Source organism: Coregonus clupeaformis, chromosome 35, assembly GCF_020615455.1.
Source record: "Coregonus clupeaformis isolate EN_2021a chromosome 35, ASM2061545v1, whole genome shotgun sequence".
NCBI classification, from domain to species: domain Eukaryota; kingdom Metazoa; phylum Chordata; class Actinopteri; order Salmoniformes; family Salmonidae; genus Coregonus; species Coregonus clupeaformis.
In genome coordinates, this window is record NC_059226.1 from 9,421,175 (window position 1) to 9,493,263 (window position 72,089).

A 72,089-nucleotide genomic window follows, 5' to 3' on the forward strand; every position below is an offset into this window, starting at 1 on the left:
TAATTAATTCTAAAAGAAGCTTGACATGAACTGAAATTCAATAACAGGTCTTATTTGTTACAATTGAAAGGCAATACATTGATGTATGATAATATTATCTGGCCGGTAATCTTCCTGACAGAGAGAGGATGTACACACCCCAGATACCTTCCCTTACTCCTGAGTGGCGCAGTGGTCTAAGGCACTGCATCGCAGTGCTAACTGTGCCACTAGAGATCCTGGTTTGAATCCAGGCTCTGTCGCAGCCGGCCGCGACCGGGAGACTCATGGGCGGCGCACAATTGGCCCAGCGTCGTCCAGGGTAGGGGAGGGAATGGCCGGCAGGGATGTAGCTCAGTTGATAGAGCATGGCGTTTGCAACGCCAGGGTTGTGGGTTCGTTTCCCACGGGGGGCCAGTATAAATAATAATATGTATTCACTAACTGTAAGTCGCTCTGGATAAGAGCGTCTGCTAAATGACAAAAATGTAAATGCAATGTAAAATGAGTGTGGAGCAGACAGACGCTGGAATCACATCCACCTGTTGTGTTTAATCAGGTCCTCATTTTATCAGTGTCCCCATATGGCTGGCCCTCCATTGCTTTCTGCTGGTTGCTATCGCCATTCACCACACATTTGGCCTATGGAAAGTGCTATCTCCTGGGTAAGCTCACAGCTATAATACGGACATACATACTCACATTCATTTCAGAAACATTTATAGGAGGCATTCTCCTGAACAGGCTTTTTTGTACATTCATTGGCCTAAACCATTCACCTGTCATCACCACGTTTTAACATACAGGAATCACATCGGTAATTAATCAATATGCATTCCCATGTGACTCAGTCTATAGTTGTGTATTTACAAATCTTTGCATTGGTTCCACAAACAAGATTAGCGAGATTTTAAGTTGCCAATGCAAAAACAGTTGTCCCTGTTTGAGTACATCTTTAGGCTTACGTTCCTTGAGGATTGTAGGCAGCAGAAAGTGTGGGAGCTCAGATAGGATGATAGATGTCAGTCAGGGATGCCAATTACAGGAGAGTGGATGCTTAGCATATGTGCTAAATGGAGCAGAACGTTCATCCCCTGATTGCATCACGGCAGGGCCAATGAGCCATGTGGAGGCCAGGGAGAGAGTGGCCACTTGGGACCCATCCAAAGACCCACCCATCCCACAGCTCATCTCTGTCTCTCAGTGTCTCTTAGTGTCTCTCTCAGTGTCACTCTCAGTGTCTCTCTGTGTCTCTCTCAGTGTCACTCTCAGTGTCTCTCTGTGTCTCTCTCAGTGTCACTCTCAGTGTCTCTCTGTGTCTCTCTCAGTGTCACTCTCCCCTCAATTGTATATATTTTTACATATGTATAAGTATGTAGGCCTACCATACCAATCTCTGAGGGACACGGATACGCAATGGGTTTAGGGTGTGAAACTCATTGTGAGGTTCCAACACTACTGCATCAGCCAAACACTGGCATCACTGAACAACTTGTATCCCATGTTAAACTAAGATATGTGGACGTATTCATCTTAAATCACTCCATAATATGTCTGTGCCAGATAAGGTCAGTAATGCAATAAATAGTTTAATAGTAAAACATTCTATAAAAAGAAACCAGCAGAGAAACCCAGACTCCTCCAGCAGAGAAACCCAGACTCCTCCAGCAGAGAAACCCAGACTCCTCCAGCAGAGAAACCCAGACTCCTCCACTAGAGAAACCCAGACTCATCCACTAGAGAAACCCAGACTCATCCAACAGAGAAACCCAGACTCCTCCAGCAGAGAAACCCAGACTCCTCCAGCAGAGAAACCCAGACTCCTCCAGCAGAGAAACCCAGACTCCTCCAGCAGAGAAACCCAGACTCTTCCAGCAGAGAAACCCAGACTACTCCACTGGAGAAACCCAGACTCCTCCACTAGAGAAACCCAGACTCCTCTCAATCCTTTGTCTCATTTACATTTTAGTCTCACTAGAGCTCTATCAATTCCACCTCTTCATGTGACACAGGGATAATGGGTATCTGGTGCAGGCTGTGGCCAGGTACCCCTCTATAACTACCCAGGCAGAGAGATAGGAGCTAGGGATGCTATCTGTGGACCACATATAAAAGAAAAGAGTGTTGTAAAGATGCCCAGTGGGAAGTGACATGAACTTGACATGAAGTGGTCTCATCTGATGCAGCCCACAATCTCCTGTAGATTCTCAAGACAGGCCTGTGAGACAGTGAAAAATGTTCATCGCTACTCTCCAGCCTAGAGCGATATCAGCCCAGATGCACTCGTTTTTTTGGCTCCCCTGATTTGGATCGTTCATCAATCAAATGCCAAGCAGAAAAATCATCCAGAGACAGTACACTTGAGAAATATGGCGCTTAGCAACATACAGGACTTGACTGCACATACCATCATATTTGTGATTTATTCAAAAATGCATTAATGATGCCTCATCTGAATATACCATTCTGTCAGCGATATTATTTATCATACACAGCGGGGGCATGGTCATTTACTAAAGTATGACAGAATTAGGTTATTGTGCTGATTTAATTTCCAGAGGGAACCACCCCAATGGAGAAAAAAAAACATGATTTGCCAATTAACAAGAATCTCTCCTGGCATTTTCGGGGAAATGACAATAACTACAATTACTTTTTAAAGCTAGAGGTTTAAATGAAGCCACAGAGCATGTCCATAATCATGAGTGAACTCTGTGGAAATGACAGAAAGTTAGTTTCTCCAGTGTTGCGTTTATGTATAGCTGATGTCTATTTGATAATGAGCACACTAGGTTAGCCTGTACATACAGTACATTAGTGTAAATCACACTAATATGATCAGTTCATAATTGCAATGAAACTAGGATATTTCAATAATCAAAATAAGCACTATTTGCTTTGAAATCAACCGAATATAAGGGGAATGATGATGATGAATTATTGAACTATCAAGTGTATAAATGTCTGTAGATATGCAGAACAGGATGGTCAACAAATTGCATTATTTCCGGGCTGTCAGCGGCTCTAATGAAATGCCGTTCAAACCCCAGCAACACAGTGAGGATGCTCTGACAAGTGGAAAATCAGAAAGATGACAAATACTCTATAAAAATGCTGAATGGAGAGCTAATGTATTTTGCTGACACATCTGCCTGGCTCCATCGCAGAGCTTATGGTCTGCAGGTCCCAGCTGTATGCCAGGACAGAGTTCACGCTTTAGTGTGTTACGGTGAAATTTGAGTGTGTGTGTGTGTGTGTGTGTGAGTGTGTGTGTGTGTGTGTGTGTGTGTGTGTGTGTGTGTGTGTGTGTGTGTGTGTGTGTGTGTGTGTGCGCGCGTGCGTGCGTGCGTGCGTGCATGCGTGCGTGCTCGCGTATGTAAATGTGTGTGTATGTGTTTCTTTAAGATAGAGTAAAACCAAATTGTGTATGTTTTAGTCCAACTGTGATGTTGAACATGGTTGGGATGTGGGAAATGTGAGGAGGACTTGAGCAAAACATGCTTTCATAGCTGCTGCCTTGTCTTGTACATATCTGTTTTTCCATTGCCTTCTGTTGCTGTAGCAGAGCCCAGAGGGCAGGAAGGTGGATTTGACCTAATCAGTGTGCTGAAGAACAACATACATGGTACATCAAAAAACTGAGCTATAATGTTAAAAGCTGTATAGCTGAATTTCCCATTCACTTGAAGGGAAAGATTAGTAATGCATCCATACATGATGTACCCATACATGTGTTATTCATATAGTGAGCTTCATTTTCTCTCAGTTAGTTGAAAATGCTGTGCTAATTATTTAATGGTATTCCTCAAGAACATATGACTACTGCATAGACTACTGATCAAATAGCCAAGGACATTTTGGTTACTTGTACAGCATGTTAGGCTACAGCAAAGGACAGTACAGATTGAAATGCTTTTGTGAAAGTTAATTGAGGAGCCTTGACCAGTGAAATAGCTCTTTCTCGTTATTTTTCTGCAACAGTAATTTGAAATGTCTGAGCCTCACTTTTTTCTGTAACTGGACAGAAAGTGCTCATTTCAGGCAGAAAGCACAATTATGTTCTTCGTATTCAACATCCTGATACGGTCTCCTATTGTCAGTGATGGCTTTATCCCGTTCCCCGAAAAATGACATGACCAAATGTCTATGTTCAATGGAAGATAGAGGCATTCTATTTGCATAGTCTACCTTACCGGCATCATTGCTATTTTCCAATCCTTTAACTGAGAAAATAAATGTTTGATCTTGAATTATGTCATTTGACCATGTTTTATGTTAGTAAAACCTGTGACTTTCCTAAATAATGTTTCAGCACTAGTTTGCAACGCCAGGGTTGTGGGTTCGATTCCCACGGGGGGCCAGTATGAAAAATAAAATAAAATAAAGATAATGTAAGTCGCTCTGGATAAGAGCGTCTGCTAAATGACAAAAAAAATAAAAAATGTAAATGTTATATGTCTTTGGTATAGTGGAATATATATATTACATCTGACAAATGAGATGTTGTAATGACCAGCCCTTGTCAATACTGTTTACATGTCTGGACATGCATTCTTCTAATAAAACTCAACATATTCTCAATTTTATTTTATTTTCTGAAGTTGTATTGTGCTGTCTATTGTTCCACGACTATATGACCATGGAAAGAATCTCTGTGGTGACTATCCTTACATTCACCTTCAGTTGATTCAGTAAAGACAAGGGCTTCTTGTTGTACTATTCCTGATGTGCAGTTTAGGTCCCTTTCACTGACCTGCTGTCCCATGTCTGAGAGGACTGGTGAAATGCTGAGTGGTCTGGTTGAAGGTCCAGACAGACCCCTCGCCCCAGATGGTATGAGCTGGCCTGTAAAGAATGGGGTGTGGGGATAAAGGTTACTGCCTCCTCTGGGGGGGTCAATTAATAATAAATACTTTGATAGAATATTCTGACCCCCAGCCCTGCCACCTCTTAACATTTATTCACATGTTGTCACCCCATTAGGTAGCAATCATTTTGGATTTGGAGAACCCCCACCCCCATGTTTGTGCTTGCATTGGTACATAACAACCCACACTCCTGTCTTTTTTCTAATTTGACTGTATTATGCTGTCTTTTAGTGAGCAAAGACAAAGTAAATATATATATATATATATATATATTGTGAGTCATCATCAGCCATACAACATCAGCATGTTTATTGACAGAGGTGTGAAATAATGGACAACCAAACCATTACAGGGGTAAAACATATGATGGAACAGTCACTTATGGAACATTTGACATTATAGTCATTTAGCAGACACTCTTATCCAGAGCAATTAGGGTTAAGTGTCTTGCTCAAGAGGACATCAACCAATGTTTCACCTAATTGGCTTGGGGATTTAAACCATCAACCTTTTGGTTACTGTCCCAATGCTCTTAACCACTAGGCTGCCTGCCGCACATAACCACCTTAAGCAATTCTACCCATTAAAAGAAAATATGCATAATGACACGTCACAAACGCACAGCTGCACCTGGGCGATACATTGATATTTAAAGGGATTTGGGTCACACAGAGCTTTGTCCTTCCAGGGGTGCCGTACTACTATGGCTGACCCTGTAAAACAACACATTTCACTGCACCTATCAGGTGTATGTGAAAATCAAACATATATTTAAATGTGTTGTATAAAGTGCTGTACATTTGTCAGTCAATAGTAAGTGAAATGTGTTTCTGCATGGCTCGTAGTCAGTGGGCCTAAAAAATGAACAGTGTTCACGCTGATGATAGCGGCATTATGGGAGCTCCTTGGAAAGGGACAGGAGAAACTCAGATCCTCCTTGCTGGCTGCAGCTATCTATTACACTCCGTTTAAATGGCTCTCTGGAGGAAGAGGATTAAAATACAACACATAAGGATTGTGGGTAGACCTAAAAGTTGTTCAGGCAAAGGAACTGGGATGCCTCAATGAGAGCATTAACAGGAGGGTCTCATCTCAAGTCCATTGCAGGAATACCTTATATGACTGTGATCAAATAATGACCCTGGGAATGTCTGTGATGATAATGTCCTATTCAATCATACCTCTCTCTCCACCACCAATCTTTAATGAGAACATGGAGCTTATATTCCCCAAAAGTTCTTCAGTCGATGATTAAACTATTTTTCCTAGTAATTGGGGTGAATCCTGAATCCAGAATGTCCAGTCAACAAGTTTCCAAAATAAATGTGAGCCTAGCAAAACATGGCTAAAGGACTGAGAGCACATTTTTAATTCATTTAACCCAGAAGTAGCAGCTTGTCCTCACACCCTGCCATCTGTGTGCTGGCCACCGGCCCGCTCCTCCAGGCAGACAGCAGGACCAGGTCGACCAGGCAGGACCACAACATTCCACTGTGTTCCTTCTCACAGCAACACTAGCTTTACCTTGATGTGAGAGATGAGCGTCATACTGTTCTCTTGATGTCACTATACAAACAGGCACTCTATGATGGTGGTGAATTCCAAGGGGTCCTTACTGAGGGATGAGGAAACAGTTGGTTCAAGCATTAATTTTATTTTATAAATATATTTTTTTATTGAATATTAAACCATACAGTTTACCTGCAGTGAAGCTGCTCAACATTTCCATTACATTCAGTCATCTAGCATGAAAAAAGTATGAAAATGTATGTAAGTCACTCTGGATAAGGGCATCTGCTAAATGACGTAAATGTAAATCTAGCAGACACTCCCATCCAGAGCTACCCACAGGAGCAACTAGGGTCAAGCGCCCCGCCCAAGGGCACGTCGACAGATCTCCCACCAAGTCAAATCGGGGAACCGAACCAGCGACTTATCGGTCACCGGCCCAAGCTCCCAACCGCCAGGCCACCAACCATCCAAGATCCCCCCACAGTTCCCCGATAGCTGCCCCTCAACCATCCGAGACCCCACCACAACTCATACACTCTGTGCCATGGAATCGGTACATCAAAAATCTCTTCCCAGCTATTTTGCAATCTGTATGGCACAGATGTCAACCTCCTGGTCCTCAAATTAAACTGGTATACTTTCCTATTTATGCTCTTTGTTCCTCCGCCAGTTTTGATCCTTTATATTGGGCAGACAGACCAGTTTCCTACCTCCTGTGACACTCTGGCTCCACGGACCTTGATATTTGAGCCAGGGTTGTTTAGTTTCATTGTTTGGGTGTATTTCTATGTTGGGGATTTCTGGTTGTGCATTTTCTATGTTTGGTTAATTGTTCTTGATTAGTCGTATGACTCCCAATCGGAGGTAACGAGTGTCAGCTGTCGGCTCGTTATCTCTGATTGGGAGCCATATTTATACTGTGTGAGTTCACTTTGTGTTGTGGGTTATTGTTTCTTTGTTGCTGTTAGTAGTATTCAGTATTGAACTTCACGGATCGTCATTTGTTGTTTTCTTCGTGGTTGCTTTAAGTTAATAAAGTCATCATGTTCACTCGCAACGCTGCGCATTGGTCTCCTCCTTCAGACGAGCGTGACAGAATAACCCACCAAAAAAGGACCAAGCAGCGCGTCCAGGAGCAAGGGGTCTGGACACAGGAGTTATGGATGCCTCCTAAGGACTTTTGGACATGGGAGGAGATTCGGGCTGGAAAGGGTCCTTGGGCACAACCGGAGGAACATCATCGCCCTCGTGAAGAGCTGGAGGCAGCTGCAGCCGAGAGGAGGTGGTCTGAGGAGGAATATCACCGCCCTCGTGAAGAGCTGGAGGCAGCTGCAGCCGAGAGGAGGTGGTATGAAGAGGAAGCGCGGAGTCGAGGCTGGAAGCCCGTGGTTACTCCCCAAAAAATTTTTTGGGGGGCACATGGCTTGGGCGCCTGGGCAGCAGGAGGCTGCCACAGGGAGAAAAGGAGAGAAGGCTATCGGATTACGGGAGCCATTGGCGAGTAGAGGGAGGGAAGTTGTTGTGGCACGGCATGAGAGACTGAAGTGTGTTCCCAGTCTGGTCCGGTCCGTTCTTGATCCCCAGTTAAGGCCAGTGGTGGGTGTTCCCGGTACGGTCCGGCCTGTTCCTACTCCACGCACCAGGTCCACGATGTGCGTCGCCAGCCGGCCTGAACTGGCCGCCTGCCCAACGGCGCCTGAACTGCCCGTCTGCCCAACGCCGTCTGAACTGCCCGTCTGCCCAACGCCGTCTGAACTGCCCGTCTGCCCAACGGCGTCTGAACTGCCCGGCTGCCCAACGCCGTCTGAACTGCCCGTCTGCCCAACGCCGTCTGAACTGCCCGTCTGCCCTACGCCGTCTGAACTGTCCGTCTGCCCAACGCCGTCTGAACTGCCCGTCTGTACCGAGCCTGCAAAGCCGCCCGTCTGCCATGAGCCTTCAGAGCCGTCCGCCAGACCGGAGCCGCTAGAGCTCTCCGCCAGACAGGATCAGCCAGAGCCTTCCGCCAGACAGGATCAGCCAGAGCCTTCGCCAGACAGGATCAGCCAGAGCCTTCCGCCAGACAGGAGCAGCCAGAGCCTTCCGCCAGACAGGAGCAGCCAGAGCCTTCCGCCAGACAGGAGCAGCCAGAGCCTTCCGTCAGACCGGATCAGCCAGAGCCTTCCGCCAGCCAGGAGCAGCCAGACCCGTCAGCCAGCCATGAGCAGCCAGATCCGTCAGCCAGCTATGAGCAGCCAGATCCGTCAGCCAGCCATGAGCAGCCAGATCCGTCAGCCAGCCATGAGCAGCCAGATCCGTCAGCCAGCCACGAGCAGCTAGATCCGTCAGCCAGCCATGAGCAACCAGATCCGTCAGCCAGCCATGAGCAGCCAGACCCGGCCAGCCAGCCATGAGCAGCCAGATCCGTCAGCCAGCCATGAGCAGCCAGATCCGTCAGCCAGCCACGAGCAGCCAGATCCGTCAGCCCGCCAGGATCCGCCAGATCCGTCAGCCAGCCAGGATCCGCCAGAGCCGCCCTGCCAGGATCCGCCAGAGCCGTCCAGCCAGGATCCGCCAGAGCTGTCCAGCCAGGATCCGCCAGACCCGTCTAGCCAGGATCCGCCAGAGCCGCCCAGCCAGGATCCGCCAGAGCCGTCCAGCAAGGATCCGCCAGAGCCGTCCAGCCAGGATCCGCCAGAGCCGTCCAGCCAGGATCCGCCAGAGCCGTCCAGCCAGGATCCGCCAGAGCCGGCCAGCCAGGATCCGCCAGAGCCGTCCAGCCTGGATCCGCCAGAGCCGTCCCGCCAGGATCCGCCAGAGCCGTCCCGCCAGGATCCGCCAGAGCCGTCCCGCCAGGATCCGCCAGAGCCAGCCAGCCAGGATCCGCCATCTAGTCAGGTACTGCCCCTTAGTCCGGTACTGCCCCGTAGTCCGGTGCCGCCCCCTTAATCCAGTGGGGTTTAGTTGGGGGTGGTCATGAGGAAGGGAATACGGAAGCGGATAGTGACTAAGGTGGGGTGGGGACCACGACCTGGGCCAGAGCCGCCACCAGGGACAGACGCCCACCCAGACCCTCCCGAGACTGGATGCTGGTGCGCCGGAGGTCGCACCTTTAGGGGGGTAATGTGACACTCTGGCTCCACGGACCTTGATATTTGAGCCAGGGTTGTTTAGTTTCATTGTTTGGGTGTATTTCTATGTTGGGGATTTCTGGTTGTGCATTTTCTATGTTTGGTTAATTGTTCTTGATTAGTCGTATGACTCCCAATCGGAGGTAACGAGTGTCAGCTGTCGGCTCGTTATCTCTGATTGGGAGCCATATTTATACTGTGTGAGTTCACTTTGTGTTGTGGGTTATTGTTTCTTTGTTGCTGTTAGTAGTATTCAGTATTGAACTTCACGGATCGTCATTTGTTGTTTTCTTCGTGGTTGCTTTAAGTTAATAAAGTCATCATGTTCACTCGCAACGCTGCGCATTGGTCTCCTCCTTCAGACGAGCGTGACACCTCCTCCCGCTGCCATCTGCTTCCTCCATTTTCGGGATAATGTTGTAATCAATTGGTTGTAATCTTGGATTGAGCAGACCTTCCCATACAATTCCGATAGCTCCATGAAGGACATAACTTTACCATTCCAATTTACAATATCATTTAAAAACAAAATATACAAAATACCCTTTTCAAACATATTTTCCATAAATACAGGTATTTTATCAACCAGCACATTTGAGTTCAACCATAATAATTGTTGTAATATATTTTCTGGGGGACGAAATTGAAATTGTAACCAGCTCTGCAATGCTTGTTTGAAAAAGAGAGATACTTTGAACAAGGTTTCATTTTCAATTAATCGAAAATGAGACATGCAATCTGTACAAAGGCCAAAATGCCATTTTTAAACAAGGGATTAACTTTTCTTAGTAATCTACATAAGAACCATTTTGGGTTCAAGTAAAACTTTTGAATAAGTGAAGCTTTTAGAGAGAGGTTTAGTGCTTTGATATTTAATCATCTCAGTCCACCCAGTTCATATTAATTATATAGATAGGCACGCTTTATCTTTTCTGGTTTAGCATCCCAGATAAAGCGAAATATGTTTTGATCATATGATTTGAAAAACAAATCATCAGGAGTAGACAGCGCCATAAGTAAGTGAGTAAACTGAGATATGACTAGGGAGTTAATCAGTGAAACATTTCCATAAATAGACAGGTATTTACCTCTCCATGGTTGCAGGATCTTGTCTATTTTTACTAGTTTTCTATTGGGATTCATTGTGGAGAGCTAAGTTATATATTTTGTGATATGAAAACCAAGTATGTCTACTTCACCATCTGCCCATTCTATAGGTAAACTGCAAGGTAATGTAAAATTTCTGTTTTTTAAAGATATATACGTAATATGGTACACTTATCATATTTAGGTTTTAGTCCAGAGACAAGAAAAGTTATCTAGATCTTCAATGAGACATTGCATGGATCTAGCTTGTGGACTTAATATAAAGCTTGAGTCATCGGCATACATGGACACCTTTGTTTTTAAGCCTTGGATTCCTAATCCTCTAATGCTGTTATTTGATCTGATTTTAATAGCTTGCATTTCGATGGCCATAACGAATAGATATGGTGACAGTGGATACCCCTGTTTAACTCCTCTTGACAGTTAGCTCCTCTTGACAGTTAGCTATTTACTATTTTACACCTGGGGTTGCTATACATTATTTTTACCCATTGAATAAGAGACTCACAGAAATGGATTTATATATAAAATCCATTCTTACTTTATCAACGGCCTTTTCAAAATCCGCTATGAATACCAGGCCTGGCTTCTTAGATGTTTCATGTTGTTCTAATCTGTCTGTTTCCTAGTCGTGTTGTAAAGTTTTGACTAACTTAAGAGCAATCAGATCAGAACCAGAATATCAGTTGGATCCAGTGTATACGGTAACTTTCTGTTACTAACTATAATTTTTGGAACATTCCCAACTAAATGTACAAGAGTATAGTTACTCATCCAATGTGTGGCTGAGAGGGAAAAAGCCTTGTCAATAATGCATGCGTACTGACATTTCATGAAGTTAGGATGATCAAAGAAGACTGGCATCCACCAGGATGTGCGCTTGTTTAACGGAAGGTCAGCAAATCAAAGCCTTGATGATCTTTGGTAGGAAACCGATTCCATTGATCCTGAGGTGCAAACTCCACCCACCCCGGAACTTTGATGAGTGAGCTCAGTCAAGTGCACCTACACATACAATAAGCATTTTGAAGTCACTCAGGTTCAAATTCAAGCACCTGCTGTCAGAGCATCAGCTTGTGAACACATTGTCCAAGTAGTAGATATAGTAGATATAACTACAACCGCTGCCTCATGCTGACAGACAGACGGCTCACACTCCGATGTTCACCAAGTCCAAAGCACCGTGAATCCTCAGTGTACATGATTGGACAGAACTAGCTTGCCAGGGGGATGACGCTCTCGATCTGAAAGCAACTCTAAGATGTCTCCCTGTAACCTGACCTACACTCTCCCTCAGAATACCTGTTTGTTCCTCTAAGATACATTTTCCATTTTACTCCATTAGTCTGGATTTAGCTCTAATTGTGCAACTGCAGAAAATGTTGGTTTAAAAATAGATGGATGAAAAGGTGGTTTTCGGAAGGGAGGAAACTGCCAATTTTAGTCAATTTCAGGAAATCCACTTCCAAGCAGCTTTTTTCTGTAAATCATCCTGATCCACAGATGAAATTGCTTCTCATTTCAGGGATTAGAATGTTCCAATCAAATTAAATCTCCAAAGGCCCTGTGTGTGAGTGAGACAATAGAAATGATATAGTTTCAAAATGGATCCCCAGTAGAGTTCTACCCGGGTCCACCCGAACCCGAATACCCAAGACCCGACCCGGGACCTGGGACCCGTGCGGGTTCGGGTCTGAAACTTTAACTTTTCCCTTGGGTCCGGGTCGGGTCCTGTTTGACTGTCATCGGGACTCGGGTCTATAGTTGACCCAAATGGATCCGACCAAGGCTCTGCATAGCCTATAGCATATTTATTTTACTCTAATAAGTGAATTTATTGATTTATAGAAGGCCTAGCCAACATATAAAGACCTATTCGTTATCCAGAAGAGCTACTTGGCTGCTAGACATTTTTCTTCGGGTTTGGTCTAGGATAAAGGCCGGGTCTAGGGCTGGTTTTCGTTAGGTCCATTCGGGTTCGGGACTGATTCTTCTCGGGTCCGTTCGGGTCCAGGTCCAACTTTTTGGACCCGAGAAGACCCCTACTCCCCAACCACACTGTCACGGTCGTCTATGTCGTCTAAGTATGACCAAGGCGCAGCGTGTCCAAGAAACATGACTTTATTTGAGTAAAGCACGTAATACAAAACAAAAGACGACTCAATGAAGTCCACGGTACACTGACCGAAACGGAACAAAAACCCACAACCCTCATGAGAACACAAACAGTTTAAATATGGCTCCCAATCAGAGATAACGAGCCGACAGCTGACACTCGTTACCTCCGATTGGGAGTCACACGACACTACAAATAACTCACCCAAAACACAACCAAACGAATACACCCTATACAACAAAACCCCACAACAAAACCCAACAAAACAAATACACCCTGGCTCAAATACAAAAGTCCCGGAGCCAGAGTGTCACACACACAGTCCATCCCCAAGGAGGTGTCACACATTAGTCTGCATGTTTACTCTGCTGCTATTCAACAATATCCTATCTCAGTCATCTATATTATAGCACACATCGCAAACAGGGATTTGATTTTGAAGTCTATAACCTTAAAACGACTCATGATGGAGAATGAGTTGCAGTGTAGCATCCACTTGGACTTTCCCTCTGCGGGCTGGCCAAGTTCTCCTGGGAACTATTTGTACTTTTTGCCATAAATGTTGGAAAGTGGAGTACATATATTTTCTTTGACAGCCTACTGGGAGTGCAAAACCTAGACCGTTAGCAGTTATGAATTACATTGGCCTATTTAAATGAACTTTCTGTTGAATCCATCAGCACTTGGGTGCTTTGTTTGAACAGTTCTCTGTCAAAAATAGTGAGTGGCCCACTTCCTCTCACCGGAAGGTTGTCCTTTTATTAGACTGGTCATTCTGATCTGGAATGCTGCTTAGGCCTATATACAGTACATTCAAGCATACACACACACACACACACGTTTGTGCTGGGTCACTATGTGATTTTAAGGCTAGAAGATGAAATACAATGCTCCTTATGGAAAGCCTGGGTGTCAGCATCAGAACAGAAGCGGTACATTCTAATACAGTAACTCCTGCTTCAGTGTGGCCTTAATTACTAGAACATTAACTATAGTAATGAGGCCAAGCCCACAGCAGGTGAGACAGTGGCAGTTGGAAGGTTGTCTGGTGTCGTGTCAGTGTCAATGTCATTAAAAAGGGTAAGTTTAAAAATGATAACAGGCTGTCACACTGTTGATATACAATGTCTTACTGGGTTTCTAGGTAAATACTCAAGTGTCCTGCAAAATGAAACAAAAGTAGCATTGCTTTAGGACAAAAAGATCCTTTATCTATTGAAAACCATATTTGCGGAGAGAGAGACACCCAGTTCCGTTTAATTTGCTTACCTTTTGAGCAAGGTGGTTCTTTGAATGTAGTTTATTGATAAATCAGTTTTACATAATAAGAACCAATGACACAGCCTCAGTATCCTTTATTACCCTTAACACCTCTTAGAGAATTACACTTAGAACCATACAGTGGCATTAGAGTGACGTTTATCAGCTGCAGACATTTGAAATAAAAGGGATGACAAACAAATGTGCCAAACTGTGCATACATGTATGGACATGAGTCATGGATGCCAAAGTAGTTCTGTGAACAGTGAAGTTTCATTGCGACATGATTAATCAGATGAGCAGTCTGGATTAGTCTGCGTCGGGACTCTGTTGGCAGCATCTGTGGTCTTGCTGATACCAGATAATGGTTCTTGAGCAGATGTCCTTGTTTCATAAGCACAGATAGCAAAAAAAGGTAATCCAGATGGTCTCGGAACACAACCACTTATAGCATTAGAATGACTGTGCAACCACTTGCTAGTCTCAGCGAGCCTCTTCCAACATATGGGAGTTAAAGGGATATTTCAGCCAAATTATGAAATTTTATATATTTTTCCTTACTTTGAAAGCAGTCTATGGACAAGGAGGGACTGCAATCAAATCCACGCTATGGGTTCTAATAGTTACTGGGAGTCCTGTCCTACACAATGGCATCCCATTAAAGACATGGAAGGATTTCCTTTGACTAATTATCTCATCATGCCATCCAGGTGCCGAGTACTCAAGTCTGAAGTTCTATTGCACTAGTCAGTCACACTCAGCTCCAGCAATTTAAACAACTACATCGTGACATCCACAGGCTCAATGTCTGCTGGGAGCCACAGCATCGATTCCAGTTCCAGTTGAAGCAGGAGATTAGCTCATACTGACCACTTCACATGAGAGTGACATAAGCACTTCAACAGCTGCCATCTCCATCTGTAATAAAACCGCAGTCAGCACGTCAATGTTGGCTAATCTCCTATACGACTGGTTGGATGGTGGAGAACTTTAGAGGATCCTACAGTTTTAGCCAATGGTAATGACTCAATCAGGGGAGTTAAGGTGGTACAATTGTTTTGGAAATCATCAGGTAAACGTCTCAAAATGTTGCTCACTGTCTTCGAAAATGTTAAAAAGTCTGAACTTTACCCAAAATAACTTAATTGTAAAAAGTCTAATTCAATCTGATTAGCTAGATAAAGTTGGTTAAAATCATTAGAAATAAAACATTCTCTGTATCTAAACTTACCCCACTCAATGGCCAATTTGAAGATTGAAAAGAATGAAGCCAAGTGTCCCAATAGTACCTCTAAAGTACCTATAAAGACCTCCTGTTTGAGCAAACATTTTCTGTGGCCCTGACACCCTAGCCTTGCTGCTGATGGATGGTGTCGAAGGAGAACAATCTCCATAGAAAGGTCAGCAGAGTTCTGTGTTAATAAAACACCCAGGGTCAGATTGGACTTTAATGAGGAGCCATCCCAACATGAAGAGAAAGGCAGGGCTCTTCTCCTGCTGATAGATGAGCTAACAGGGCTGCTAAATGATCACACTAGACAGCCAGGTTAACTCTCATTACAGGGAGCAAGGCGGGGCGTGGGGACGACTGGGGTTTTATTAGCTAAGCTGACTGCACGGGAACACAATCAGTCTACCCTGAATGGCTGCTAGCGGATGCTGTTCAAAGGAATCTCTGCAAGTTTACGATGATCTATGCCACCTACTGCATGTTCACTAGAAACGTTAACTGGATGTGTGACCGATTGGGTTCGAACCTGGGTCTCCTTTGCGCCGCGTGACACAAGGTTAGCCCTCAAAGCTAAAGCCTAATCATAGTAAGATCAAGAGCAATGCAACATTCAAATAATGTAAACCATGGACATACTGTACCTCACCACAAACATCTTGAGAAGAAACAGATTTATTGTAAATATGATTTTAGATGTGAACAATACAATGGAGTTTCCTCTTCTCAACTTGTACACACATATATGACAAGTAATATTTAATTTAGTTAGAATACAAAATCAGTTGTGCTTCACAAATAACATGATCCACTGACAGCATGACGAAAGAGCACCATCGTCTTCCCACTCCTAAAGGTTGGAACCAAGACCACTAGCTGCATTATGAATGAAATTCAGCCTCAGCCAGGAGCACAGTTTAGTTCAATGTCAAGAGAATGTTTTTATTTAGATTGAGAAATGAGCAAGGTTTGGAGATAAATAGTTACATAATTTCAAAGGACATGATTTAGAATCAATGGCCATTGTGTTATTACTTTACAGTATGCCATAGGTAGCATGGTGACCAGTCAACTGGAATGTTAATCTACACATGTAATGTACATGTCTTATGCTATATCAGTGGAAGCTATTTTAGTGAGGGAGTTACACTTCACCACTACACGTTTAAGTGTTAGGTTCACTCCGTGACTAAAATTGTGACAAAATAGCTCATTCAATGCAATCTGGACGCATACAGCACAATAGGTGCACTCTATCTACAATCAATGGAGCTGTTGGCTTTTGCACACATTTTCTGGTGATTATAGTAAAAAAATGAACTCTTGTTGGATATGATATTGTTATTGAGAGGGTCCTTTGAAGTGGAACAGTGATTTCATTTCATGCTATATAGTATAATATTATGCATCAATCTGTTCATAGACCAGTCAGTATTTGGACAATTCAATCAGGTGCACATATCATTTGGACACAAGGCACAGACTTATTCTATGGCCCTACCAAAACATCACCTTAACTATGTACTGTACAGCCATACTAAATATGTCCCTAGATTTTTGACCTAAAGAATCAGCCCTTTTGCAGTCAATGCAAATTTGCAGTACTTTTCCTTACAATTTTCATTGTTGGACGTTGTTTTGTATAGACAAATGTAATACACAAATATACCTTGTATTCCATTTTTTGCATCACATCATTGGTATTCTGAAGTCTTCTGTCTTATTGGTGCAAATGTTGAGCTGATATGCGTTGCATATATGCCAAAAACAGCATACATGACTAGTCTAGAGAATTCTACATACAAGTGGATTGTGTGAAGAAACAATGATACAACGTGTTGCAGTTTGTGAGACTGTGAGTTACATCATGCAATAGCAAAATAAAGATTGTGAGATTGTGCCTTCCTTGTTAGCATAGAGCAATCTACGGTATTGGTGCATTACGTTTCACTGACAACGTGATCACACACTCAAAACATATAGTTGTGTGCCTGACTATACAATACATATCTGGTTAAAATGTGGTTAAAAATACAAGCACTTATTGTATAGTAGGCCTTAGCGAATCGGTACTGATGATTGTTCCCTTAGTCTAATCTGAAAATGTCCACTTGTGGTTTTTCATACTGTACCAAACACAACGAAAACGTTATATTGTTGTAATGCTTTCTAAAGTTCGAAAAGTAGGGAATGTGACTCACGGCTATTCTTACCAGACTTCATGTGGTGAGTGAGAGAATGAACGACAAGCTACAGGCTGTCACTCCTCCAGCCATTAGAACCACTTTGTCACCGGCAGACAGACTAATGGACACCGGAATGCCATGGCAAGTTGAGAGGCATGATTAAGACATGCAGACAAAGTGTGGGCTGCTCTTGAATCGCAACACATTGCAAATCGCATCAGAAGCCCTTTATTTAAAAAGCTTTTTTTGGTAAGTGTGGCATGCTAATGCACTGTGCTGCTCATGTGAGCTCCCAAGAATGGAGTGTTGGGAGAAAAATGTCCTATTTTTCATCTGATTATGCACAACTAGCCCAATGGAAAAGACAGGCACATCTTGGGGGATGTGCAGGGCATTGACCTGTGTGTTTGTACATGGGTACTCTCAGATGTTTTAGTAGGCTACTCCAGCTATTCAAAATGAACACATTTTATTTTTTCTTTGTGTATATCTTATAAAGTTGATGCAACTGTAGAATAAAAAAAATCTTTCAAAAACATAGGAAAATGAAAAATAATGATTTTATCAATAATTAGTACATCATGTATTGCAATTTCTCTTTTACAAATAGTTAAAGTTTGATTTGTGCATGCAATGACATCAACTCATGGTGATTTTAGAGGACCTTCTCTGTCTTAATCCAGGACTTGATCTCATACTAAATTAAATAAATCCACTCTATTTACCAAGGCTTTACCTTTTATGGCTGTTTTCAGGAACATCCACAACCCTTTACCAACTCTCTGAGTAGCCGTAAAGGAGCCCTCAGTAGTTTTCTAGTGCCACAACAGTCTGAGCTGGGGGCCTGGCTGTTGGACATGCTCTAGGCCATGTAAAGATTTGCTAGTATTGATGGAGGTGGGTAAGAACGGGCACCCCTGCACAACATGAATCCCATACTAATCAATTTGGGAATGAGCATAAATATATAGGCAATATATTCACTCATTTATTGGCAGTGACATTACATGTATGGGAAGGATACAATTCCTTCTGTGTTTTCTCTATCATTGTTCTAAGGTACCAAGGTAAACACACACACACACACACACACAATGCATTGTCGAATGGAAACAGAAATAAAGTATGTTAAATGGTAGATGTAACTCACAATTTTCAACTGACAGCTGTGGACATGTTTGCAAGATGAAGACATTTAATTCAATTATAAGACGAGCTCTTTGATTTGAACAGTATCTCATAGTTTTCTCAGAGAAAGCACAGCCCTAACGTCAGTGAGAGCTGAGTAGGGTGTGTATGAGGTTGTGGCTACAGAGCTGGTTTGGTGCAGTCTCATCCACCTCATGCTCTGTGGGCTCTGAATGAGTCTACAGTATACTGTCCATATCTGAAATTGTCACTGTTTCCCTATGGTTCCGAGCATGAGCATTACCAACAAGTTCCCCCACAGTATATACACTACACAACATCTGAGGAAATGTCAATCAATGTTGAGGAGAACAATGTATCCCTTTACTAACGGCTCCTCTGCTCCACTGCGTCTAGATCTAAACCTACTGGCTTATCCGATGTGGATTCAGTGGAAACTACATGAGATGATACACATTTTCAGGCCCTTTGAGATCTCAGTTAATACTAACAATAGGAAAAGTCTATTGCCACTGGGCTTTTGTACAGTTCCAGTCTCTTCCACCACTGCATGGCTCCAGGCTCACCCTGGCTAATCCGTCCATCAGAGGTCCATCATTGCTATGCTCTACTCATTGATGTTATTAGTCTGACTTGCAGTATATGATTAGTTTGTATTAGTTGCAATATAATCATCAATACAGTGATGACCCAAACCTTGGAGGTTTGGAGTATGTTGTTGTGGTCACTCTCCCCCCACTGGCAGGAGTTCCACACATGCCTGTCTCATGCACAGTCAGCCACACGCATTAGTAGACACACAGGACCTCTAGAGAGGGGCACTCAATCCAGGACCACTGTCCTACTTTAGCCTCTCCAGCAACCTTCTGACCATCTCTCTCTCTCTCTCTCTCTCTCTCTCTCTCTCTCTCTCTCTCTCTCTCTCTCTCTCTCTCTCTCTCTCTCTCTCTCTCTCTCTCTCTCTCTCTCTCTCTCTCTCTCTCTCTCTCTCTCTCTCTCTCTCTCTCTCTCTCTCTCTCTCTCTCTCTCTCTCTCTCTCTCTCTCTCTCTCTCTCTCTCTCTCTCTCTCTCTCTCTCTCTCTCTCTCTCTCTCTCTCTCTCAGCTGGGGTTATAGTGGTTATGGTGGTGGGGTGGGCTCTCAGATCAGACAGTCACTTCTGTCTTGCTGTTGCTGACAAAGTAGGCCTGCGGGGGCATGTAGTGCTGGCTGCGTGAGGTGCTGTGCATCTCGTTCACCTGCTCTATGGTGCAGTGTTTCTTAGTGCCGTGGCTCTGCCGGCGGCCCACCGTCTCTGTGCCGTCCCAGTTCATCTGCATCCCTGGGTTGGCGAGGGTGTTGGAGCCATAGGCCAGGGTATGGGAGCTGCTGCTGTGGCTGCTGTGGCCCTTGGTGCTTTTGGACTTGTGTCCGTTCTGCTTTAGGGAAGGCTGTAACGGAGGGCTGTAGGGGTTGCTGGGCTCCTGCTCCATGCGATGCATCGGGTGCATAGGGAGACTGCCCTTGGCTGCCATCTCCACCATGTGCCGCCGGTTGGTGTAGAAGTTGTCATTAACCTTCTCCGCTGGAAACAGACATACACACATACACAAGAGGAAAAAAAACATCTATGAAAAAATATTGGAATGATAGCCATTTTGTTAATGTCATGCACAGGCAATAGCAAATGTTCCGGTCTTTGCCTTGGTGAGATTTATTTAGATTGGTTGAGATGTTGAAGTATTTGAGGATTTTGATCTGTTTACGAATCTATCTTTATGTAAATGAAATATGAATTCCATATTAATCCTAAACTGGGGTAGATTACACATTTTCATGTGGAGTGAGGAACAGTTGAGAAAATGGTTGCTAAAGGTTTTTTTAAGGATACTGAGGTGCAAATAGTTGGTGAATAATTCATTTTGCCTGAGCCGTGTTGAATGTTGTTGATATGTACTGTATATCATCATGCCAGTCGATTATACATTATTTTCCAAACATTTCCATTATCATTTGGAAACATGCAGGCTTTAGCTAATAGTAAACAACCCCAGATTGGTTGGGGAGTTTGCTCTTTTCAAAGCTGGCTGTGTGCACAGTTGTATTGTAAAATGCAAACGATTATGTCCCTGAGCATTCTGGAATGTTTACGTGATTTCTATAGTATATTTCATGCTCTGTGTTTAATAGATCCTTTAAATATCGGACATAATTTGCCCATAACAGCCACTAACATTGTTACATGGTGTCATTTGATATGTCCAATCTGGTGCAGACCTGGTCTGAAAACAATATCCCATCACTAATTGTGGAGCAAGACCATACTCTACAGCGTTAGTAATTTCCCTGTGTGACATTTCAGACTTTCTAATTGAATGTCCTGCAGGTGACCTTTAATCTGTTTTGATACCCCGGCGGGCGGAGGGAGAGGCAGACGGCCTCAGCCTCAATGTTCTGGATCGGACACCTCCACATTAGAGCGAGACTCGTCTCAAACAAGGGAGGAGCAGTGCAGAGCTCCCTCTGAACAATGTGCTTTCAGAGCGTACACATCAAGGGCCCACAGATTAATACACATCAGAGAATCAGAGAGGAGGGAGGGGACCACAGTGGTTTACATAGACTCAACCCAAACAGTTTAGTAAGTTTCCCCACCGGCACTCATTCCTCTTATCTCCCTCCCATCCCCTAGTAACCGGGCAGCTCTCGTTAGATACGTTTCCCCCCAGTCTTTATATCCCCTAATGATCCGTCTGCAGCTTGACGCTTTTTCACTAGATTATCAGCAGTCAGAGAAGTTTCAGCTGATTGTCTATGATGTCACAGAGAAAATCTGGTGAATGTTCCACATGCTAGCCGCCACATCATCCTCTGTGTGATTGTACCTCTGCAACGCTGACAGCTGCCATCTCATCCAGCCCCATTTATGGCCAGGGGCTTTGAAGTTCCTTTAATTGAATCGGGCAGAATCCATAAAAAGAACCCTGTTTAATTTGGGTGATAAATGCTACCAAACATGTCTCCATCAATTATTTTAATTCCCCATCAGAAGCAGAGCTGGTTTCTGATGCCGTCTCTCTGGTTTATTAATCTGAGCGTTTATCAGCTCCGCTAGCTTACTCGCCTGTTTCTCTTATTGGTCTATGGAGAAAACAACTGACTGTTTGAGGGTCAATCAGTGTAAAAAACCCTTAGAGATAAAGTCAACATGCTCAGATGTTGCTTTCCTGTGTGTCTTGGTTCTTGATAAGTCTAATTAATCATTCAATTTGAGAGGCATTAGTTCAGCACCTTGGCATTTTGCTTCAAATGGAGAGGCAAAGATAACAGGGAAAGTCTCTGACATAACTACATGACGAGGAAATCAACAATATCCCCTGGCACGTGACAGCCATACATAAGTTAGAATCCCAATCTAATTCACTGTCTATGGCATACACCCAATACTGAAATTGCAGAGATCTTCATGTAGAGTTGTATCCGAAATTAATGCATCAAAGAGAAGGCTGCTTGCAGAATTGTCATGTTCAACTCAATTATAATTACAGCTTTTTGGGGAATGGCATGAGAAATAATTAGCCTAGTGTTTACAGCCAGAAGAGCGGCAGGCAGATCCAAAATGTCTGCAGACCACTCCCTGATGGGGCTCCCGCTCCTTTATAAGTTAGCCAGTTCAGATTGTGAACGTCTGTGAGAAATCCAATACTGTGACCTTACAAAATCACTGGGGGGACAGCAGGAGAGAATAATTGATTGCTAGATTTTGGTTAATCATTTCCCAAACCTTGGATTTAGCCCTCAGGGAATTTAGAGGTGAGGTATAAGACACATTGAAATAAATAGTGCCTTTCCCTGGTGCAAGGGGTCGGTCAAGCTGTAACGTTGACTTTATTATACCTGCCCTCTCAAACTGTTATAGAATAATCGATTTTCCAATATAATGTTGAATGATAATTGAAGAGATATGGTTTCATGATCCTAATATTGGTTCTGTGGTCAATAAGAGTTGACTCTCAGTGTAGACCTTTACTAGTTGATTTAGGTAACAGTGACTGACCAACATTTCACAAGGTCCTTAATTTATGATTTGCAGCAGCACAACTATAGGTGATATAGAACACCCCTGTCTTTGACGGTTTTCATTGGCGCCTAAGAGCAACAAAGGCAAAACAATGGATAGCCTTGAGACTTGAAAGGTTTTGAAAGACAAATCAATGACAGTAATTTTCCTCCCTTTCTGAAAGGCAAAATTCTACATCTGTTATCCTGTCTAATTTGAAATAAACAATTGACACGGTGCAAACACTTTTGTTGAGAGCCTCTCTTTCTTTGAGCTTTTTCTTTAAACAGAAAGTGTCACATAAACATAGTGTCTCTCAGTAAGCAACCATACAGCATGCTAGAATGGAGACAGAGACCAGGCTAATTGATAATTACAGCAGGCAGCAGAACATATCTACACTAGCTGCTTGGTGTTTTTGCTCATCATTCGAAATCTCCATTGTGTTAATTAGCCCACATTTAATCGTGTCATTTGAGTGTGATTACATGGAAGTTCAACACTTCAGAGGCATATGCTCATTTGCAATCTCGGCTGATATTCCTATCCTCACGTCCTCTTTTATGAGAACAGATGCCTTCAATTTAACAGATGGCCAAATAAATAACATTCCCATTCATTTCAGTGGAATGGTTTCCCTTTCTCACATGCTATAGGTATGAATGACTGACATTGATATTGCATGGCATGTATACTGTACTGTGAAATATATGCATTTCGTTAGATTTGAAATGATGATTAAATTATATATTACCCCTTTTGATTAGCTGATGAAATCTGATTAGCTATTTTCATTATGAAGTTAATCAGAGAAGTAGCCCAGCGCATATTCCCATATTCCCATATCCGCAGATCTTAGAATGAGCAATAAGTGTGTCTCTTACCCACAGCCTTGAGGGAGGTGTACTTATTGAGCTCTTTCCCAGGTTGCTGTTGCTCATAGGGGCTAGTGATCTGTCCAAGGGAAGGGTAGGGGTGGGGAGGAGACCCTAAGCCTGGCATTAGTGATGATCCTGGACCCACACTGTTCATCTGGTTAGCCTCTGTAGGGAGGGAGAGGGAGAGAGAGAGAGAGAGAGAGAGAGAGAGAGAGAGAGAGAGAGAGAGAGAGAGAGAGAGAGAGAGAGAGAGAGAGAGAGAGAGAGAGAGAGAGAGAGAGAGAGAGAGAGAGAGAGAGAGAGAGAGAGAGAGAGAGAGAGAGAGAGAGAGAGAGAGAGAGCGAGAGAGAGAGCGAGAGCGAGAGAGAGAGAGAGAGAGAGAGAGAGAGAGAGAGAGAGAGAGAGAGAGAGAGAGAGAGAGAGAGAGAGAGAGAGAGAGAGAGAGAGAGAAAGATGGCAGAGAGAGAGAGGTGTCAGTCTGGCAGAAAAATACTGATGTTCCATCTGAGTGATTGAGATTATGGGCCCATATAAATGCTACAATGTATGTGCAAGTTAGCGAATTCGATTGTGCACTGTTGTATTGTTTTTCCACTTAAGTGAGGCAATATTTTTGACCTTTTACTGCAGTGGGCTAAATCAGGGTCACACAGTGTTTCTTGGTAGTCTTAAACATATCTACTTTGAAACAAAAGTATACACCTCAAACACATGGCTTAAAAAAATAAGACACTTGTATCATGTCAGATGTAGAGTTGAAATGCATTACATTTTGAGTTTGCTTCCCAATATTACACTTTATATAAATCACAGTAGACCATTTGACATAGAAACACCAGATTTTCGGTGGCTTATTTGAAATAATGTTAATAGATTATGAAATTATGAAAGATATAAATAGCATTCCACCCATGAGGCCACTAGGTCATTTAGCTGCATGAAAGGGCTACCAGCAGTATTTTTTAAATCAGTGATTCTTCCTTCCTGTCAGTGGTGAGATGTAAGAGCTGGTGTCTCCCAGGAAAGCTGTGGAAGTCGAGACATGATAGTGTAACCTGCCTACGTGGGGTCTATCGCATTGACCTGCCAACACAATTGTTATAGTCTCTGGTTAGTTGATCTCTTCATGTTAGCCCCGGGATACTAATCATTAACTGTCCATCGTTCCGAGCTAGATGGCTCCTCTAGCCAGCTCACTGTGCTAATCCTCTCCCAATCGAATCTCTTTGAAGTTGGTTTCCTCCAAACAAGCCTCAGCCAAAAGCAACAGCAGCATAGCTCAGCCCCCAGCTGATATCTCTCTCAATAGGCCTGATAGAAATCAATTTGACGAATGTATGAGAATGGACAGAGGTAATTGTTTCAGATCCTTGGTAACATTGCACCCCGTGCTGGTTGGCCCTCCCTGGGGACTCAGCTGGAGAGAGAGAGTGTGATGACTGCTCTTTATAAGATGGTACTAATCCAGCATCCAGCATGCAGACATCTGCTTAATTGAGGAGTGCATGGAACCGTTGCAAATTGACTGGCCCCCTGCCTGCTGGCATGACAGAGCAACCAGATGTTGTGGGCATCATTTTCAACTGGCCCCGAAGGACCCAAAGGAGGTCAGGAGACAGCAGACTGCACCCACGCACAGGTGGCAGTTTGGGGGACGGTGAATGCCACCTTAATAGCTCCAGCAATACTACAGAAGCTATCTACAGTAGAATATCAATAATGTAAAGTTAACTAATATATCAATATTGATATTGTTTGTAATAGCAGAGTTCCATACCATTCATTCCCCCAGTATGGCTGTAGCAGTTACTGATTGGTCAAGGTAATACTGTACATCCATTCAGCCCATGTTGTTGTTGTATCAGTATTCATGTTGCACATGTTAACATAACTCTCTTCCAATACTGATGCCCACAGCCCACTGTGAGGAACAATACCAGGACCTTGACAGAGTAGAATCATTGTAGTAGACATTGTAAGTGCCCATAAACTGCTGCTTGGGCATAGTGAGAACACTAATGAGTTTTCAAAGTACAAGCAACCTGTTGAGCAGTGGATTGAACCTATGACACAAAATGCTGTTAGTAACAATAGCTTCCTATGAATGACCACATATTCAACAAGTAAAATAGAATGGTCCAGCACTGCTTGAAGGTCTGGATTAATTTGAAGGCAAGAACCACTTGTAAATAACATCTGTTAGAAAAAGGGAAGATATTGAGCAGACTTCTAATGGACCCTGTCCTACATTAGATATTAATTCAAGTCTGCACACTTTAATTTCCACAGCACCATTAATAAGTAATTGTGTAATATAAAAGCAATATTAAGTAACTGTTTATTATTATTATGATTAATCAAAAGACAAGGGTCAGATTATTATTTATAGTGAACCAGTATTCATTAAGAAGAGCAAAGGAAAAGAAGTTACCATGACATCTGTGTAATAATTCAGGTGAGTGTACCTTTGAGACTGAGATAAATGAAGAACTATAAATATCTGCTTTAGAAAATAGAGATGAGAACCTCCAGTTCATTACTCATCTCACAGATATGAATGTTCAGTAGTAGAAGAACTGGCAACATTTACTACAGTGTGAATGCTTTTTTAATGTAGAATTGTTGTGTTCTTCCTACTACACAAACAGCACTAAATTATACTTGAAACAGAGATAACGTTGACATGACTTTATCGTTCAAACTCAAGTTCAAGCACAGCACATTCATGCGCAGGCGCAGTACTCAATTAGTATCAATGCTCTAGGTTCCTCAATTCCTACATAATGTAGAGCCTATGATAAATGCTGTATAATGGTATCACATTATATCATACTTAACAATAATTATGGCCAGAATTCAATCATATCTACAGTGTGAACCCCCTGCTCCGCTTCCCCAATCATGATGATCAAAACAGGCTGTCAACTTGTATGTTACACATAATAACTGCCCGTGATTAATGGCATATTTGCGGAGGCACATTGAGGCCAATTAAGAACTTAACGACTCCTTTTGCAAGTCAACATTTTCTGAGAGTAGATTTCCCTGGTAAGTTTACACTTCAGTAGATTGCCAAACGGAGGATAAAAGGTGAAAAGGACATACAATCCCCATTACTTATGCCCCAATACAAACAGTGTAGCTATTCACTCCGCAAGGCAATCAAACAGGCAAAACGTCAGTATAGAGACAAAGTGGAGTAGCAATTCAACGGCTCAGACACGAGACATATGTGGCAGTGTCTACAGACAATCACGGACTACAAAAGGAAAACCAGCCACGTCACCGACACCGACGTCTTGCTTCCGGACAAGCTAAACACCTTCTTTGTCCGCTTTGAGGATAACACAGTGCCACCGACACGGCCCACTACCAACGACCGTGGCCTCTCCTTCTCTGTGGCCGACATGAGTAAGACATTTAAGCGTGTTAACCCTCGCAACCCCCAGACCGCATCCCTAGCCGCGTCCTCAGGGCATGTGCAGACCAGCTGGCTGGTGTGTTTATGGACATATTCAATCTCTCCCTATCCCAGTCTGCTGTCCCCACATGCTACAAGATGGCCACCATTGTTCCTGTACCCAAGAAAGCAAAGGTAACTGAACTAACTGACTATCGCCCATAGCACTCACCTCTGTCATCATGAAGTGCTTTGAGAGAATAGTCAAGGATCATATCACCTCTACCTTAACTGTCACCCTAGACCCACTTCAATTTGCTTACCGCCCCAATAGATCCACAGACGAGAGGAATACCTATGTAAGAATGCTGTTCATAGTATCCTCCAAGCTCATCATTAAGCTTGAGGCCCTGGGTCTGAACCCCGCCCAGTGGAACTGCGTCCTGGACTTTCTGACGGGCCGACCCCAGGTGGTGAAGGTAGGAACAAACACCTCCACTTCGCTGATCCTCAACACTGGGGCCCCACAAGGGTGTGTGCTCAGCCCACTCCTGTACTCCCTGTTCACCCATGACTGCGTGGCCAAGCACGCCTCCAACTCAATCATCAAGTTTGCAGACGACACAACAGTAGTAGGCTTGATTAACAACAATGACGAGACAGCCTACATGGAGGAGGTGAGGGCTCTGGGAGTGTGGTGCCAGGAAAATAACCTCTCACTCAACGTCAACAAAACATAGGAGATGATCGTGGACTTCAGGAAACAGCAGAGGGTGAACCCCCCTATCCACATCGACGGGGCCGCAGTGGAGAAGGTGGAAAGCTTCAAGTTCCTTGGCAAACACATCACTGACAAACTGAAATGGTCCACCCACACAGATAGTGTGGTGAAGAAGGCGCAACAGAGCCTCTTCAACCTCAGGAGGCTGAAGAAATGTGTCTTGGCACCTAAAACCCTCACAAACATTTACAGATGCACAATTAAGAGCATCCTGTCGGGCTGTATCACCGCCTGGTACGGCAACTGCACCGCCCACAACCGCAGGGCTCTCCAGAGGGTGGTGCGGTCTGCCCAACGCATTACCGGGGGCAAACTACCCGCCCTCCAGGACACCTACAGCACCCGATGCCACAGGAAGGCCAAAAAGATCATCAAGGACATCAACCACCCGAGCCACTGCCTGTTCACCCAGCTATCATCCAGAAGGCAAGGTCAGTACAGGTGCATCAAAGCTGGGACTGAGAGACTGAAAAACAGCTTCTATCTCAAGGCCATCAGACTGTTAAATAGCTATCACTAGCACATTAGAGGCTGCTGCCTATAGACATAGACTAGAAATCACTGGCCACTTTAAGAAATGGAACACTAGTCATTTTAATAATGTTTACATATCTTGCATTACTCATCTCATATGTATATACTGTATTCTATACTATTCTACTGTATCTTAGTCCATGCCGCTCTGTCATTACTCGTCCATATATGTACAGTACCAGTCAAAGGTTTGGACACACCTACTAATTTAAGGGTTTTTCTTTATTTTTACTATTTTTTACATAGTAAAATAATAGTGAAGACATCAAAACTATGAAATAACACATATGAAATCATGTAGTAACCAAAAAAGTGTTGAACAAATCTAAATATATTTTATATTTGAGATTCTTCAAATAGCCACCCTTTGCCTTGATGACAGCTTTGCACACTCTTGGTATTCTCTCAACCAGCTTCACCTGGAATGCTTTTCCAACAGTCTTGAAGGAGTTCCCACATATGCTGAGCACTTGTTGGCTACTTTTCCTTCACTCTGCCATCCGATTCATCCCAAACCATCTCAATTGGGTTGAGGTCGGGGGATTGTGGTGGCCAGCTCATCTGATGCATCACTCTCCTTCTTGGGTCATTGTCCTGTTGAAAAACAAATGATAGTCCCACTAAGCCCAAACCAGATGGGATGGCGTATCGCTGCAGAATGCTGTGTTAAGTGTGCATGGAATTCTAAATAAATCACAGACAGTGTCACCAGCAAAGCACCCCCACACCATAACACCTCCTCCTCCATGCTTTACGTTGGGAGCCCCCCAACACAACTGATTGGCTCAAACGCATTAAGAAGGAAATAAATTCCACAAAACAAAGCTGGTTGAGAGAATGCCAAGAGTGTGCAAAGCTGTCATCAACGCAAAGGGTGGCTATTTGAAGAATATAAAATATAAAATCCATTTAGATTTGTTTAACACTTTTTTGGTTACTACATTATTCTATATGTGTTATTTCATAGTTTTGATGTCTTCACTATTATTCTACAATGTAAAATGTTTTACAAATAAAGAAAAACCCTTGAATGAGTAGTAGGTGTGTCCAAACTTTTGACTGGTACTGTACATATTCTTAATTCCATTCTTTACTTAGATGTGTTTTTATTGGGTATATGTTTTGAAATTGTTAGACATTACTTGTTAAATATTACTGCACTGTCAGATCTAGAAGCACAAGCATTTCACTACACCCGCAATAACATCTGCTAAACACGTGTATTTGACCAATATAATTTGATTTGATTTTAAATCTGACCAAGCAGTTCGCATAATAGGAGTCACATCTTGTTTTAACTGTATGCTACTGTACACATACATCTCTCTCCTGCACTGAGGATATGAGGGGAGAATACAGACATGAGGATTACTGAGTAGTCAACATCAATGTTTGTAATGTTTGTAATGATAAAATAAAGGTTAAATAAAATAAAATGTCTTATCTGTAAGATCTGCTGCATTATAATACCTAATTGTATTGTTACCATGCAACATCTAATCAGGCACACACACCACAGTGTGAAAAGAAAAGAGCCTCTCTTGCTTGGTTTCATGTTAGTTAGTTGATAAGGTGGTCAGTGGACGTGGAACCCTGTGTGTCAATGCTGCAACTAGTACACAATGTTCCATTCTAATTAGCTCCACAACTATTATACTGAATACATGTGCATTTACAAATTTAGCGGAACACTATCATCTGCTTTGGATAGTGGACAATGAGCCGTGAAAGAAAGGGATAAAAAGAAAATCAAATCTAGGCCAAAATGGTTCTGTCTGTGTGAAAAGACTGATGCCAAGTGGACTGAAATAGATGTTCTGATTCGAAACAGGGTCTTGGTAGCAATGACCATTCGTCAGGGAAGAGATGTCAGCTATCGCTGAAATGTCACCAGAGCTTTTGTTCTCCTCGTCTTCCCGGCTGGCAGGCGATTTGATTGGATTCTAGTCAATTTTTCCCAGACAGCTACTTAATGAATATGCCAGCTTTAGTTATGCATGCTTCCTGGCTCGTGACTCAGCAGCAGCCTCTGGAAGGTTTCTCTTCTCCAGATGATGAACACAATCATCGCTGGATGTACAGGTCCAAAAGGCAGGAGGCAGCAGCGATGTAAGCAAAGATGTCTAGTCTGACATCTGGGCCAAGAGTGCTGTAGCCAACAGCAGGTGCATTAATCAATTTTGGTTGGAGAGGAAAGAAAAATATGTTTCATGATCAGAAAAGTTGCATGATCTTTCAGAAGTTCCGAACCAAAATGTAGGAACGGACGGCTTCAAATCGATTTATCCCCAGAAAAATACAGCATCAACAGCAAAAAAATTGCAGTTCAAAATCAACTTTTGTTTTGCTAAAAATAAATTATGAAGTTGGTCCTCTGTGTTTAATTTCATGCTTATCCACAGGGGAATAAATATGAAGAATGGGAAAAGTTCATAGAAACTACCCTAGCAACTTGCCCACCAGATTTGGACCTAAAGGTTCCCTGAGGGCTACTGACTATGATAATCAGAAACCTTGGAACTTCTTATGAAATACTACACAGCCTTCTAGAAACAAATTCCCCCAGCTGCACAGTGGTCCCCATAGATACTCTCCAACAGGAGACGGTTCAGGAACAACAGGGGAGTAGAGCTTTCAACAGACATCTGGAGGGACCCCAGCATGAATGAATGATGATTGTTGAAACGTTTCAGTGTTTTCTGTGGAGGAAAAAAGGGTTTAAAGAGGCCATTGCACAGAACTACAATACTTTAAAGAGAGGAGATAATGCTTTTGAATGGAGAATAGGGAGGGTGTTTATTTTCCTTAGCAAGTCCAATTAATATGAAAGAGGATAATGTAGCAAGAGTTAAAAAGTGGGAGGAGGGCAGTGGGAGTCAGGGACAGGAGGCGTGAACCAAACATGAAACAACTGTCAGCACCACTTCAAAAGGACTACTGTACTCTCCTCTGCCACTGAAAAATAAAAGTTATCGTTCTAACTTTTTTAACAAGTATCAACTTTTAGTTGTTGAGAGTCCACTATGCTGTCTCCGCACCACGTGCTCTCACCACTGGTGTCCCCCAGGGCTCAGTTCTAGCCCCTCTCCTATTCTCGCTATACACCAAGTCACTTGGCTCTGTCATATCCTCACATGGCCTCTCCTATCATTGCTACGCAGACGACACACAACTAATCTTCTCCTTTCCCCCTTCTGATAACCAGGTGGCGAATCGCATCTCTACATGTCTGGCAGACATATCAGTATGGATGACGGATCACCACCTCAAGCTGAACCTTGGCAAGACGGAGCTGCTCTTCCTCCCGGGGAAGGACTGCCCGTTCCATGATCTCGCCATCACGGTTGACAACTCTGTTGTGTCCTCCTCCCAGAGTGCGAAGAGCCTTGGCGTGACCCTGGAAAATACCCTGTCGTTCTCCGCTAACATCAAGGCGGTGACCCGATCCTGTAGGTTCATGCTCTACAACATTCGGAGAGTATGACCCTGCCTTACACAGGAAGCGGCACAGGTCCTAATCCAGGCACTTGTCATCTCCCGTCTGGATTACTGCAACTCGCTGTTGACTGGGCTCCCTGCCTGTGCCATTAAACCCCTACAACTCATCCAGAATGCCGCAGCCCGTCTGGTGTTCAACCTTCCCAAGTTCTCTCACGTCACCCCGCTCCTCCTCACACTCCACTGGCTTCCAGTTGAAGCTCGCATCTGCTACAAGACCATGGTGCTTGCCTACGGAGCTGTGAGGGGAACGGCACCTCCGTACCTTCAGGCTCTGATCAGTCCCTACACCCAAACGAGGGCATTGCGTTCATCCACCTCTGGCCTGCTGGCTCCCCTACCTCTGCGGAAGCACAGTTCCCGTTCAGCCCAGTCAAAACTGTTCGCTGCTCTGGCACCCCAATGGTGGAACAAGCTCCCTCACGACGCCAGGACAGCGGAGTCACTCACCACCTTCCGGAGACATTTGAAACCCCACCTCTTTAAGGAATACCTGGGATAGGATAAAGTGGTTATCCCACTGGCTATAAGGGGAATGCACCAATTTGTAAGTCGCTCTGGATAAGAGCGTCTGCTAAATGACGTAAATGTAAATGTAAATGTAATGGTGCAGCATCTCCATGATAAGAAAAATATATATAATTGTGAAATAGGCTAATTAGAAGCTAATTTCCCACCGGTCAAAGATATGTTTCCGTGCTGTGCTAATTACTTTGTAAAGGACCCTGAAATTATCTGTGTTGTCTCATGAAAAGACATACAGGGAAGGAAGCTTTACAACTCTTTCACTACACCTGCTAGTAGCGGGTCAAGTATGACTCTGTGACTGGGTGAAAACAGTGAGTGGTTTTCAAGAATCATTGTTCTCTGAAATTACCCCTCCCCTGTAAATCTGTAAATCTGAAGTACAAACTGTTACTTTAGCATTGAGCTGCTAACTTAAGGAGTAATGCATCTGTCTATCCATTGTCTGTGTACAATGGATAAAATGCCATTTCATCTGCCAGACATTTGTCCTCTTTACACACTGTTGCTTCTAAATGACTGGAGTCCCACTTCAATTCACTTTCCATCTGTCTGCCACTGGTAAAAAGTTGTCCATTTGAGAAAACTTTTGTAAGGTTAAAGACTCAAAGGTTGTTGCAGGAGTAAGTGAATCAACACTACAGACACAGATACCTTCCAAGAACTCATAAAAAATGCAAGAGCGTATTTTGGGAGCTGGATGCCCCAAAGGGATAGATGGTGCAATGAGAAGGCCACTCTCATTCACAGGTTTAGTTAAAGTCCTAAAACCTCAATGAGAAGGCCACGCTCATTCACAGGTTTAGTTAAAGTCCTAAAACCTCCAATAACATATACAGTATCATTTATTAGCAATACTTCATAATGGGGATCCTAAGATCAATCAAACAAAACTATTTGATGCACGCTTGTAGTTTCATCAAATGTTTTTGCATTGCTTTGTTGCATTGAAATATTTCAGATTCATGTACAGAAAATAACCTAATATACAGTGGGGAAAAAAAGTATTTAGTCAGCCACCAATTGTGCAAGTTCTCCCACTTAAAAAGATGAGAGAGGCCTGTAATTTTCATCATAGGTACACGTCAACTATGACAGACAAATCACATTGTAGGATTTTTAATGAATTTATTTGCAAATGATGGTGGAAAATAAGTATTTGGTCACCTACAAACAAGCAAGATTTCTGGCTCTCACAGACCTGTAACTTCTTCTTTAAGAGGCTCCTCTGTCCTCCACTCGTTACCTGTATTAATGGCACCTGTTTGAACTTGTTATCAGTATAAAAGACACCTGTCCACAACCTCAAACAGTCACACTCCAAACTCCACTATGGCCAAGACCAAAGAGCTGTCAAAGGACACCAGAAACAAAATTGTAGACCTGCACCAGGCTGGGAAGACTGAATCTGCAATAGGTAAGCAGCTTGGTTTGAAGAAATCAACTGTGGGAGCAATTATTAGGAAATGGAAGACATACAAGACCACTGATAATCTCCCTCGATCTGGGGCTCCACGCAAGATCTCACCCTGTGGGGTCAAAATGATCACAAGAACGGTGAGCAAAAATCCCAGAACCACACGGGGGGACCTAGTGAATGACCTGCAGAGAGCTGGGACCAAAGTAACAAAGCCTACCATCAGTAACACACTACGCCGCCAGGGACTCAAATCCTGCAGTGCCAGACGTGTCCCACTGCTTAAGCCAGTACATGTCCAGGCCCGTCTGAAGTTTGCTAGAGTGCATTTGGATGATCCAGAAGAGGATTGGGAGAATGTCATAGGGTCAGATGAAACCAAAATAGAACATTTTGGTAAAAACTCAACTCGTCGTGTTTGGAGGACAAAGAATGCTGAGTTGCATCCAAAGAACACCATACCTACTGTGAAGCATGGGGGTGGAAACATCATGCTTTGGGGCTGTTTTTCTGCAAAGGGACCAGGACGACTGATCCGTGTAAAGGAAAGAATGAATGGGGCCATGTATCGTGAGATTTTGAGTGAAAACCTCCTTCCATCAGCAAGGGCATTGAAGATGAAACGTGGCTGGGTCTTTCAGCATGACAATGATCCCAAACACACCGCCCGGGCAACGAAGGAGTGGCTTCGTAAGAAGCATTTCAAGGTCCTGGAGTGGCCTAGCCAGTCTCCAGATCTCAACCCCATAGAAAATCTTTGGAGGGAGTTGAAAGTCCGTGTTGCCCAGCGACAGTCCCAAAACATCACTGCTCTAGAGGAGATCTGCATGGAGGAATGGGCCAAAATACCAGCAACAGTGTGTGAAAACCTTGTGAAGAAAACGTTTGACCTGTGTCATTGCCAACAAAGGGTATATAACAAAGTATTGGGAAACTTTTGTTATTGACCAAATACTTATTTTCCACCATAATTTGCAAATAAATTCATTAAAAATCCTACAATGTGATTTTCTGGATTTTTTTTCCTCATTTTGTCTGTCATAGTTGACGTGTACCTATGATGAAAATTACAGGCCTCTCTCATCTTTTTAAATGGGAGAACTTGCACAATTGGTGGCTGACTAAATACTTTTTTCCCCCACTGTATCCATACTTCCATTATACCTACTGCATGGAATGTGATTTCAATACTTTGCACAGTTCGTCAGTATTTTCACAAATTCATTTGTCTAGAATAGTCAGTGTGACATTTAACATTGAGCCTCTCACAGAAACCTACCTCTGCTAGACGGATTTACAGGGTATTAGACAGTGCGCAAGAAGAAAGTCAGTCAGCCACTCTTATTTGCCCTGATGGAAGTCTATATTCCATGTAAATGTGTGTATAGCCCCTGGCTTTCCTTCTTTATGCTTACAGTTGAAGTCGGAAGTTTACATACACTTAAGTTGGAGTCATTAAAACTCGTTTTTCAACCACTCCACAAATGTCATGTTAACAAACTATAGTTTTGGCAAGTCAGTTAGGACATCTACTTTGTGCATGACACAAGTAATTTTTCCAACAATTGTTTACAGACAGATTATTTCACTTATAATTCACTGTATCACAATTCCAGTGGGTCAGAAGTTTACATACACTAAGTTGACTGTGCCTTTAAACAGCTTGGAAAATTCCAGAAAAAGATGTCATGGCTTTAGAAGCTTCTGATAGACCACACAGCCGTCATACTGCTCAGGAAGGAGACGCATTCTGTCTCCTAGAGATGAACGTACTTTGGTGCGAAAAGTGCAAATCAATCCCAGAACAACAGCAAAGGACCTTGTGAAGATGCTGGAGGAAACAGGTACAAAAGCATCTATATCCACAGTAAAACAAGTCCTATATCGACATAACCTGAAAGGCCGCTCAGCAAGGAAGAAGCCACTGCTCCAAAACCGCCATAAGAAAGCCAGACTATGGTTTGCAACTGCACATGGGAACAAAGATTGTACTTTTTGGAGAAATGTCCTCTGGTCTGTTTGGCCATAATGACCATCGTTATGTTTGGAGGAAAAAAGGGGAAGACTTGCAAGCCGAAGAACACCATCCCAACCGTGAAGCACGGGGTGGCAGCATCATGCTGTGGGGGTGCTTTGCTGCAGGAGGGACTGGTGCACTTCACAAAATAGATGGCATCATGAGGAAGGAAAATTATGTGGATATATTGAAGCAACATTACATTTACATTTACATTTTAGTCATTTAGCAGACGCTCTTATCCAGAGCGACTTACAGGAGCAATTAGGGTTAAGTGCCTTGCTCAAGGGCACATTTACGTCATTTAGCAGACGCTCTTATCCAGAGCGACTACAAATTGGTGCATTCACCCTATAGCCAGTGGAATAACCACTTTACAATTATACTTATTTTTTATTATATAATTTTTTTTTTGTTTTTTTTGTTTTTTTTTGTTTTTTTTGTTTTTTTGGGGGGCGGGGGGAGGGGTAGAAGGATTACTTTATCCTATCCCAGGTGTTCCTTAAAGAGGTGGGGTTTCAAATGTCTCCGGAAGGTGGTGAGTGACTCCGCTGTCCTGGCGTCGTGAGGGAGCTTGTTCCACCATTGGGGTGCCAGAGCAGCGAACAGTTTTGACTGGGCTGAGCGGGAACTATGCTTCCGCAGAGGAAGGGAGCCAGCAGGCCAGAGGTGGATGAACGCAATGCCCTCGTTTGGGTGTAGGGACTGATCAGAGCCTGAAGGTACGGAGGTGCCGTTCCCCTCACTGCTCCATAGGCAAGCACCATGGTCTTGTAACGGATGCGAGCTTCAACTGGAAGCCAGTGGAGTGTGCGGAGGAGGGGGGTGACGTGAGAGAACTTGGGAAGGTTGAACACCAGACGGGCTGCGGCATTCTGGATGAGTTGTAGGGGGTTTAATGGCACAGGCAGGGAGCCCAGCCAACAGCGAGTTGCAGTAATCCAGACGGGAGATGACAAGTGCCTGGATTAGGACCTGTGCCGCTTCCTGTGTAAGGCAGGGTCGTACTCTCCGAATGTTGTAGAGCATGAACCTGCAGGATCGGGTCACCGCCTTGATGTTAGCGGAGAACGACAGGGTGTTGTCCAGGGTCACGCCAAGGCTCTTCGCACTCTGGGAGGAGGACACAACGGAGTTGTCAACCGTGATGGCGAGATCATGGAACGGGCAGTCCTTCCCCGGGAGGAAGAGCAGCTCCGTCTTGCCAGGGTTCAGCTTGAGGTGGTGATCCGTCATCCATACTGATATGTCGGCCAGACATGCAGAGATGCGATTCGCCACCTGGTTATCAGAAGGGGGAAAGGAGAAGATTAGTTGTGTATCGTCAGCGTAGCAATGATAGGAGAGGCCATGTGAGGATATGACAGAGCCAAGTGACTTGGTGTATAGGGAGAAAAGGAGAGGGCCTAGAACTGAGCCCTGGGGGACACCAGTGGTGAGAGCACGTGGTGCGGAGACAGCTTCTCGCCACGCCACTTGGTAGGAGCGACCGGTCAGGTAGGACGCAATCCAGGAGTGAGCCGCGCCGGAGATGCCCAGCTCGGAGAGGGTGGAGAGGAGGATCTGATGGTTCACTGTATCAAAGGCAGCAGACAGGTCTAGAAGGACAAGAGCAGAGGAGAGAGAGTTAGCTTTAGCAGTGCGGAGAGCCTCCGTGACACAGAGAAGAGCAGTCTCAGTTGAATGACCAGTCCTGAAACCTGACTGGTTTGGATCAAGAAGGTCATTCTGAGAGAGATAGCAAGAGAGTTGGCTAAAGACGGCACGCTCAATAGTTTTGGAAAGAAAAGAAAGAAGGGATACTGGTCTGTAGTTGTTGACATCAGTGGGATCGAGTGTTGGTTTTTTGAGAAGGGGTGCAACTCTCGCTCTCTTGAAGACGGAAGGGACATGGCCAGCCGTCAAGGAGGAGTTGATCAGCGAGGTGAGGTAGGGGAGAAGGTCACCGGAGATGGTCTGGAGAAGAGAGGAGGGGATGTGGTCAAGCGGGCAGGTTGTTGGGCGGCCTGCAGTCACTAGTCGCAAATGGGTCTTCCAAATGGACAATGACCCCAAGCATACTTCCAAAGTTGTGGCAAAATGGCTTAAGGACAACAAAGTCAAGGTATTGGAGTGGCCATCACAAAGCCCTGACCTCAATCCTATAGAACATTTGTGGGCAGAACTGAAAAAGCGTGTGCGAGCAAGGAGGCCTACAAACCTGACTCAGTTACACCAGCTCTGTCAGGAGGAATGGGCCAAAATTCACCCAACTTATTTTGGGAAGCTTGTGGAAGGCTACCCGAAACATTTGACCCAAGTTAAACAATTTAAAGGCAATGCTACCAAATACTAATTGATTGTATGTCATCTTCTGACTCACTGGGAATGTGATGAAATAAATAAAAGCTGAAATAAATCATTCTCTCTACTACAAGACAGGGAATTTTTACTAGGATTAAATGTCAGGAATTGTGAAAAACTGAGTTTAAATGTATTTGGCTAAGGTGTATGTAAACTTCCAACTTCAACTGTAGGTTGGACAAGCTGAGAGATTACTAGTCAGGCCTTGAAGATTGATGAGAAAAACCTTTGACTCACCAGGGTAAATCATGACTTGACAGGTAATTTTATAGGTTGAATTTCCTCAGTTGTAATTTACATAAAATAGGCATATGCAGGGATGGAACATAACCGATCTGGGTGCAGATGATGGCATGAAAACAGTATGTACAGTGGGGGAAAAAAGTATTTAGTCAGCCACCAATTGTGCAAGTTCTCCCACTTAAAAAGATGAGAGAGGCCTGTAATTTTCATCATAGGTACACGTCAACTATGACAGACAAATTGAGAAAAATAAATCCAGAAAATCACATTGTAGGATTTTTAATGAATTTATTTGCAAATTATGGTGGAAAATAAGTATTTGGTCACCTACAAACAAGCAAGATTTCTGGCTCTCACAGACCTGTAACTTCTTCTTTAAGAGGCTCCTCTGTCCTCCACTCGTTACCTGTATTAATGGTACCTGTTTGAACTTGTTATCAGTATAAAAGACACCTGTCCACAACCTTAAACAGTCACACTCCAAAGTCCACTATGGCCAAGACCAAAGAGCTGTCAAAGGACACCAGAAACAAAATTGTAGACCTGCACCAGGCTGGTAAGACTGAATCTGCAATAGGTAAGCAGCTTGGTTTGAAGAAATCAACTGTGGGAGCAATTATTAGGAAATGGAAGACATACAAGACCACTGATAATCTCCCTCGATCTGGGGCTCCACGCAAGATCTCACCCCGTGGGGTCAAAATGATCACAAGAACGGTGAGCAAAAATCCCAGAACCACATGGGGGGACCTAGTGAATGACCTGCAGAGAGCTGGGACCAAAGTAACAAAGCCTACCATCAGTAACACACTACGCCGCCAGGGACTCAAATCCTGCAGTGCCAGACGTGTCCCACTGCTTAAGCCAGTACATGTCCAGGCCCGTCTGAAGTTTGCTAGAGTGCATTTGGATGATCCAGAAGAGGATTGGGAGAATGTCATATGGTCAGATGAAACCAAAATAGAACTTTTTGGTAAAAACTCAACTCGTCATGTTTGGAGGACAAAGAATGCTGAGTTGCATCCAAAGAACACCATACCTACTGTGAAGCATGGGGGTGTAAACATCATGCTTAGGGGTTGTTTTTCTGCAAAGGGACCAGGACGACTGATCCATGTAAAGGAAAGAATGAATGGGGCCATGTATCGTGAGATTTTGAGTGAAAACCTCCTTCCATTAGCAAGGGCATTGAAGATGAAACGTGGCTGGGTCTTTCAGCATGACAATGATCCCAAACACACCGCCCGGGCAACGAAGGAGTGGCTTCGTAAGAAGCATTTCAAGGTCCTGGAGTGGCCTAGCCAGTCTCCAGATCTCAACCCCATAGAACATCTTTGGAGGGAGTTGAAAGTCTGTGTTGCCCAGCGACAGCCCCAAAACATCACTGCTCTAGAGGAGATCTGCATGGAGGAATGGACCAAAATACCAGCAACAGTGTGTGAAAACCTCGTGAAGACTTACAGAAAACGTTTGTTCTGTGTCATTGCCAACAAAGGGTATATAACAAAGTATTGAGAAACTTTTGTTATTGACCAAATACTTATTTTCCACCATAATTTGCAAATACATTCATAAAAAACCCTACAATGTGATTTTCTGGAGAAAAAAAATCTCATTTTGTCTGTCATAGTTGACGTGTACCTATGATGAAAATTACAGGCCTCTCTCATCTTTTTAAGTCGGAGAACTTGCACAATTGGTGGCTGACTAAATACTTTTTTTCCCCACTGTATCTGAATGCCTACAGACAGAGGGAAGCCATTTTCTGTGTATTCCAATCTGACAGGTAGAGCTCACTATCAGATAAAAGCAGCAGAGGAATCAATAACGCCTCCTCTCTTCTCTTCTCTCAGAGCATTGTTCACTCATTCTCTGTACTCCACCTGCTTCCATTACCTTATATTTATACGCATTCATCAGTTCACCTCTGAAATGTAGCCTACGCTTCCAGACTCTGAGTGTTATTAAGGGAGACAATTCACTTTGTAAATATTTATTGTTTATGGCTTGATTGGCAAACTAGGTGAACAGGTTTCTCTCAAGAGGCAAGTTTGACTACACCAACTAAGTAATGGAATCTCTAAATTACAATGGCTTGTCTCCATAGTCCATACATTAACCAGTTGGCAACACCCACATGAGCAACAGTTCATACTCCCATTATTTATCTGCTGAGGGAGAATAGGCTCTGCTGCGCTCACAAAAAGCCTGCATGAAATTAACATTTTATGAATTTATATGTCGGCACTGCATATATAAATCGAATGTATAAGCTTTGTCTTTTTGTATTACTGAATGAAATTGATGGTCCCCTATGCTAAGAGTACATTGGATGGACAACACAGTGATTTTGTCTTACTTATTCATTACAGTGACCCCATTGTATGTGCTTTATGAATGGATAATTCAGTAACAGTTGGGTAAAAATACAAGCACAGAATAACGATTTGCAAAAGGTACATTCAATATAGATAAAACATATTCACTATTTCGTGCTTTAAGATGTGTGTGCTGTGGTCTGTGTGAACTACTTAAAACCCTGCATGATGGTGGGTTTGTGTGCACTATTTATGAGAGTTGTACTCTCCATGCCACCAGCTGGGTCAAAGTTGTCCGTGCATGGAAGTGTGCGTTTCATGCATCTACAGTACAGACACAAATGTGACTTCTACAAAATAAATAATATGCCCATAGCAATGCAAAAGCTAATCACTATCTGCTCATCCAAGTGCTTGCATATTGCCATGTGCTACTTACGGTACATGAAATAGATTAGTTTAGACAAGAGAGAACTTAATTTGTATGCCAGTAGTGGGAGTAAACCCTCATTTCACTTTTTCAACCTTGTTGTATCAAGCTTCTCTTCTCAGCCTGCGAGCTTGACAAGGTGTTATCATTCATGTCAGGTACCAACAAAGATATAGACCTACAGTATTAGTATGCAGCACCAGTACTTTTAAAGGAGGTTTGGCCCTTAGGCGGAAGCTTAACTAAAGTGTCTCAAAATGATCACAGCATTCTTTTGTCTAGTGCCATTCAACAAGACAGATATAAAAAGGAAGGGCAGAAACAAAATGCGCTGTTAACATTCATCATTGTAGGTAGTAGTAATCCATTTAAATACAGTTTCCTGTGACACTGTCTTGTGGGGAAATGGCCTGCCAGGCCGTCCGGCCGTATGTGTTGGCAGCAAGGGAGAACTTTATTCTCTTCGGCTGGCTGCCTAGAGAGAAAAGAGGCCAAGTGGCCACAGGTGCCCCTTGCTCACACAGGCAGGCCTGGAGGAGAGGGACATGACAGTGCGTGTGGCCAAGATGGCCCCAGCAGCACACAGGACAGGAGTGAAGTGTAGCCTAGCCGCCAGCCAGCCACCCACCCAGAGGAGAGGGAACTAGAGGAGAGGAGAGGGAACTAGAGCACAGCCCTGTCTGTCTGAGAGGATTGGGTCATCTGTGACGGCTGACACGAGTGGGAACTCCCTCTGGACCATTTCACTCAATGCCAATCAGGCACCCACAACCCCTGCCATAGAGGCAGTATCCATCCTAGGGAGGCAGCCCTGGCATGGGTACACTTGGCAGCGCCAGACATGGCTAGGGGACGAGGAGGGGAACAGGCGCAGGACTGTGCCCTATAGACACACCACTCTACCCTCTGCCCAGAAGTGAGTCAAAGAGACAGAAGCAAAACGCCAGGGAGAACATAACACTTTTAGTGGAGCTGTTGTGCAGTCAACATAATTGCACATAAGATATGCGAAGGAAGCACAAAGCATTGCCTCCCAACAATGTCTTATCAAGCCTATTATCTCAGGGATATAGCAGACTATATTCTGTATACAGTGTACAGGATTTCGTCAAATGTTTCTGAGGGATTTTTCTATTGATTGGGAGAAAGGACACTTTGTATGCTTTGTATGCTAACAGGCTTTGTTGTTCTATTGTAATATCTGTCCATTGTAGCCAGTTGATCTAATGTTACAAATCCATCTGTAGTGCTTCCATTTCTCTAGTTGTTTCACAAAGGAATGCTCTGTGTTCTTGAGTCTCACAGACTACTGCAGCTGAACAAGGGGATTCATCTCCTGAACGCTTAGCAACCAACTGAAGAGGGCTCAGTCACAAAGCTAATGTTGCTGTTCCTGTCGGTTCAATTCTTTACCGCTCATGTCCAGTTGACAAAATTAGATCCTTGTGTCTTTGTTTATCTCGTACCAATATAGTGTGTGTGTGTGTGTGTGTGTGTGTGTGTGTGTGTGTGTGTGTGTGTGTGTGTGTGTGTGTGTGTGTGTGTGTGTGCGTGCGTGTGTGTGTGCATGCGTGTATGAAAGCCACACCTTGATGTCCTCAAATACATCAAAACGACAGTGACAGTGATACATTTTCATGTGGGCGAAAACAGAGCACAACCAATTTTGTTGCAACCAGATGCAAACCTGCCTGAAAATTGAAATAACATGGGAGGTATGTTGTTGTACAACTGAGGCATTATCTACAAAGAGAGAACTACCAGAACCAGTAGAGATATAATGACTGACTACAATGACTGAAGGTTGACTGGATATTTCTATACTGCTCCTTTACTCAAGGTGCTCCTCCTGAACTCCTGGACTCCTGGACTAATAAAGTATGGTGATTTTGAGGTTGTAAGATTCATCGTTGTGATTGTTTGGGTTTCTATTCTGACAATGACCATTTATTTCCCAAAGCATCCATTTTCTACAAGAAATGTCTGGTCAGACTGTTGACATCAACTACCTCTGTCTTTGCTGAGTAATAATTACAAAAGAGTAATGGACGAACAGTAAATTTCACAAACAGTATGACAAGAATTGTATGGTCAAAAACAGCAATATATTTTTCAGAGGGATTTGTTTCCTATGGTATTGTAGATCGGGGATACTAAGATGCCAATGATGCACTAATAATGCTCATGATCTAACATGGGCTGTGCTTCATCTACATTTTTAATCTGTTTATAAATGTTGATATTCATCATTTAGCTGGGAAAAAACTTCAACACTTAAGAGGGGCTTGCCAACATTTGCCAACAAAGAAAAGATGACCAAAGAACCCTCTTTACAGAGTAAGTGAAGAAAGCCCCCTTTGAAACTGTGACCATTCCCAGCGGACGTTAATATTAATATTACATTACATTGGATGTGTTAGAACCCCCAACAGGGCCTCTGTGTAATTTCCCAATCACCAGCCAGCATGGAAGCAGAGTATCCTGAGTGGTGTGAGTATGTTCAGAACAAGTGGTCTAAGGTATCTGCAGTAAGCCCCTATTATTGAACTACTCAAAAATGCCATTAGGCAGTCCTAAACTAAATCCTTGTCATTGGTTATACATGAGGGCATTGGGTGTTGGGGTCTGATCGGCAGTATGGTATATGATAAACCTACAGCTTACTTTTAGATTACATTGTTGAACATGGTGTGTTGTTTTAATGTACAGGGAGGGACTCATGATCATCTTTTTTCTGATTACATTTTGCTGTAGGTCTAAATGTATCTTACTAATAGCTATACTACGAACTATCATTGAGGCAGCCATAGGCCACAGTGCTGAAGCTCCCATCCCATCGCTAGCTGCTCCTGAACCCCTGATATCCACCACCACCTAGCTGTCAACATGTCGGCTGGCTGGTAATGAACTGATCATTATTCCAGGAGGGGGCACGGAAGAAAAAAAGGGTTCTCTGTTTAAAGAATGATTAATTATTCGCCTGTCATGGCAGCACCTAGACCGCCTGAATTCATTAAAGTGAATAATAATAATTTCAGCTGAAGGAGAAAACTCATCTCGTAGGCGCACCTTGAGGTACAGTAGGCTTTATGTTCAGGGTACTATATGCGTGTGACAACTAGGCAGCCATTTTCTGAAAGATACTACCTTGTACACACATTTCCGCTATACTTGTTCTACAGTTGATGTGTTTAAAACAAAGAACCAAGCTGCCTATTAGGAATGTTCATTCCTTATTAGTATTTCCCGCAAAGCATGATTATTGTGACATTTAAGGGTGCCTCAAATGTCTATATGTATAGTTTTTATAAGGGGAATCTCCCTAGATAAAAGTACATGGTATATTTTTGTCAGTTCAATCTGAAGTTGAAAGGGGCAGAACAAAATCATTGTCAGCACAATTGTGTGAGATTGCTATGGATACAGGCATGCACAATCCTTTAAGAGTTGACAGTGTAACTGCAAACTGCAAGTGTATATATAGGTCCTTTTGCCACTGTGGGGAAATTAATTCAAAGTCAGATATAATGCATTCTGCCTCTTAAGTTATTGTAATTTAACAACAATCACTTTTCTGCTCATTAATATTTTACCTACAACAGCAAAAATCCATGGATAGGCAAATTGGTCATAATACCTTCATTTCCATGGAGATGTCATGCATATTGGCACCATATGTATTAGTTCCATCATGTGACATGAGGGCATCATAATGGAAACCACCTGAGCCATATACAGTGCCTCCAGAAAGTATTCACACCCCTTGACTTATTCCACATTTTGTTGTGTTACAGCCTGAATTAAAAATAGATTACATTGATATTTTATTGATATGTTAATCACACTTTGTATGGTGTATCAATACACCCAGTCACTACAAAGATACAGGTGTCCTTCCTAACTCAGTTGCCAGAGAGGAAGGAAACTGTGATAGGAGAAAACCGAGGATGGATCAACAACATTGTAGTTACTCCACAATGCTAACCTAAATCACACAGTGAAAAGAAGGAAGCCTGTACATAATTTAAAAAATCCAAAACATGCATCCTGTTTGCATTAAGGCACTAAAGTAAAACTGCAAAAAATGTGGCCAAGAAATTAACTTTATGTTCTGAATACAAAGCGTTATGCTTGGGGCAATCCAACACATCATTGAGTACCACTCTTCATATTTTCAAGCATGGTGGAGGCTGCATCATGTTATGGGTATGCTTGTAATCGGTAAAGACTGTGAGGTTTTTTTGGGATAAAAAGAAACAGAAATCGAACTAAGCACATGCATAGTCCTAGAGGAAAACCTGATTCAGTCTGCTTTCCAACAGACACTGGGAGACAAATTCACCATTCAGCAGGACAATAACCTAAAACACAAGGCCAAATATACACTGGAGTTACTTACCAATATGACATTGAATGTTCTAGTTACAGTTTTGACTTTAATCTGCTTGAAAATCTATGGCAAGACTGTCTAGCCATGATCAACAACCAACTTGACAGAGCTTGAAGAATTTAAAAAGAATAATGTGCAAATATTGTACAATCCTTAGGTGCAAAGCTCTTAGAGACTTACCCAGAAAGACTCACAGCTGTAATCGCTGCCAAAGGTAACTCTAACATGTTTTGTCAATTTATTTCAATACATTTACTAACATTTCTACAAACATGTTTTCAGTTTGTCATTATGGGGTATTGTGTGTGGATGGGTGAGAAAAACTATGTTTAATCCATTTTGAATTCAGGCTGTAACACTACAAAATGTGGAATATGTCAAGGGGTACGAATACTTTCTGAAGGCACTATATATCATGCATGATCTGAAGCACCGGAAACCACTGACCCAATGAGCCTACTTGTATACAAGAGTGGACTTTGTATTGTGAAAATCAAAGCCCTTCAAAAAAAATTTATAGCCATGATCTAATCATAACACAGTTCTTTCATAATCAATTAAAGGTCTGACGAGGGTTAATGAACGTTTCAACATTGGTATTTGAAACAAAGGCCTCATTATTTTTTATTTTATTTAACTAGGCAAGTCAGTTAAGAACAAATTCTTATTTACAATGACGGCCTACACCGGCCAAACCCGGACGACGCTGGGCCAATTGTGCACCGCCGAATCACGGCCGGTTGTGATACAGCCTGGAATCGAACCAGGGGGTCTGTAGTGACGCCTCAAGCACTGAGATGCAGTGCATTAGACCGCTGCGCCACTCGGGAGCCCATTACATGAATGTACTTGAAGTCTACGGCCATAACAATGGGAGAAAGCTTTCCCACTGGGCAGAGACGTCAGTGCAACATTTTTACATTTGGTTGAGTTATCGACTAACGTGAATTGAACGGGAAATCAACCAAAAATGTCATCCTGTCATTGGATTTAGGTGAAAAGTTAGGTGAATAAAATACCAAATTCCCTTACGTTGATGACTTTTTGCAAATCCAATCAGTTTTCCACCTTGATTCAACATCATCACATCTGAATTTTGGGGTTGAAATGACGTGGAAACAACGTTGATTCAACCCATTTTTTCCCATTGTTTTCCTTTAAATTATATTGTACAATTACTAAAAAGCACAATACGCAGACAAAAAGGCCAAGAAAAAACATTATATTGAATAAATACCTTGATATTGACACAAGTAAGCCTAACAGGGCTTTCACCATGCTAATGAGTCTCTTTCAATTGAACCCTCAATGCAGCAAGTGTCCAGGGTAATATAACATTAGATTGAAAACACAGGAGGAGATGTTACTCAAACACATGCAGCCTCACATGAACCTAATTACTTGTGCTGTCACCTCTTCAGAGCGCTACTCTCTCACAAGACACAGTTCACACACAGACAGTCCTCCTTGGCAGTCAATGTATGCCATGAGGTGTCACTTATATGGACATAAGCCTCAGACTAGATTAGATACCCTGCATAATTCACATCCAGTGAAATAGCCTGTCCAAGTGAGAGCTTCTGCTGGCGTAATGTGCTTGTTTTACATGTGTGATAATGAGATTCATTCACCAGAATAACACTCTTCAGGCGCCTCAGCTCAAGGGGTTTCATTCCATTCCGATTCTATTGATGCTGTATTAGGCAAATTTGGAAATCAATTTGAATTAAACAATTTCCCTTGTTTTGATTGGATCTTTTATTTTTTTACACCACTATAGCAACACTGATTATGCTCTCTAGTCTAGTGGCTGAGGTTTCTTACTATTCTTGCTGAGGTACCATGCTACCATAAAAAGCCCTGTCAATTTCCTGAATTTCCTGTCTGTCTACTAAACTGCACTACTGCCATGCTTTGTACCAGCCTGACCCCAGTGGGTTACCTAATTCAAAACAATCACACACTGTGTTGCTGCCTGAGAGTATGTGCCTGCCACCAGTCAGACTCAGCACTCTCAGATTTAAGCACTTTAATGGCATTTCAGACTGGAGAACTGGGAATTTTTTAGTCCCAGTGCTCTATGAAATGGCCCTGCTCCCAGCACAGTTACACACTCCACTCTCTGGGTTATTACCCCTCAGCCTGCATGGAGATGGAGTCAGCTCTTTAGCAGCACAACACCTGGGTGTCTCCCCTCACACACCTCCCTGCACCTCTCCACATCTCCAACAGTGAGCTCACTGGCTGAGGCTGTTCACACTGATACAATAACTCATCACATCTTCTCATGAAACAGCAAGACACTGCTCTGCCTGTGAGACTTTTTACAAGAGGACAGTCAGTGTGGGAATGAGTGTGAATAGCTGCTCAAAGAAACCTGTGCTATCATCCCCCTTTATTGAATACGGGTTCTAGTTAGCATAACTAAACAACACTACCTCTATTCTAATACAGCACACAACTTAATAGTGATAAACTGCTCCTTCTGATTCCATAATGCCCACATTATGCCAAACCAATAAAGAACAGTGTATTGACTCTAGTGGAATCGCACACTGCATCCACCCAAACCCTGGCCTTCTAAGGACACCTGAAAAGCTCTGTCACACTAAATTACACATCCATTTCGTGAGCCGACACAGTGGAGATTGAAGAGGTCCTTGTTGCTTCAACTTGATGCGATGGACTAAAAGAGATAGTGTTGTGCTAGGAGGAGGTGGGAGGGCCACTGACAAAGGAAGAGATTACCCAGAACCCACCTCTCCACTCATCTACCCTCTCCAATCTACAGTGCTATTGTGTGAAAAGGTATGGATCCTTCCATATACTGTGAGGAGAGACAATGCCAATGTGTATCCATGCAGCCCACCTGATTGCTGAACTAGGTCTCCAATCCCTTTGGTAATTCCTACCCAAGGGACGGGAGAGAAATATGCCAGCTCTTCATGCAAATACAAGCTACAAGCTTCAATTATTGGTGGAAGCTACACTCAGCTACACTCAAGAATCAAAGTGGAGGCTCTTGACCCAGAGCTGCCTCATCCACTTCACTTTCGACAACAACAAAAAACAACCTCTGTTGCCATATGCTGATGCCGTCAACATAAAACTAGTATTCCCATTATCATTCTCTCCAAGTCGAATTTGTCCATCTCACACAAACAAACAGCATGTTTTTCATGACAAATATTGACACTCCTTTTCAGCTTGAAAAGTGTAAACATGTCATTTTACGTCGCTCCAACAACAGAGGGCATGCATTAGAATCACTTCCAAACAAGCAAATGGGGAAAAGTCTGTCAATTGCCATTAGTGAGTAAAGCCTAGCCTGTGTGATGGCTTGGCAGTCTAAGACATGCAATGCATAATAACATAATGAAGCCTGCATCATCCATGAGTGTTAGTGAGTGAGTGAGTGAGTGAGTGAGTGAGTGAGTGAGTGAGTGAGTGAGTGAGTGAGTGAGTGAGTGAGTGAGTGAGTGAGTGAGTGAGTGAGTGAGTGAATGCTTGCGGGTGAATGCTTGCGGGTCTGTGTATAGATGTGTGCCTGTGTGCGTGCTTGCTTGGCTGCTTGTTCGAGAGAGACGAAAAAGAGAGAGATGAGAAAGAAAGAGCCAGTTGTAAGAGATGGAGAGCAGCGAAAGCGTTATACTACTATTAGTCAGCAGCGGTTGATGATGCTAATTATCCCAGTGTGTTAAATGATTACTGAGGCTGTGAGTAATTGCTTCAGCAGCCCACAGGACTCTACAAAATGGACTTCTTTCACAACTGTCTTATCTGGAGCAGCTAAATCAGGCGAGCCAGGAAGGCGAAGGGTGGTGGTGAATAAGCCTTTGAATTTCACAGCTGCCTCACTACAACCACAAAGACCAATCGGAGTCTGTTGGGCATTTCAATAGGACTCCAGCATAGAATTTATGAAAATGAAAATGTCAACGTTCTCTTGCATGATAAGGTTTACTGATGGTGGCTGTTTGAAACGTGTGTATGTATGTACAAAGGTAAAGGTTGTGCATGATTATTCTGATCACAGCAGTCAGACCCTCAGTCTTCCGCAGATGGCATCCTGTTTATACTATCTCTGTATCTCAATCATGACCATACCTAATGCATTGCAGAGCTCCACATAATACACCATGCACACATCTTACCACTGGTTGTGGTAAGATGGTTATACTTTCCAATGAGTATCAAATTATTGTTATAGTGGCTATTCTCTATGAAATGAGACATTGGATGGAAGAGGCCCACTTACGGAGACTGTTAGCAGGTACCCTGTTGGCTTGCATGTTGTCATAGTGCTGTCCATGCACCCCAATGTCTTCTGAGTGTTCTCCTGGACCAGGCTGGCGCATCACCTGGGCTAGAGCCCTGACGAAACACAAACACCTCAATCAGCTGGTCCACTCAATAATAAAGCATGACATGGAAATCAAAATAGCTCCAAAATCAAGCAAAATTACAGTAGCAGTAGCTCAAATGCTGTAAACCTCAATATTTATCTGCTATTTATCGGAAATCCTTACAAGTCTTAATGTTTGAATAATGTAGACTCAAATTCAATCTAGGCCAATTAAATCAAAGCAATTATTCACATGCTTGCATCGTATTTGTAGATGACCTACCAATGACCAATTATCATATGCTCAAAGGGTTTTTGTTTGATGTGCACAGTACCTTTTATGCTACAGTGGGTTAGTGGGATCACCTTCCTTTGGGCATTGATAATATACTGTAGGTGGGAAATATGACAAATGATAGTAGGGATCCCAACGCATGTTGAGACAAAGGCAGCCCACTGGGCACAGAGGTCAGTTCAATATCTAGTTTTGATAAACATTTGGTTGAGTTGTCAACTAACACATGTTCAATATGAAATTAACAAAACATTTCACCATGTCATTGGATTTAGGTTAAAAGTTGGGTGAAAAGAATATGAAATTCCCTTACGTTGATGTCTTTTTGCAAATCCAATCAGTTTTCCATGTTGATTCAAAGTCATCACTGAATCTTTTTGTTGAAATGATGTGGAAACAACATTGAATCAACCCGTTTTTGGGGTAAGTGAACCTTGAGGGTACACATAACGTCAAAGAATAATGAAGCTAATTAAAATGATGAAATCTAGGGCAGTGAGATAATTAAAAACAATTGCAGGTGTAATGGAGTAAAAAAAGTGGCCTTAATGTCACCATCTGGGTGTGAGATGAAATGACATCAAGGGAGATGAGAGCATGGCTCATCACACACTACTACCTACAGCACATCTGGTTTTACCAGGACATAGTGTGCTCATTATTATTAAGTATAGAGGTCTCAATCATTCAGAATGAAAAGTATGGCATTTTGATAGAATCTCAAGACACCAATGCAATTGGACAGGTATTCACAGCCACTCACAAATACAATATAGTGGGCTGCATATGTATTGTGGTCAGTAGAACTGACTGAGCATGTCGATTTATTCTATATTTTAACACTTTCCACTGGGCAAAAACAGGTTGAATCATGAATCAACGTTGTTTCCATGTCATTCCAACCAACAAATCTATGTGATGTGGGAAAACTGACTGGACTTGAAAAAAGTCATCAAGGTAAGGAAATGGTAACCTAAATCATCAAGGAAACCTAAATCCAATTACATTTTTTGTAGATTTTTTGTTGATTTCAACCAAATGTAAATCAAAACTAGAAGTTGAACTGACGTCTGCGTCCAGTGGGTTATCACCTATTTTAACAAAACAGCATCTTTAATGCATCGAAATATTTTAAGGAAACTTCTGACACCCAAATAAAAGTTACATTCCTGCATTCATTTAGGCTATCCAAAGTTGTTACTGCATTGCGCACAGCGACAGCTGGGGTTGTTTGTTATACACTCTCACCTTGACATGTTTTCTCTGTGTGGACGGTGCGCCTTTTCAAGTCCAAGTTTTGTGAAAATCCCAACGAGGGCCATTATGGCAACAACTCCACATATTATATACACAATTAAGTTTGTCTTATCCTTTGTGGGGTCGTGAGTGGGGTCTTTTTTCTTGGGGGGGGGTCTGCCTGTCATCATCCACGGCGGGGTGTCATAGTTTTTGCAGGTGGTCTGGTCCAGCCGCGAGCTTGTAAACTCACAGCAGAATCTGAAGCCACAGGTCCCGCAGCAGTACAGGTAACTGCCCGTCTGGCAGACAAACGGCGGATCCCACTGGCCCATCACATCGTAATAACCCCGGCACTTGTCCTCTGTACGCGGACTCTCCGAAACGCTATTCTCTCCGTTCAATTTTGACTCGTTGGTACCCGTTGGTACCATAATAAAGCCGTTCAGCTTCTGCCCTGGCTCCCCCTCCGCGTAGCATTCAAGAACTTTCACCAAAAAGTAGCCAAGCAACAACCCCGCGCTTCTCATCATGTGGTCCCTTTGTTACTTTTCTTCTCCACTGTAGACGAAGGAAAGACGATGACCAGGTATCATAACAAGCTTGTACGCATAATCCAAGAACATGAAACACAGCCATCCGCGAGGATTATCATTATTACGCACCGCAACTTCTGCGCGTAATTGTCCATCAGCGCACGGTAAATTTGTGTAAATGTTATATCTGTTCCAATTGCTTATAAAAAAAAAGGATTAAATATTTAATACTGATGCGATAACAACACTTTTACAGTTGCTACAGGTATCTTGAATAGTTTTAGATCATCTCTCTGCGCTGCGCCACATACATCCTCCGTTGACAGTCGGAGTCCTTATTGGTAGTTCACTCCAGGCAGTAGGAATATTACCGAACCGATTACCGAGAGAGTAGGAGAGTGGGGAAGAAAGATGAGGTGGAGACACTTGTGGTAGGTGGGAGAGAGACAGGCTGAAAGAGATGCATGCAATCTGTTGTTTTTATACAGAACAACATGCTCGATCTTATATATCAGTTTTTCATAGTAGCCTACTGCAGGCTACAGAAAAATATATACTGTATTCAGACAATACAATACTGTCCGACTTTTTATTTATTTATATGCAAGGTGCATTTAAAGGGTGCATTTAAATGATTGAGTTGCAATGTTGCTCTTGTCTGTCAAGTCAAATGTGATTTTATGCATGTTGTATTTGACTGCAATTTATGGCCAATATATTGCACCTTATTTGTATCATTATGCATTGTTCAATAGGCCACAACTATGAAAAGAGCCTATAGCCCAAGCAAACAAGGTGTGATTAGTGTTGGTGTGACCTTTGTCATTGCAGTGCTGCAACTGTACTGTCATTTGAGGTGATAAAATACACATAATCAATACAATTTTGTCAATGCATTTGATTTGTATACCTGTACATTTTGGAATTCTGAATGTATATCCCTTGATTGTACCACACACAAAAGGGCATGATCATATCATTATTTCTGTAAGACTTTTACTGTGGATGTTGAAACCTCTAAAGCACTTGATTGTTGATAACAACTCCATCCAATAGGATTCCAACAGATAATTCCTATTATAATCCAAAAGTAAATCCTATCAGATTTTAGAACCTATCCTATAGGATTTTATTCCTATAGAATCCCATAGGAGTCCATTTGGACTGGTTCCAATATGATTTTTTGACTAGGGAGATGTTCTCAACAATCAAGTGCTTCAGAGGTTTCAACACTCACAGTAAAAGTCCTACAGAAATAATTATATGATCATGCCCTTTTGTGTGTGTGTCAAGGGCTGAGCGTAGATGTGGTGCAGAAATCAAGCGCAGGACAACAGAGGCTCTTCAACAGTCTTTAGTGAGGATCAAAATAATACAAAAGACTCACGGCAAAATCCCAGCCGGAGGGCAAGCGAAACAATTACGCACACAGGGAACAGTGCGTAACTCAAACTGCGCACACAGTGCGGACACTCTCTCAAAACAAACAGAACGAGAGAGAACAAACTGACGCATAGCTGACACGTAACAATTACACACAACACATGACAAAACCTAAGAGAACTTATAGGGCACATAATCAACACTAACAAAGAACAGGTGTACAAACAGACCAAACCAAACGAACATCGAAACATAGAACGGTGGCAGCTAGTACTCCGGAGACAACGACCGCCGAAGCCTGCCCGAACAAGGAGGAGAAGCAGCCTCGGCCGAAACCGTGACAGTGTGGTACAATCAGGGGAGATACAGTACATTCAGTATTCCAAAATGCAGTGGTGTAAAGTACTTAAGTAAAAATACTTTAAAGTACTACTTAAGTAGTTATTTTTTTGGTATCTGTACTTTACTTTACTATTTATATTTTTTACAACTTTTACTTTTACTTCACTACATTCCTAAAGAAAATTATGTACTTTTTACTCCATACATTTTCCCTGACACCCAAAAATCATTTATTATATTTTGAATGCTTAGCAGGACTGGAAAATTGTCAAATTCACGCACTTACAGTGAGGGAAAAAAGTATTTGATCCCCTGCTGATTTTGTACGCTTGCCCACTGACAAAGAAATGATCAGTCTATAATTTTAATGGTAGATTTATTTGAACAGTTAGAGACAGAATAACAACAACAAAAATCTGATTAAAATGATTTGCATTTTAAATGAGGCAAATAAGTATTTGACCCCCTCTCAATCACAAAGATTTCTGGCTCCCAGGTGTCTTTTATACAGGTAACGAGCTGAGATTAGGAGCACACTCTTAAAGGGAGTGCTCCTAATCTCAGCTTGTTACCTGTATAAAATACACCTGTCCACAGAAGCAATCAATCAATCAGATTCCAAACTCTCCACCATGGCCAAGACCAAAGAGCTCTCCAAGGATGTCAGGAACAAGATTGTAGACCTACACAAGGCTGGATTGGGCTACAAGACCATCGCCAAGCAGCTTGGTGAGAAGGTGACAACGGTTGGTGCGATTATTCGCAAATGGAGGAAACACAAAATAACTGTCAATCTACCTCGGCCTGGGGCTCCATGCAATATCTCACCTCGTGGAGTTGCAATGATCATGAGAACGGTGAGGAATCAGCCCAGAACTACCCGGGAGGATCTTGTCAATGATCTCAAGGCAGCTGGGACCATAGTCACCAAGAAAACAATTGGAAACACACTACGCCGTGAAGGACTGAAATCCTGCAGCGCCCGCAAGGTCCCCCTGCTCAAGAAAGCACATATACATGCCCGTCTGAAGTTTGCCAATGAACATCTGAATGATTCAGAGGAGAACTGGGTGAAAGTGTTGTGGTCAGATGAGACCAAAATGGAGCTATTTGGCATCAACTCAACTTGCCGTGTTTGGAGGAGGAGGAATGCTGCCTATGACCCCAAGAATACCATCTCCACCGTCAAACATGGAGGTGGAAACATTATGCTTTGGGGGTGTTTTTCTGCTAAGGGGACAGGACAACTTCTCCGCATCAAAGGGACGATGGACGGGGCCATGTACTGTCAAATCTTGGGTGAGAACTTCCTTCCCTCAGCCAGGGCATTGAAAATGGGTCGTGGATGGGTATTCCAGCATGACAATGACCCAAAACACACGGCCAAGGCAACAAAGGAGTGGCTCAAGAAGAAGCACATTAAGGTCCTGGAGTGGCCTAGCCAGTCTCCAGACCTTAATCCCATAGACAATCTGTGGAGGGAGCTGAAGGTTCGAGTTGCCAAACGTCAGCCTCGAAACCTTAATGACTTGGAGAAGATCTGCAAAGAGGAGTGGGACAAAATCCCTCCTGAGATGTGTGCAAACCTGGTGGCCAACTACAAGAAACGTCTGACCTCTGTGATTGCCAACAAGGGTTTTGCAACCAAGTACTAAGTCATGTTTTGCAGAGGGGTCAAATACTTATTTCCCTCATTAAAATGCAAATCAATTTATAACATTTTTGACATGCGTTTTTCTGGATTTTTTGTTGTTGTTATTCTTTCTCTCACTGTTCAAATAAACCTACCATTAAAATTATAGACTGAACATTTCTTTGTCAGTGGGCAAACGTACAAAATCAGCAGGGGATCAAATACTTTTTTCCCTCACTGTATCAAGAGAACATCCCTGGTCATCCCTACTGCCTCTGATCTGGTGGACTCACTAAACACACATGCTTCACACACATGCTTCATTTGTAAATTATGTCTGAGTGTTGGAGTGTGCCCCTGGCTATCCGTAAATGTAAAAAAAAAAAAAAAATGGTGCCATCTGGTTTGCTTAATATAAGGAATTTGAAATTATTTATACTTTTAATTTTACTTTTGATACTTAAGTATATTTGAGCTATTACATTTACTTTTGATACTTAAGTATATTTAAAACCAAATACCTTTACACTTTTACTGAAGTACTATTTTACTGGGTGACTTTCACTTTTACTTGAGTCATTTTCTAAGTATGACAATTGGGTACTTTTTCCACCACTGCCAAAATGTACAGGTATACAAATCAAATGCATTGAGAAAATTGTGCCCCTCTCCGATAGGATTTTATTTTAGAATCCTATATTAGTCCAATAGGACTGGTTCCAAAATCTGATAGGATTTTTTTGGGGGGGTGATTCCTACAGGTCAAATGTTATTTTAATTTTTTTAATGTAGGAGATCAGAGTATTTTTATTTTTTTACAGGACAGATGTAAGTAGAGGTATGGAGACAGATATAGAGAAGGGTACAGAAAGTGCTTAACGGCACAGACAGTCAGCCAAGACTCAAACCCCTGTCGCCAAGGGGGCATATGGTCCGGAGTCGGGAGCTTAGACCACTACACCAGACTCCAGCACACTGATAGGATTTTTCTGTAAAATTAGGATCCGATAGGATTTCAATGTTTTTTTCTCCTATAGGATTTCTATACATTTTGTTGATTGCAATTGTATAGATATTTCCATTTCATTCTAAAGGATTTATTCTCAAACCTTGGCTATACACTATAGTTAACTTCACTGCTTAACATAAGGAGCACCCACCCTCCAAACCTCTTAGACAAGTACCTATGAATGTGGACAGTGGACACATGTGAACTACTGTATAATAACATCATAAGCAACCCTGGGAGGAAGGGAGAGAGGGAGGGACGGATGGGAGGGAGTGAGGCAGGTAAGGAGGGAGAGGGGGTGGTACAACCCTGGGAGGGAAGGAGTTGGGGGGGTCTCTTCTTTAGGTTTTTCTTTTCCTCCCACTATCCCAACATAAAGAAGGTAAAGAGAACATTATCTTTTTTTGTATGCATAGCTGACTATTATATATTAAATGAAAGAAATGCTCATATCTTTGTGTTACTGTACCTAAAAATGTAATTTCCTTCTAGTTTTTGATTTGTATACCTGTACATTTTGGAATTCTGAATCTAATTCAAAGACAAGAAGTTACATGAATAAGAATCAAATCAAATAACTGTTTTGTTGAAAAAGGTGTACTGTACTAGTGATCATACTACAGCCTTGAATCACTCCCATATTGTGGTGGTGAATAAAAGCTTAATGAATATAGAACTGTTGTTTCTGATCAGTGAAAATGTTGTTGTATTATACTGGAATAAATTACAACAAACTATAATTTAATGGGTTCAATTAAGAAAAAAGTTCTAATAGGATTCTGATTGGGGTGACAAAATCCTACAAGACTTATCAAAAACCTACAGGATCCAATATGATTACTTTTGATTTCCAATAGGAAAAAATTAGTCCAATAGGATTCCGATAGGATTCTGATAGTTACACTATCATTGTGTAACTATCAGAATCTAGGGCTTTTGGGTGTATCATCATCATAGCAGTTGGACACTAAAGGATATTTTAGGAAGGTTTCATTACTTGGAATTTGTAATTGATTTGTAAACTACTGCTGTGGAGCTGTGACATGACTTCCCAAGATAGCACCTTATACTGTAATTCAGGTTGGATTGAGGGTTGTCACGGGCAACAGCCGAGTCAATGAGACACTTCAACTGGTACATGAGAGACACTATGGGGGATCATGGGGTACAGCTATTGCCATAGAAACCAGGTGCACAATAGAGAAAAATTATCCCATTACCTTAGCAAGTGTTTTTCTTCAGGTTCTGTCCATTACTAACAGCTTTTTCCTTACATTTTTCCATCGAGCAACTGTGAGGGCCTTCTAAGAATTCAGAGGTCTAAGGATTTATAAAAAATTTATATATTTTTTATTTCTATTTCATCTTTACAATAATTGTAATGATCCTCTGATTTCATCTCTTCAGTTTGTTTTGGAAAGAGAAGGGTTAACACTGAAGAGAAAAAAATATCCAATCAGGATTTTCTTTGGTGGTCTTCGGGTAGAAAAATCTAGCTAGCTCAGCCAGCCATTGGCAAGGCCTTCAGAAGATGGACAGAGGGCCTCTGCCATTCAACACTGAGAGCGCAAGAGACAATAATCAGTGGCGCAAGCAGTAGATTTCCTAAGCTAGTAATTTTAGCTAGCTTGTGTTGTAGTAGTGTCACAATGTTAGCTAGCTTGTGTTGTAGTAGTGTGACATTGGCGACGGCGGCTGCAGCAGCTGTAATCAACTTCAAGGTGGATGTTGTTGCTAATTTGTTAGCGTCACCCTTTTCAAGATTAACTTTCAAACGTCTTTCAAATTTAGTTTACAAATGATCATCATCTGATGAGTGGCACAGTTTTTTTTGCAGCTCGCTTGCTGTTACAGTAGCTATCCCTTTGAAAATAATGACTGAAACATTGTTGCATTTAAACTTTAGATCACAGTTTAGTGGGATGAACGTGATAAAATATATTTGCAATGGGAAGTAACAGCTGGTTTGTTCATTTCATTTTGTATTGTTATGATTTCATGGGGCCTACTGGAGTGAATGGGCTGCTTATTCTTTAACATTATTTGAAGCTGTGTGTGACTGCTGTCGCCTGTCTATCAGCCCGGTCTATGTGTTTGACCAAAACACACTCTCCTTCAGCGCCATGGAGTACACAGGTATTATGGTTGCTGTCCTTTCAGCACCATGAGCCTGTCACCTTTGATGTGACACTGTTGTTCTTGCTATTGGTGTTAGTGTGATTCATAGGTTGTTTAAACAATGGGTTCTTTGTTTTGCTGGTCACACTATTTTATGCTTTGTGTCCATGCTGGTTCTGTCTCTGTGTGTGCGGCAGCCTGTTTGATTTGATTCATAATGTCATCAAAAAGCATTGCTCCTTTTTCACTAGAACAGAATATATAATGTTGGACGCATTCAGTGATGCTATGTTTTCTGTTATTTTCATGATTTTTGAGTTTGATACAAGGTATTGGAATATTGTTGGTCCCTCTGAAGGCCTAGTTCCTGTCCTATAGTCACGGTTCACCACTGCATTTTTCTTAAACTTGAATCATTTACTGATGTAAGGTTGTAACACCAAACCTACTACTTATTGTTGGTTCAATGTACTCTAATTCCCCATTTGTAAAAAAGGACATTGATAAAAGATCAGTTGCAAATGTGACCATCTGGGTTCATATCCTGGTCTTATCACAATACGTTATACTGTTGGGCTAAAGCCTATTGTCATTAGCTTGGGGAGCTAGCACAAGGCTTCAGCTCTCAGGCTCATCTCACGTGTTCACCGAACCATCTGTTTAACAGTCTTGAGCTAATGTAGTAATAGTAGTCAATGTAATTAATGACATGCATATTTAAACATAAAATAATAATTTAAATAGCATTTAATAAAACATTTTTATAATGGCTTATAAAAAGGATAGGCTTTTACGACGATTAGACCATTTCCTATTGCTAGTTGTATTTTCTAATAATATTTCCAAGTACTATGTTCCAAATTTCAGGGTAAATTAATCTTTCTTCTGCAGCATGTTACAAATCCATTATGTTTTGCAACTCATTGAACAACAGTGGCACAACCTGAACTATGAGTGATCAGGGGCCTCATTTATAAACATTGCCTAGGTACAAAATGTACCCCAAAACATGCGTGCGCCAGTTTTCCTGCAAAAGTTGGCATTTATAAAAACTGAACATGGAGTGAGAATGTCCTTAGCTCCAAGCAAACTTTAGACAATGTGTGCACATATTTCCTAGTGGTTAAAGTATTGTATTGCAAGCAGTGGCGGCTCATCCATTAGGGCATTAGGGGCAATGCCCCACTTGAGATTGGTCAAAAAAAGTTTCAAATATATTTTTCTATAAAATATATACAGTGGGGAGAACAAGTATTTGATACACTGCCGATTTTGCAGGTTTTCCTACTTACAAAGCATGTAGAGGTCTGTAATTTATTTTATCATAGGTACACTTCAACTGTGAGAGACGGAATCTAAAACAAAAATCCAGAAAATCACATTGTATGATTTTTAAGTAATTAATTTGCATTTTATTGCATGACATAAGTATTTGATCACCTACCAACCAGTAAGAATTCCGGCTCTCACAGACCTGTTAGTTTTTCTTTAAGAAGCCCTCCTGTTCTCCACTCATTACCTGTATTAACTGCACCTGTTTGAACTCGTTACCTGTATAAAAGACACCTGTCCACACACTCAATCAAACAGACTCCAACCTCTCCACAATGGCCAAGACCAGAGAGCTGTGTAAGGACATCAGGGATAATATTGTAGACCTGCACAAGGCTGGGATGGGCTACAGGACAATAGGCAAGCAGCTTGGTGAGAAGGCAACAACTGTTGGCGCAATTATTAGAAAATGGAAGAAGTTCAAGATGACGGTCAATCACCCTCGGTCTGGGGCTCCATGCAAGATCTCACCTCGTGGGGCATCAATGATCATGAGGAAGGTGAGGGATCAGCCCAGAACTACACGGCAGGACCTGGTCAATGACCTGAAGAGAGCTGGGACCACAGTCTCAAAGAAAACCATTAGTAACACACTACGCCGTCATGGATTAAAATCCTGCAGCGCACGCAAGGTCCCCCTGCTCAAGCCAGCGCATGTCCAGGCCCGTCTGAAGTTTGCCAATGACCATCTGGATGATCCAGAGGAGGAATGGGAGAAGGTCATATGGTCTGATGAGAAAAAATAGAGCTTTTTGGTCTAAACTCCACTCGCCGTGTTTGGAGGAAGAAGAAGGATGAGTATAACCCCAAGAACACCATCCCAACCATGAAGCATGGAGGTGGAAACATCATTCTTTGGGATGCTTTTCTGCAAAGGGGACAGGACGACTGCACCGTATTGAGGGGAGGATGGATGGGGCCATGTATCGCGAGATCTTGGCCAACAACCTCCTTCCCTCAGTAAGAGCATTGAAGATGGGTCGTGGCTGGGTCTTCCAGCATGACAACGATCCAAAACACACAGCCAGGGCAACTAAGGAGTGGCTCCGTAAGAAGCATCTCAAGGTCCTGGAGTGGCCTAGCCAGTCTCCAGACCTGAACCCAATAGAACATCTTTGGAGGGAGCTGAAAGTCCGTATTGCCCAGCGACAGCCCCGAAACCTGAAGGATCTGGAGAAGGTCTGTATGGAGGAGTGGGCCAAAATCCCTGCTGCAGTGTGTGCAAACCTGGTCAAGACCTACAGGAAACGTATGATCTCTGTAATTGCAAACAAAGGTTTCTGTACCAAATATTAAGTTTTGCTTTTCTGATGTATCAAATACTTATGTTATGCAATAAAATGCAAATTAATTACTTAAAAATCATACAATGTGATTTTCTGGATTTTTGTTTTAGATTCCGTCTCTCACAGTTGAAGTGTACCTATGATAAAAATTACAGACCTCTACATGCTTTGTAAGTAGGAAAACCTGCAAAATCGGCAGTGTATCAAATACTTGTTCTCCCCACTGTATATTATATAATTCAAGGACTATGTTTAAAATGTCCATAAAAGTGTGGTTAATTTGTGTACATTTTACTGTTTCAAAAATATATTTTTCAAAAAAAGCTGCTCAGTTACCTACTGCTCCGCCATCAGACATTTACATTTACATTTACGTCATTTAGCAGACGCTCTTATCCAGAGCGACTTACAAATTGGACAGCAGCTTCGGGCGTTTGGCCTGCCGCCACGTGCTTGGACTACATTGCCAACTACAGTATACAGTGCTTGCTATTGGGGAGGACTGCAGCAATGAGATTGCAGGATTTCATTACATGGTTTTCATAGCACTAAGTAAATGGACCGTCTTGGGTCGTTGAAATTAATGCCCAGGTTCTGGGTCTGTTCTATCAGATACTGAACAGATGGTGCTAAAGATCAAATTGCAATGACTTGTAAATAAATATTCATGACAGTCATTGGGAGCCTGAGATTTGAACTGGACATCCACTTCCATCAACAGTCGAAGGACAGAGGGATACACTATCTAGAACCTTCTTGTGGATCTGGAAGGACAAAAAAAAATATGGCTCTGTGGCTGTGCCCAATTCACAACACTGTTTTTGGTTTCCCCTGCCATTAGATGCTAGTTAGTGGACACTACAGTTGTTGCCAAAAATATTGACACCCTTGCACTTTTTTCAAGTAACTCACAATTTTCCAAGTATTTGGTCTCCAAAATTCTTTATTTCACTGTTAATATTACAGAACCTTTGTTTTTGATTCAGAACGTAACATATCAATTTAAATCAGAAATGGCATTGACAAAATTATTGACACCCTAGAATTAATATTTGGTAGCACAGCCTTTGGTCAAAATAACTGCAATCAAGCGCTTCCTATAGCCATCGACGAGTGTCCTGCACCTCTGTACTGGCAGTTTGGCCCACTCCTCTTGTGCAAACTTCTCCAGTTCTCCCATATTTGAAGGGTGCCTTCTCCCAACTGCTGTTTTCAGATCTCTCCACAAGTTTTCAATGGGATTTAGATTTGGACTCATTAGTCCAGTGTTTTGTCTTCAACCATTCCTGGGTGCTTTTTGAAGTGTGTTTGTGGTCATTGTCCTGCCAAAAGACCCATGACCTTCGACGGAGACCCAGCTTCCTGACACTGGGTCCGACATTGCGCTCCAAAATGCCTTGGTATTCTCCAGATTTCATGATGCCATGCACACGTTCAAGGCACCCAGTGCCAGTGCCAGAGGTAGCAAAGCACCCCCAAAACATCACTGAACCTCCTCCATGTTTGACTATAGGGAAGGTGTTATTTTCTTTGAAGGCTTCATTTTGCTTTCTGTAAACATAGAGATGTTGTGCTTTACCAAAAAGCTATAATTTGGTCTCATCTGTCCACAGGACATTCTCCCAGAAGGATTTTGGCATGTTCAGGTGTGTTTTGGCAAATTGCAGTCAGGCTTTCTTATGTCTCTCTCTCAGCAGTGGGGTCCTCCTGGGTCTCCTACCATATAACTCCCTTTCATTGAGTTGGCGACAGATGCTGCGAGTTGAAACTGTCGTACCTTATGTCTAAAGGTCAGCTTGAATCTGTGTGGCAGTTGATCGAGGTGCTTTCTCCACCAAACGAACAATCCTTCTCTGCAATCTTCCATCAAGTTTTCTCTTGCGGCCACGTCCAGTGAGGTTGGCTGTAGTGGCATGGGCCTTAAAATTCTTGATAACATTATGTACGGTGGGAACAGGAACATCAAGGTCTCTGGTGATGGACTTGTAGCCTTGAGATTGTCCATGCTTGGCTGCAATCTTGTGTTTGACCTCCTCAGATAATTCTCAGATTTTCTCTCTTTTCTCCATGCTCATTGTGGTACACACAGTGACACAAAACAGGAGAATGAGTCCTTTTCTCTATTCAAACTGGTTGAATTTGTGATTTTTATATTGCAGGCACCTTCAACTCACCACAAGTGAGAGTTGAATTCCAAAGTAAAGGAGAATCACCTGCTTGAAATCTAATTATTTCTAACTACTTCTAGAAGGTGCCAATAATATTGTCCGGGACATTTTAGGATTTCTTTGTGGAATAAGTTAACATTTAGTATATTATTTAGATTTTTTTGTGGGGTTCAACTGCTAAACCAAAGACATACATATGTGGATACCAAAATATTTTTTTATTTCAACAGTTTTCTGGAAGAAATGGTGCATTATTAGAAAAAGGTATAAGGGTAACAATATTTTTGGTCATGACTGCTACTGGCAAGCTAGCTGTCTACCAATAGCTAGCTCACATCGGCATGCCAATTTCAAGTCTAACAAACGTTACTGGTGAGCTCATCATGCTTGTGACATTATGCTAGCTAGCTATCCCCAGTTAGCTTGTTAATTGGTTTTCACTTGTCGCATCTGTGCTTGTCACATCGACGGGGCTGTAGTGGAGTGGGTTGAGAGCTTCAAGTTCCTCGGTGTCCACGTCACTAAGTACATATTATGATACAAACACACCAACACTGTCGTAAAGAGGGCACGACAATGCCTCTTCCCCATCAGGAGGCTGAAAAGATTTGTCATGGGCCCTCAGATCCTCAAAAGGTTCTACAGCTGCAGCATTGAGAGCATCTCGACTGGCTGCATCAACGCTTGGTATGGCAACTGCTTTGTATCCGACCATAAGGCGCTACAGAGTGTAGTGCGTACGGCCCGGTACATCACTGGGGCCGAGATCCCTGCCATACAGGACCCCTATACAAGGTGGTGTCAGAAGAAGGCCCTAAAAATTGTCAAAGATTCCAGCCACCCAAGTCATAAACTGTTCTCTCTGCTACAGCATGGCAAGCAGTACCAGAGCACCAAGTCTGGGACCAAAAGGCTTCTGAAACAGCTTCTACCCCCAAGCCATAAGATTGCTGAACAGTTAGTTAATAAAATGGCTACACTGGCTATTTGCAGTGACCCCCTTTTTTTGTACTGACTCTTCTGCACTGGCTCTATGCACACTCACTGGACTCTACCCACACACTCACACATACTACACTGACACTCCAACACACATATACACACACACACACTACATACGCTCACACACACAAAACACACACATGTATATTGACGCCACACGCACACTTACACATAGACACACTTTTACACTGTTTCACACATTTCACATACGCTGCTGCTACTCTGTTTATTATCTATCCGGATTGCCTAAACACTTTTACCCCTACCTACAAGTACATATTACCTCAACTAACTCAAATCCCTGCACATTGACTCTGTACCGGTACTCCTTGTATATAGCCTCGTTGTTGTTATTTAATTGTGTTTGTGTAATTTTTCTTACTTTTTAACTCTACATTGTTGGGAAAGTGCTCGTAAGTAAGCACTTCACGGTAAAGTCAACACCTGTTGTATTCTGCGCATATGACATAACATTTGATTTGATTTGATGTGTTGTCCCTTTGCTTGTGTGTGTCACCGATGCACTGTTGAGCTGGCTAGCTGCTCTCTGCTTGTTCTAAATATAGAACACATTGGCAGCATGTGCAGTAGTGGTGATTTCGTTTACATGCAAAAGTGAAATATACTATACAGTGGGGGAAAAAAAGTATTTAGTCAGCCACCAATTGTGCAAGTTCTCCCACTTAAAAAGATGAGAGAGGCCTGTAATTTTCATCATAGGTACACGTCAACTATGACAGACAAAATTAGAAAAAACATTCCAGAAAATCACATTGTAGGATTTTTAATGAATTTATTTGCAAATTATGGTGGAAAATAAGTATTTGGTCAATAACAAAAGTGTCTCAATACTTTGTTATATACCATTTGTTGGCAATGACACAGGTCAAACGTTTTCTGTAAGTCTTCACAAGGTTTTCACACACTGTTGCTGGTATTTTGGCCCATTCCTCCATGCAGATCTCCTCTAGAGCAGTGATGTTTTGGGGCTGTCACTGGGCAACACAGACTTTCAACTCCCTCCAAAGATTTTCTATGGGGTTGAGATCTGGAGACTGGCTAGGCCACTCCAGGACCTTGAAATGCTTCTTACGAAGCTTGAAATGCTTCTTACGAAGCCACTCCTTCGTTGCCTGGGCAGTGTGTTTGGGATCATTGTCATGCTGAAAGACCCAGCCACGTTTCATCTTCAACGCCCTTGCTGATGGAAGGAGGTTTTCACTCAAAATCTCACGATACATGGCCCCATTCATTCTTTCCTTTACACGGATCAGTCGTCCTGGTCCCTTTGCAGAAAAACAGCCCCAAAGCATGATGTTTCCACCCCCATGCTTCACAGTAGGTATGGTGTTCTTTGGATGCAACTCAGCATTCTTTGTCCTCCAAACACGACGAGTTGAGTTTTTACCAAAAAGTTCTATTTTGGTTTCATCTGACCATATGACATTCTCCCAATCCTCTTCTGGATCATCCAAATGCACTCTAGCAAACTTCAGACGGGCCTGGACATGTACTGGCTTAAGCAGGGGGACACGTCTGTCACTGCAAGATTTGAGTCCCTGGTGGCGTAGTGTGTTACTGATGGTAGGCTTTGTTACTTTGGTCCCAGCTCTCTGCAGGTCATTCACTAGGTCCCCCCGTGTGGTTCTGGGATTTTTGCTCACCGTTCTTGTGATCATTTTGACCCCACGGGGTGAGATCTTGCGTGGAGCCCCAGATCGAGGGAGATTATCAGTGGTCTTGTATGTCTTCCATTTCCTAATAATTGCTCCCACAGTTGATTTCTTCAAACCAAGCTGCTTACCTATTGCAGATTCAGTCTTCCCAACCTGGTGCAGGTCTACAATTTTGTTTCTGATGTCCTTTGACAGCTCTTTGGTCTTGGCCCAAGTGGAGTTTGGAGTGTGACTGTTTGAGGTTGTGGACAGGTGTCTTTTATACTGATAACAAGTTCAAACAGGTGCCATTAATACAGGTAACGAGTGGAGGACAGAGGAGTCTCTTAAATAAGAAGTTACAGGTCTGTGAGAGACAGAAATCTTGCTTGTTTGTAGGTGACCAAATACTTATTTTCCAACCATAATTTGCAAATAAATTCATAAAAAATCCTACTATGTGATTTTCTGTATTCTTTTTTCTCAATTTGTCTGTCATAGTTGACGTGTACCTATGATGAAAATTACAGGCCTCTCTCATCTTTTTAAGTGGGAGAACTTGCACAATTGGTGGCTGACTAAATACTTTTTTCCCCCACTGTATATACAAAAGTATGTGGACACCCCTCAAATTAGTGGATTCGGCTATTTCAGCCACAAGCGTTGCTGACAGGTGTATAAAATTGAACACACAGCCATGCAATCTCCATAGACAAACACTGGCAGTAGAATGGCCCATACTGAAGAGCTCAGTGACTTTCAATGTGGCACCATCATAGGATGCCACCTTTCCAACATGTCAGTTCGTCATATATCTGCCCTGCTAAAGCTGCCCCGGTCAACTGTAAGTGTTGTTATTATGAAGTGGAAACCTCTAGAGCAACAGTGGCTCAGCCGCGAAGTGGTAGGCCACACAAGCTCACAGAACGGGACTGCCGAGTGCTGAAGCGCGTAGTGGGTAAAAATCGTCTGTCCTCTGTTGCAACACTTCCTACCGAGTTCCAAACTGCCTCTGAAAGCAACATCAGCACAAATGTTGTTAGTGGGGAGCTTCATAAAATGGGTTTCCATGGCCAAGCAGCTGCACACAAGCCTAAGATCACCATGTGCAATGCCAAGCGTTGGCTTGAGTGGTGTAAAGCTCGCCGCCATTGTACTCTGGAGCAGTGGAAACGTGTTCTCTGTGGCGATGAATCACGCTTCACCATCTGGCAGTCCGACTGACGAATCTGGGTTTGGCGGATGCCAGGAGTACGCTACCTGCCCCAATGCATAGTGCCAACTGTAAAGTTTGGTGGAGGAGGAATAATGGTCTGGGGCTGTTTTTCATGGTTCGGGCTAGGCCCCTTAGTTCCAGTGAAGGGACATCTTAATGCTACAGCATACAATGACATTCTAGATGATTCTGTGCTTCCAACTTTGTGGCAACAGTTTGGGGAAGGCCCTTTCTTGTTTCAGCATGACAATGTCCCCATGCACTAAGCTAGGTCCATACAGAAATGGTTTGTCGTGATTGGTGTGGAAGAACTTGACTGGCCTGCACAGAGCCCTGACCCATCGAACACCTTTGGGAAGAATTGGAACGCCGACTGCAAGCCAGGCCTAATCGCCCCACATCAGTGCCCAACTTCACTAATGCTCTTGTGGTTGAATGCAATCAAGTTCCCGCAGCAATATTCCAACATCTAGTGGAAAGCCTTCCCAGAAGAGTGGAGGCTGTTATAGCAGCAAAGGGGGGACCAACTCCATGTTAATGGCCATGATTTTGGAATGAGATGTTCGACAAGCAGGTGTCCAAATACTTTTGGTCATTTAGTGTATAGGTGTATTTATGCTGTTGTTCAAATGCATAGATCACTTTATATATCTTCCCAAAAAAACAACCGGTAATTTGAAAATTTGGCACAATAATTCCATCATGCTTTGTTGACAATATGACAACCCCCCGCCCGCCCCTGGTATTCAGCCAATTACGAGCTGCCACTGATTGCAAGCTTAGCAGGCAAGTAAGTATTTTGTGCAAATGTCGGATATGATGACATGCTTATTCATAAAAAAAAAACTGAACAAAAACAGAACACATAACAAGATGCAGCCATTTGCTGTTAGTGAGAAGAGCGAAGATCTAGGCCTATGTGTTTAATTTTTGGAATAGAAAATAATTAGACATGGGAATCTATGTCCTATTTATTTTATTGTCATAACCATTGCAGAATAAATTCCTCACCTTTTCTTGCCTTGATGGGTTCATATTCCTGAAGTAGCCACACAAAAAATGTCAATGCGCATCTCTCATTTAATTGGGCCTAGTAGCATGGTAAATAGGCTATGTATTTTAAGTTTTGCTGTATGCGATCCCATAGAGCGCGGTTTATAACACATAGTCGAATTTAACAGGTGAACAGACAGTTTATATTTTACATTGACGTATGTAGGCTGCAGCTAGCTACTACTGTAAGTACTGTAATTTCACATTTTTTGGAGTAGCTTAGACAATGTTTCAGAATTTGCGGCCATTCCACCATATTTAGGTTGGGGGAAAAGTCCATGTAAAACATTGAATTCAAACGTTCTGCTGACAGGTCCACAACAATTTGCCATTGCTCATTCTTTTAGAAAGTGCTGTGGCCTAATTCCAATAGTTCCAAATTATACAGCATTATTGTCACCATAAAAGGTGAATGGAGGACGTTTTCCGGGCAGAGTGATGATGCTCTTTCACACGCGCACAGTTTTACGACAGGTCTGATTTACAACGGGAAACATACGTATGTGTAGCATGCGCAAAGTTCTCAATATTTGTATACTAACGTAGGCTATTTATTTTCAGAAATGGCGCATGCAGATATTTAGTGGGAAATTTAAGCAACGGTTATAAATGAGGTCCCTGGCGTGTAGTGTCGATAACTTAATTGCTTCAAACTCAGAAAATGCTTTGAATAGCATTAAAAGTTTCCCCTTAAGTTTTTGGTAATCATATTCAGAGCAGCTTGAACTGCTATTTTTCCTCTCTCTGTGTGGTATATGCATCCTTAACAACTAATTACTCCTCTCTTTAGTCTTTTATTACCAAGAAATTATAATGAAGGTGTCTTGTCGAGCATGAATTTGCGAAAAAGTTATGGATTTAATAATTTATTATTAGTGAGGCTGCTTTAATCTAAGATTATGATCAGCCTTGTTTGAAAGTACCATCTGCCACCTGAGAAATCTCACTCATTTGGTGTTTGAAGTCGGTTTGTCCAAGGCACCGAAAACCTACTTTTATTTACAATTGGCTATCATGGGAATATGGACTGCTGCTCTTGTCTATTTATATCTTTAAAGTTGCCTGTAAATAGTTCAGCCGCTTCCCAGGGATGTTACTTTTAAAGTTTGTTTAGAGTAACAAACTGCAGCTTTATTAGAGCCTCATAGACACAGCTGGCGACTCCTCATCACAATGACAGATTGTTAAGTAACAAGACATGTGACTGCAAGGTTAGGAATAACACTGTACTCTAGTGATTCAATTTGGATACAAGTGCATTACACATCTTTCACGGGCCCACACCTGTTGATAGGTGGTTCATTAATTAACCTTCTACTGAACAGTAAAAAGCATGTACAAATGAATTACAAATGAATTATGTAGCAAATGGCAAGTAGTACAGTCTTCTATTTCCATGGCACAGAATTGGTACTTTTTAACAACCACCACTGTCTGTCTTCCCTCTGTGTCACCTCTCTTTTCTTTCTTTCCATGTGATGGAGAGATCTACCATACACCATTTTATTCAGAAAAGGCTTTTGTTCATGTTTAACATTCAAGAGGCGGATGATGAAGGGGTTCCCTGGGGAGAACGTAAAGGAGGTCTTATCATCGAGCCTGAGGAAGGAATGAGTAATTCAGTATGCTGCTTGCTCCATCCACTCTCTGTTTCTCCAAACTCAAAGGAGAGGAGCTCTAGTGGCCCATTAGCAAACAACCAGGGATATGTAGTCAGATCCCATCACATTTTAATGGACAATTCACGACAAGACACTGTGACAGATACAGGATTACAGAAACACTGTCTGTATACTGGAATGTTTGGTTCAGAATTAGAATGAAGTTGTGACAAATTCATTCCTTGGAAGGATTGCACGGTGCAAATACCTGTCGCTACATTAACTTAAACTTTACAAGTACAATGCATGAAAATACAGGATATTAGAAAATAATTTCACAACACAAATCTCCACTCTATAGAAACAATTTACAAACCTCCACCCTCACATGAAAATACAAAGCCAAGACACATCTTAACCCTCATCAAAAGCACCATAATAGACGTATAAATGTTTCCTCGTTAGCTTCTTCTTCCATCAGTCTTAGTGCTCACCCACGAGCCACACCACGTCATTTCAAGGTGGAACATTTGGTAATATTTGGTTGAGACGTTAATCAGTGAGATTTCCACCTTTATTCACCCACTCAAAAAGACAGCCATAAGTTTGTTGAATTCCCAATGTGTTATCACTATACTCTCAACCATCTAAAAGCACAAGCAAATTACAATTGAAAAACAATGTCAGATTTTTGGTTTAGTTGTCATCTGAATGTGTTATCACTGCACGTTCAACTATTTAAAAACAAAGTTCAAATGTGAATACAATGTCAGATATTTTGAATGTATACAACAATGTGTTATCACTGTGCTTCATCTAATAGCACAACCAAATAAACTGAATTGCAGTTGTCTAACAAGATGGCGCCGGAGGAGATGGCTGCCGTTTTACGGCCCCCTAACCAATAGGGCTATTATGTGTGTTTTTTCGCGTTATTTGTAATTTATTCTGTACATAATGTTTCTGCCACCATCTCTTATGACCAAAAAGAGCTTCTGGATATCAGGACAGCGATTACTCACCTCGTATTGGACAAACATTTTTTCTTCAACGAGTCAGACGCGAAGGATATTCTACAGACACCCGACAAGGCCCAAATCCCCTTCATTCGCATGAGAAAGAGACAGAGATATTATGGACATAGGTCGGGGTGCCTTGTAAGGTGCCTTGTAAGGATTGTTGGCGAGCTAGTAATCTGCCTCTTCCATCAGTCATACTTGCCAACGTACAATCATTGGAAAACAAAATGGACGACCTAAGATCAAGGATATCCTACCAACGGGACATTCAAAACTGTAATATCTTACGTTTCTCCGAGTCGTGGCTGAACGACGTCATGAATGCCATACAGCTGGCGGGATATACGCTACATCGGCAGGATAGAACGGCTGACTCCGGTAAGACAAGTGGTGGCGGTCTGTGTATATTTGTAAACAACAGCTGGTGCACGAAATCTAATACTAAGGAAGTCTCAAGGTTTTGCTCGCCTGAGGTAGAGTATCTCATGATAAGCTGTAGACCACACTATTTACCAAGAGAGTTTTCTTCTATATTTTTCGTAGCTGTCTATTTACTACCACAAACTGATGTTGGCACTAAGATTGCACTCAATGAGCTGTATAAGGCCATAAGCAAACAGGAAAACGCTCATCCAGAGGCAGCGCTCCTAGTGGCCGGGGACTTTAATGCAGGGAAAATTAAATCCATTCTACCTAATTTCTACCAGCATGTTAAATGTGCAACCAGAGGAAAAAAACTCTAGACCACCTTAATTCCACACACAGAGACGCGTACAAAGCTCTCCCTCACCCTCCATTTGGCAAATCTGACCATAATTCTATCCTCCTGATTCCTGCTTATAAGCAAAAACTAAAGCAGGAAGCACCAGTAACTCAGTTAATAAGGAAGTGGTCAGATGACGCAGATGCTAAGCTACTGGACTGTTTTGCTAGCACAGACTGGAATATGTTCCGGGATTCTTCCGATGGCACTGAGGAGTACATCACATCAGTCACTGGCTTCATCAATAAGTGCATCGATGACATCGTCCCCACAGTGACGGTACGTACATAGCCCAACCAGAAGCCATGGATTACAGGCAACATCCGCACTGAGCTAAAGGGTAGAGCTGCCGCTTTCAAGGAGCGGGACTCTAAACCGGACGCTTATAAGAAATCCCACTATGCCCTCCGACGAACCATCAAACAGGCAAAGAGTCAATACAGGACTCAGATTGAATCGTACTACACCGTCTCCGACGCTCGTCGGATATGGCAGGGCTTGCAAACTATTACAGACTACAAAGGGAAGCACAGCTGCAAGCTGCCAAGTGACACGAGCCTACAAGACGAGCTAAAGCACTTCTATGCTCGCTTCGAGGCAATCAACACTGAAGCATGCATGAGAGCATCAGCTGTTCCGGATGACTATGTGATCACGCTCTCCGTAGCCGATGTGAGTAAAACTTTTAAGCAGGTCAACATTCACAAGATCGCAGGGCCAGACGGATTACCAAAACGTGTACTCCGAGCATGTGCTGACCAACTGGCAAG

The 72,089-nt window shown here is 42.6% G+C and overlaps 1 protein-coding gene across 1 annotated transcript; it reads right to left on the reverse strand.

Moving 5' to 3' along the window:
- Positions 1-19,576: 19,576 nt before the first annotated feature.
- On the reverse strand, positions 19,577-52,087 carry LOC121551139 (protein shisa-9B-like). Its single transcript, XM_041863692.2, has 4 exons — positions 51,216-52,087; positions 49,586-49,701; positions 23,438-23,596; positions 19,577-20,078 (listed from the first exon to the last, which is right to left on the reverse strand). The coding sequence occupies exons 1-4, from the start codon at positions 51,734-51,736 to the stop codon at positions 19,660-19,662; spliced, it is 1,215 nt and encodes a 404-aa protein (XP_041719626.1). The 5' UTR covers positions 51,737-52,087; the 3' UTR covers positions 19,577-19,659.
- Between the last annotated feature and the right edge of the window lie 20,002 nt (positions 52,088-72,089).

What these genes read in the sequence shown, in the direction of transcription:
- LOC121551139 (XM_041863692.2), bottom strand. Translation starts at nt 51,736, where the DNA reads ATGATGAGAAGCGCGGGGTTGTTGCTTGGCTACTTTTTGGTGAAAGTT. An exon ending in CACAGAGAAAACATGTCAAG is followed by an intron (nt 49,702 to 51,215) that starts GTGAGAGTGTAT and finishes GTGTTTCGTCAG; the next exon opens with GGCTCTAGCCCAGGTGATGC. An exon ending in GGTACCTGCTAACAGTCTCC is followed by an intron (nt 23,597 to 49,585) that starts GTAAGTGGGCCT and finishes CCCTCCCTACAG; the next exon opens with AGGCTAACCAGATGAACAGT.